Genomic DNA, 72,089 nt, shown 5'->3' with positions numbered 1-72,089 from the left:
GGCTGCTGCTTCACCACCTGAAGCCACAGGTCTGCCACGCCCTCGATCCTCTGCAGTTCGCATACCAGGAGAAGGTGGGAGCGGAGGATGCCATCATCTATATGCTACACCGATCCCTCTCCCACTTGGACAGAGGCAGTGGTGCTGTAAGAATTATGTTTCTGGACTTCTCTAGCGCCTTCAACACCATCCAACCTCTGCTCCTTAGGGACAAGCTGACAGAGAAGAGAGTAGATTCATACCTGGTGGTATGGATCGTGGACTATCTTACAGACAGACCTCAGTATGTGCATCTCGGGAACTGCAGGTCTGACATTGTGGTCAGCAACACAGGAGCGCAGCAGGGGGCTGTACTTTCTCCGGTCCTGTTCAACCTATATATCGGACTTCCAATACAACTCGGAGTCATGCCACATGCAAAAGTTCGCTGACGACACTGCTATCGTGGGCTGCATCAGGAGTGGGCAGGAGGAGGAGTATGGGAACCTAATCAAGGACTTTGTTAAATGGTGCGACTCAAACCACTTACACCTGAACACCAGCAAAACCAAGGAGCTGGTGGTGGATTTTAGGAGACCCAGGCCCCTCCTGGACCCCATGATCCTCAGAGGTGACTGTGTGCCAGAGGTACAGACCTATAAATACCTGGGAGTGCAGCTGGATGATAAATTGGACTGGACTGCCAATACTGATGCTCTATGCAAGAGAGGACAGAGGCGACTATACTTCCTTAGAAGGCTGGCGTGCTTCAGCATCTGCAATAAGATGCTGCAGATGTTCTATCAGACGGTTGTGGTGAGTGCCCTCTTCTACGTGGTGGTGTGCTGGGGAGGCAGCATAAAGAAAAGGGATGCCTCACGCCTGGACAAACTGGTGAGGAAGGCAGGCTCTATCGTAGGCACGTAGCTGGACAGTTTGACATCTGTGGCTAGATTGACGGGTGCTGAGCAGGCTCCTGTCAATCACGGAGAATCCACTGCATCCACTGAACAGTATCATCTCCAGACAGAGAAGCAGCTTCAGCAACAGACTGCTGTCTTTGTCCTGCTCCACTGCCAGACTGAGGAGATTGCTCTTCCCCCACACTATTTGACTCTTCAATTCCACCCGGGGGGTAAACGTTAACATTATACAAAGTTATTGTCTGTTTTTATCTGCATTTTCATCACTCTTTAATTTAATATTTTTTTTATCAGTATGCTGCTGCTGGAGTATGTGAATTTCCCCTTGGGATTAATAAAGTATCTATCTATCTATCTTCGGTACGCAAGTGACTCTCCATGCTAGTGTTTAGATCTGAACGGTGTATGTGCCCCACAGAAAAGTTTTATTGTATTCTTGTACCATTTAACTGCATTCTCGCACTTTTACCATTGCTGTACTTTTTATATGTGCATGGGAAGCTCTGCTGTCTACTTGTGACTTTACGCTGTAGGAAGTAAGTAAATGAATAAAGGTAAATAAGTAAATAACATTCGATCTGGCTCTTATATACAAAGTACAGCGATGGTAGCTTCCACCTTCAGCTATAGACTCCCCACTCTAGTGTTTAGATCTGGACGGTGCATTTCCCCAAAACATTAACATTTATATGTTACTTACATTTTGCCTGAAGAAGGGGCCTGAGTTGTCTCGAAAGCTTGCATATTGTAATCTTTTTAGTTAGCCAATAAAAGGGGTAATTTTGCTTGACTTTCACTATATTACCTACATAAAAGCCAGATTGAGTGTTATTTATCTTAATTTATTTACTTATTTCCAACAGCGTAAAGTCACAAGTAGACTGCAGAGCTATAGCGTGTATTTATGTGAAAACAGCAGTGTCAGATAGGGGGGAGGGGGGTGGGATCGTGAACACGACTGAGAAAAGAAAACTGAATAATAAAAAAAGAAAACAAAGTTAACCTTTGCTAGTATCATGCATTTACACCGGCTGTTGCAGACTGAAATCAAATGTATGTTTTTATTCTAAAATAGTAAGAATAAGAGCAGCTCATTCCTCAAAATGGACTCGTCCAGGGTCAAACCCGTGAAGTTTTGATTACTAATCAACAGTTGATACTGTTGTGCCACCGAAGCGGTTGTAGCAAATGCGTGTCAATGTCGCACCCTAACGTGAGTTCTTTTTCTGCAGTTATATTCTTGGATAGAAGCGCATTTTTTCTGTTATATTTGCACCTTTTGTGAAAGTGTTTTGATATTTAGACTTAAGGCTTCACACATTATACACTCCATGCCTACATTTTGTTATTAGTTATTACTAAAAGATGAAAAATGTTTCTGTTTTAACGATGTGTTTACTGTACATAGATTGTTGTAGACACGGAACACACATGAAATGCATGTGTTCCAAATAACGATATAGTATTTATAAAAGGTGTGATTTTTCTTGACTTCTCACTCTGTACAACTCCAAGCAACTGACACGCAAGTAAAAAGACTTAACCTGAGAAAACTGTGCGGCGGTGGGGGATGTGATAGCAGGCTGCTTGCTGCTTATCGACACATTTACAGGACAAAAGACGCTGATGGAGTGGTGCAAAGCGATTTAAGGTGGGACGGATCTATGAGTTTTTTTATAGGCTCTGGTAATTCTAGTGTTAACAGATCACCAACACATATGTGCAGTGTTTTTATCACCTCTGCTGCACTGCATGACTGTGCAGCATTCAACATCCCTGCTTTGCCACCTAAAAGTTAAGCACTCAAGACCCCTTTCTGATGTGTTCTTGCCAGGGGCTCGATGACCTGCAGCAGAACCGAAGACCAAACCAGTGTTTTGAAGAGCTGTGCACTATTTCAACCAGTTGGAAGTGCTCGCTGGGGACATCGACTTTGAAAGGAGGGCTATGTAATGGCACTGACAAGTTGCATCAACCAGGGACAACTCACTATTAGTATTACCTGGAATTCCATGACCAGTGGCAGGTGTACCTATGTAATAAGCGGAGACCAGAGGCGTGGAAAGGTTTGGGGCAGCCACCCATTTAATTCGGTTTCCTGGCTGCAAAAGTCTTTGAGGCATTGTAAATAGTTGGTACAACAACAGAGTCCAAAACAGAACTGCCTGCCTAAGCAAAGGCAGTGAGCTTTATAGCACAGAGGGCGGAAATGATGTCGTCCTCTGGGCCGGAACTGGAAGTGACATCATCCTTGGGGCCGGAACCGGAAGTGACCTCATCCTTGGGTGCCGGAACCGGAAGTGATGTGTCCTTCCTGGAAATGGCGGCTCCTGGTGGGATTTCCCAGGTAAGACCTGCAGAGAACTCAGAAAGAGCGTCAGTGTACCCCGCCCCCCCCTGGGCAGATGTATAAGCAGTATTGTCTAAGCCCTTCAGCTGCTTCCCATGCACACGTGTGTGACACTATAAAAACCACAAACCTGCAAAGTCGCAAACAGTATTTCATCTAGTGCATCAATGGTGAGCAGTCCTTTTAAGGATAGTGAGCCACTTAAAAGTGCAATGTAAGGAGCAATAATAATCCATTCCAGCACTATGGGCTGCAATAGTAATATTATAAATACACAACAATTCTTTAAGACACTCTTAAAATCAAGTATATTATTTAATCCCTATATACTCTCATTTTGTCTCATGCTGCCATGCCCATTGTAAATTACTTCCCTGCAGTTATTTAATTAGGCAAATGTTAGCTACCCAAAGGTTCTGAAAAATGCATCAAAACATGCACTAATTAGAGGCAAATAAAGTTTGGAAAAATACTTTCTATAAGCACCTTAGAAGATTTTCAGAATTTTGATCGCAACATACAGCCGACTTGAAATAAATAATGTTAATAATTTAAACTAAACTCTCTCTCACTCTCATAAAAGGTAAACAGTCATTTGGGTTGCTGCCTTTTCCTTGTAGTACATGAGCTCAGATAATTACTCCGATCAATGTGTGTGTGTGTGTGCAGTCAAAATGATCTCTGTGTCTGCTGAGGTTTTCTGTGAGCACATGTTTCATCCATCATCACTAAGATTTCCATGTTATGATAAAACTGAAAACACTAAATTGGCCACATATGAGTGACTGTGAATGGACATGTGTGTACTGTATGGTGTGTGTCTCCAGTATAAGCTCTGCTTCCTCACAAAAGCATAATGTATTAATTAAGTTTAGAACGTGAATGAAAGTTATATCTGTTATGTATATTTTTCCATTTAAATTTGAAATGAAAGAAGAGTAGAGCAGACAACATAATTGTTATACAGTATGTGTTCAAATTAACAACTATTTTGTCTACAGCTGTATATGCCAGAATCATTACATCTGTTAATGAAAACTATTTAAGTATTATAAATGCTTTTAAGTAGCTAAAATTGAAGAATACATTTTATCAAGCTTAATGTTTACAACAGAGCCTTCCCAACCCAAGAGAGCAATAGTGATGGCAGGTGCTTATGCCAACTTGATTTTAATTCAACTAGAAGTTGTTATTTTATAAGACAGTTTGTTTTTACATTAGAAATCCAAACAGATGCTTTTGTAATTTCTTTGAGATTGTCAAAAAAGTAAAACAGATTGCAATCATAGTTAACCATCTTCAACTATTAATTTTCCTTGTAGCCGCAGGAGTGTAAGGCGAGATCAAGCACGGGAAAAACACGTGCCGAAAGAAATCTCTCAGTCCAGAATTTTGATTTAAAATATTTAGTGAAAATTCAAAGCAAGCAATCCACACAAGAATAAAGAAAAAAGTTGTTACACACGTAGAATAAAATGCAAAAAAAGGAAAAATGTATCTTCTCTAAACTTAGCTTTTCTTGTAAAACTTTAGTTGTTTCTATAATTAGATTTTTTACTTCTTCTGTACGGTTTAAACGTACGGCGCAGCACTTTCAATTAAGTGCTTTGTCTTACATGTTTAGCACAAAAAACACGAACACAAGGTATGAAAGGCACGGTTTAAAACCATGAGCCCTCTACACCTTACACATGGCAAGGCTGATCAGTAGCTGAGAATAATGTTTCGTCAGAGAAGTTAGAAATAGCTAGAATATACCAATTCAATTCAACTTATGGGGGTTTAGTAAAACATTTATGATTCTTATGTAACTAGGGAATGGCTCTTACACTCCTAATTGTTTTAATATATATTGTTTAAATAAATGTATGAACATACTAGAGCTCAGATATTTTACACTTAGTTTGTGAGCTTTTGACTTCCTTGTTGTTCAAATCTTATTTGGATCTAATTGCTTGTTCCTTGGGTAGCACAGTCATATAGTGTTTGGTAGAACTGCCTCACAGCTACAGTGTCCTGGTTAAAAATCCTGTCTGTCTGGAATTGTTTTATACATTGTCTCATAACCCAAAAATGTGAGGTTGATTTATGACTATAAATTAGCCCATTGTAAGGGTTGAGATACATGTGAGCATACCCCGGTGATAAACTAGTGCCCGGCCAAGGAATGGTTCCTCCCTAGAACAATAGCGGAACCATCATAGGATTCTGTTCGCTGTCAATAAACAGAAAAAAATGTTTTGATTGTGAATAGTTCAATTTATGTGCATTCATGAACACAATGCACCTTAATAAAAGAACTGTCTGTGTATCTGTGTGTCTGTCTCTGCTACATGGCATTTAGTGTAGGATCAATAAAAGCAGTGGTAATGTTTTTAATGCTCCATCTGTTGCACATTGTCATTCATTTTATTACTGCATGCATTACAAAATACATTCCAAATGATGGTGCACAGCAAATGTTAACACTGAATATAATGAGGTCTACATTGATTTTTTTGATATCAACCTGTCTTACATGGATAGTATAGCTAGTAAAAAAGACAATTAGAATGTTTCCATCACATCACATTTTAGTACAAAACTGGAAAGAAATGTAATTGCAATTTAACAAATTACACATTTATTTATGTAAACAATATTTTTTAAATCAATTTTACATGAAATATTTATGCAATGTAATATTTTTCAACATATGTTTAAAGGAAACAACAATACATATTCTTTGACATAACGTTTTTAGACTTGTCACTTCTTAGTTTGTTTCATCTACAACTTAATCTGGTGGTGTATCATTTGTGCACTTTTTCTGGTGCGTCAATAATAAATCATACAACAGTAGTCTGCCTTCACACCGACATCCCAAAATCCCTGGTACCTTCTTTCTATGTCTTTGAGATCCTGATTGAATCTTTCCTCCTGCTCTTTACTCACCACTCCAAGATTTGTAAAGAAAAATTCCAAATATGAATCCAAAAAGTGAACTTTGAGACTCATGTTGCAACCTAATTCCTTAACTTTAATACATTTTCATAATTTCTTTATAATTTTGATCTTTATTGTTACCTAAAAACTCAAATTCTGTATCAGTATTTAGTTTTCTAATGTCATGTCTAGCAAATATGACCTTTTTCAATTTAGCCTCAGACAAACCTAGAAATGTTAAGCAGAAATACATAAAACTGACTCCATCTTTTGATAGGGATTTTATAAACTGCTATGTTAACCAAGCTTAACACTAGAATTACCAGAGTCTACGAAAAAACTTGTAGATCCGGCCCACCTTAAAACCGTTCTTACCTCTCCGCCAGCGTCCTTTGTCTTCTAAATGTGCCGATTAAGACGAGCAGCAAGCAGCTGGCTATTCCATCCCCCACCGTCACAGAATGTTCACTAAGTTTTCCCAGCTCATGCCTTGTTTGATTATGTGGGAGTGACTCAACTGCAGGAGTTTTAGAGTGGAAATAATAGATCGTTATTTGAAGCACACACATTTCATGTTGGTTCCGTTTCTACAGTAATCTGTATAAACACATTGTTAAAACAGAAACTTTTCATATTTAAATAATACATGTTACAAAATGTAGGCATAAACTATAGAATGTGTAAGCATTTAGTCCAAACATCAAATAAACACTTTCACAAAAGGCTCATGGACAATAGAATAGCTTCTGTGGCTTAGTGGTAAAAGTAGCTGACCTTGAGCACAGCAAGCTTACCGTACCTCAGAGACCCGAGTCTCCGGTTCGATCCCCACTCACTCCTATATTTGCCGTTTTCATCAATACTATCCACTTGCAGAGCCACAGTACCATATATCACCGCAGTTACAGACCCAGAAGTAGTGTCACCTTCGTTTCAGGATTGACTTCGTAAAATTACTTTTGGCAGGTCTCGGCAAAGCCCGGAAAGTAATGTCGGGTCAAGGACCCGTTCAGAAATTAAGCGATAAAAATGAGAAGGGATAAACAGTACATCAAACCAAATAATACGCATCATTGTGAAGTTCAGAGGGTTTCTGCCATCACGTCGTGTTATACATCAAACTAAACAATACGGATCTTTTCTATAAAATATTAATATTAACATTTATGTTGTGTTCAGGTCTGTGGGAACCATTTAACATGTTGGCAAAACTAAAATCATCGAGATTTGTGTTAATTGAAAATATTTTTTTAGTTTACATTCATGAAATGATGTATACAATATAATTATAATGTTTACACCACGTTGGAGTTTAGTAAAACATTAATAATAAAAGTGATTACATTTTTTAAAATGTACTATGCATGTGTGCAATATTGTTCTAAACCAATTTAGAATTAACATTTAAGCCAATCTAATATTTTTAAATATGCATGTGAAGAAAACGGCAATAAATATTCTACACTGAATTACATATGTTATATATTAACTGCATTAAATAGAACTGCTCTAGTTTTTGTCACTTATTATTATAAACGATAGGCCATCAAAAGAAAAAAAAAAAAAATACTAATAAGAACACAATTTATTTATATAGCACCCTGCCCAGAATTCAGAAAGAACAACAGAACTAATATAACATTGGCTACAAATAATATCTCACTAAATAAAGATAAATACAGGATATACAAAACATTCAAATAGAATAAAAGACAATAATCCAGACTAAAATACAACATATAATACGACAAGCAAATCTTGAACAAATAGCATAAATTGTGATAAAAATTCACACCCAGAGTACCTGGACAGATAAATGTGGTAAACTGAAAGAAGGGGCCGAATGTCAGGTCTGTTTAATGTCTTCCTAAACAAATAATTAAAAAAAAAGTGAATGGAATCAGCTGATGTCATTAATTTGGCGAGGTCATTCCACAGTCAGGGCACTATATAGAACTGAAGGCCCTGCTGTCACCCACAGAGTGCAGGTTAGTGTGGGGCACAGAATAAGATGACCTTAGTGGGCAGGTCAGTAATAGAATTTGATATTCAGTCCTGTAAGACACAGGGAGCAGGATGGCTGTGATGTGCTCGCTGTTGGTGGTTTGTGTCAAGACTGTTGCATTTGAGTTTTGAATCAGCTGGAGCTGTGATATAAGATTAGAAGTGGCACCTGCCAGTAGTGACTTACAATAATCAATGCAGGATGTGATAAAAGCAGGGACAAGTTTCTCAGCATTCGAAAAGGAAAGGAATGAGCAAACATAAGGAATGTGACACAGGTGGAAGTTTCTTAATATGGTTTACATGGGTGAAATAAGAAAAGGAGGAATAAAAGCGACAGCGAGATTCTTTGCAGTAAAAGAAGGTCTGATGAGATCATCACCCAGAATGGTTGAAGAGGAGTTTGTTTTCTTAAATTACACTTTAGTGCCACTTTGCAGGAGTTCAGTTATGTTGCAATTTAATTTTAAAGAGTTTTGCTCTGTTCAAGTATTAATTTTAATTTAATTTCACTGAGGTAAGTTGTGACCAGAGAAAGCTGTGATGAAGTGTCACTTTTAACAGTGAAATAGATCTAAGCGTCATCTGCATAAAAATGATAAACCAGTCCAAAGCTGTGAATAACTTGCTCAAGGGGAAGCATAGAGATACAGAAGAGCAGAGGATGTCATTTCATTAACAAAGGGAAGTCAGATGGAGGAACTCCTGTGAAAAATTAAGGTATGAGGTTTGTCTTGGACATGACATATGCTGCATGGCCACAATGTCATATGCAATAGCTTACTTTTACACAAACTGGGACAGCAGCTCCTCAAGATGAAGGTAACAATGCTTAGCACAATAAGGAAAAACAAGCCAGAGCTCCCATCTCAACCGCTGGCCACACAGAATAGGCCAGTGAAGACATTAAAGTTTGTCTAAATAAATGACACATCCTTAGTGCACAATGTGAGCTGCACAGCGATAGGAGACCCCATGGCCAGAAATGATAATGGACTATAATGCTACAAAAAGAGGAGTGGAGAATTTAGACAAAACATTATGCTGGATGCTGGCCACAGGCAATTTTTTCAACAAACTGAACATCTCAGGAAAAAATACTTTTGTCATCTCGACAACCTTGAACTGTGAGTGGAACAGGGAAAAGGAGACAGAGCCTTCTTGAGGAGCAGGTTAAACCATTGATGACACCTCACATTTTACTGGGACGACATGTGCCAAAGACCCCAGCATGTACAGCCATTGTGTAGATTCAACAGTCCAATCCACAAGGGAACCAATGACGGCACCTGTAGAGTGTATGCATAGTGAGTGTGTTTGTGTGTCTCACTGTGTGAACTGTACAGTTTTTAAAGTATTGTGTAGAAAATGAAAATATTCAGTTCTGCTTGATAAACAAATAGAATGTGATCTGAGAAGCTGTTGTGCCGTTCTTGAACCTTTTGTGAAAGTGTTTATTTGATCTTTGGAAATCAGGCTTCACACATTCTATAGTTTATGCCTACATTTTGTAACATTTATTACTAAAATATGACAATATTTCTGTTTTAACAATGTGTTTACACAGATTACTATAGAAACGGAACCAACATGAAATGCGTGTGTTCCAAATAACAATCTATTATTTCCACTCTAAAACTCCAGCAGTTGAGTCACTCCAAGATAATCAAACAAGGCATGAGCTGGGAAAACTTAGTGAACGTTCTGTGACGGAGGGGGATGGAATAGCCAGCTGCTTGCTGCTCGTCTTAATCGGCACATTTAGAAGACAAAGGACGCTGGTGGAGAGGTGAGAATGGTTTTAAGATGGGCTGGATCTACGAGTTTTTTCGTAGACTCTGGTAATTCTAGTGTTAATAAGGTGTGGCAGCAGCACTTTGTCTGGATCCACCAAGCTAGGTCAGATGTTTTTGGTGCTTAGTTGCAGCTTTTTTTCTAGCAGGCCATTCCTTTTGAATCCAATGTAAATTCTTGGCTCTGCTGTCCCACTCACACAGAAAATATGCAAACCTGTTCTGCTGAGTATTTATTTTAATGATAGTGATAGCTGATATTTGGTTAATACTTTAATGGAAAAGGAAGCTTAAAGTCCACATGATTCAATTCATCTTGTAGTCTTTGCTGCCATCTAGCAGATAAAATCAATTACAATACACTCTAGGTATCTTTTCTTGATGCTTAATGGTTTCCGCCTTCTACTCCTTGATGTCAGCTTTTGTCAACAACAGCCTTTAACATCTTAAGTAAACCCTACAGTTAAACAAGACATGTTGCCATGAACATTTTTGGCAGATATAACTTCACAGCATATTTATAATTTTGTTATGTAGAACATTGTGCAAAGCATAAGTTTGTCATTTTATCAAAACTCCTGATTTACTAGTTAATTGAAGTAGCAATCAACCACTTAATTGATTAGTTAAATAATTGTTAGTTAAAGCACTAATGCATATTAATTGTAATGATTTTAAAATGGTTTCTTTTTAAAATGTGAGTAAATGCAGTAGCAGAAATGCTATTTTGATTGCTGCATATTATACATTATCGTACAACACATAAATATGAAGAAAGCTGATAAACAATACCAAACACAACTAGGATGGAGAACAAATCAGTTCTGTCATTTTATTGATATAAAATTAAAATTAAACATAGCCCTGTATTAAAACAAAAGGAATTATGATATATCTTGCATTCTTGTGGGATAGTTGTAGAAATTACATGTGCCGCTGTTGCTCACACACCTCCAGAATATCAACTCCATGGTTCACAGTAGGCGTGGTGTATTTTTCATCATGGGACTTGTTGCATCCTCTCCAAACATAGTGTTTATGGGTGTGACCGTAAAGTTCAATTTTAGTATCATCACTCCAAAGGACTCTGTTCTAGGAGTTTTGAGGCTTGTCGAGATGTTGTTTGGCATGTTGTAGGGGGCTGTTTTGTGGCGTTGGCACAGTAAGGACTTTTTTTCTTGAAACTCAATCATGCAGCCCATTTTGTACCTCCTTATTATGCATCCTGAAACAGCAATACCACTTGTTTGTTGAGAAACCTGTATCTCAGCTGAAGTGGTTTATGGGTTTTTCTTGGCAGCTTGATAAATGATCCAGGCAGTTGTGGCTGAAATCACAGTTGGTCTCCCTGACTGTGGCTTGGTAACAACAGAATCCCTAACTTTCCACTCTTTCATCAGGGTCTGAACACTACTGACAGGCATTTTTAGATCTCTTTTTATATTATTTTACTAATTAATACAAATCAACAACCTTTTCTCACAGGTCCTTTAACAGTTCTTTTGCTTTCATCATGGCTGGGTATCCAGCAAAATCAGTGCAGCTCTGCCTGAATTTAAATGGACTATTTATACACAGTCACTGATTGCAACCAACAGGTGTGAACACTCCCTTAATTACCCATAATTTGATCCTGTGTGTGTCAACTTGTGTATGTATTAGCAATCACAACATTCAAGGGCAGGTACACCTTTGATCAGGCCCATTTGGGTGATTTCAGTTATCATTATGATTTAAAAAGGACACACACAATTATGTGATAATAAAATTCCTTGCCTGACCACATTCCCTAATTAAAAGGAAAGCTTTCTGCATCATTTGTTATTACTTATATTTTCCAAAGAATGGCCAATATTTCACTAACTCTTCACAACTGTATGTATAAAAAAAGCCTGATGCTGACCAGCAAATACATGGTCACATCGGAGATAGTGCTGGTATCAGCCATGCAGGGTGTGCAGTTTGTGTGTTCTTTTTGTGCTATTGTGGCTTGTCCTTTTTCACCTCAAAGCCATTCACTTATAAACGTGAGGATTTTCCTGGCAGATTGTGGCTGCAAAACTCTCTTTTTATTTTTTTATTAGACAAGTTAATGTTTACAGTAAAGAAGTCTACATACCTATAGGAAAATTTAGCTTTCTTATACTGATTACTAACAATAGTACTACTACTGATGATACTATTACTCCATAAAGACCAGTAAACTTTCAGGTTTAGATCGCAAATAAAGCAATGCAAGAGTGTTTGCCATCATTATACAACAGTGAGCCCTTGTTACTTTAAACTACTTGCTCTGAGAGGAATAAGAACTTTAAAATAAAATATTTTTCATGCACAAATTGTTGTTAACGTATTTGTTAGCTACCCAACGTTATTAGTCTTTATATTCGGGTCTGAGGTTTTAAGTATGTCAATACATTTTTTAATTTAAATAACTTAGTATTTTGATTCTTAAGAAAACATTTATTTTCAAGGTAAAGGAACTGAGCTAATTAAATAAAGGTCTGAAATAGTGTATCTAGCATATATTGTGGCGAGTGGCTGGGGGTGGTACCCAGCCAGGATGCCCAGAAGGACTGGAGGAGGTCTTACGCCTCCTCCAGACCACGAAGGGGTGACCGTCCTGGTGGCTTTGGGGACCACAGGAATAGAGCTTAAAATCTCAATTCTATACGGGCCTGTGGTCACAGCCAGGGAGCGCCCAGATGTCTGAGGAGCCCTGGCCCTCAGCACTTCTGCAACACCTATAAGTGCTGGGGGAAGAAGACCAGGCACACCCGGATTGCTTCCGGGTGCACAGCCGGCACTTCTGCCACACCTGGGAGGGCCGGTGGAAGGTTATCGGGAGCCACCTGGAGCTCGTCCGGGTGAACATAAAAGGGGCCGTCTCCCTCCATTCGATGGCTGGAGTCGGGTGGAAGAGGACAGAGCTCGGAGGAGAGGAGTGGAGGTGGTCAGAAGAGAAATGCATTGTGTCGAGGGCCTGGACTGAGGGTGATTGGTGCTACGGCACTGGGTTGTGTTCTTCACTTGTGTAAATAAACGTGTGTTGGGTGATAAAACAATGTCTATGTCTACCTGTCTGTGTCCGGGCTGTTCCACACAATATATATATATCCCACATTGATCTGACGAGTAAAATCAATGAATAACATTTCTTATAGTTATTTCAGATAAAATTTGCTAACTTCAACTGAAATAAGATCTATTTTGTCTACCAAATAAGCAATGTTACTATACTTGATTCAATATATGTACCTCAATGAGTGTAATATCACCTAGACATGTTAACAATTTTACATTGACTGCCCATCTTATTCTGTTTATGATAGGGTCTCTATACTGGCAGCATGGGAACTCTTACACAGGGCCAACTACTGTAAATCTGCCGATTAACCTAGGATGCATGTTTCTGTGGTGAGATATGGAGACAAGAGAGACACCCATAATAACACAGGGAGAATGTGCAAAGTTAATACAATCATTGCAAATGATGGGATTTGAACCACGCTGAGCCATCAGTCCTCCCACCATTTACAGTAAATCATTAAAAATATTTCCAAGTCTTCCTCCACTTCTTCTAAAGTGAGATTTCTGGAAATATTTAAAAACTATCAGATGAATCCTCAACTAAAGGAACAGTAAGTACTTGTTTGTGGGTGGGTGTGTGTGTATCAAGCATCACAAAAAAGTATATATTTTAACAATCTTTTGTTTTACATTAAACAATAGGAAACTGTAACTACTTTAAACTCATAATACCAAAAAAGTCCAAAAAACATTTTTTTTTGGTTTTAGTCAATTACATATTTTTATAATTCAATCCATAAAAACATATGATTCCTTTGTTTTTGTCAATTATGCATTTTTATAATGCAGTATCATTTAAGCAAATGGTATAGTTGCAATTAAAATTAGCTATCTCAATTTAAGTAATTTACTTTATTGTTTAAGTTCACCAATGCAAAAAATAAACTCTGTAATAATTGACAGTTATCTCATCATCAATCCTGTTGAGGTTCATTGTTTTCTATGCTTGAGTTTACATTTTTATAAAAATGTACAACCCATATATAATTTACATTTAAGCAAGGTAAACATTAATTTAATAGCCATTTATAAGATCCACTTATATCTTTATTATCTCCCAAACTACTCATTTAAATTATATATTATAATTTGTATCACAGGGAACCAAGTACTTAATTAAAATTAATGGCTTTGGAATAGAAAAATAAAGTGCTGGAAACATCTATGCAGGTGAGTAAAGGTCCCAAAAAAAGAGCATAGGAAGGCAATAACACTCACGTCAATTCTTTTAATGATAAATTTATGACCTCCCAGATCCATTCTTAAAAAAAAAAAATCCCAATATTAGTTTAGAAATAAAAGAAACAGCACATTGCAAAATGTAATGCCAAAAAACCTCTTAATCAACCGCACTAAGATTTCAAATAAACATATAGTAAGGAAAAAATACATTTTGCCTCTATAAATTTAAAGGTCTGTTTTTCTCAAGGAACAATTTACCAAACAATGGTTGTTTGTAGATCTGGGCGTACTCTTCATAAAAAAAAAGTAGAATAATATCACTGTTGAAGTGGGTAAGCAATAATTATGACACCAGACCTGTCACACAAACCAAATCTTAAACCACGCATTTGGATTTCCTTAGCAGCCACTTATCAGTATGAATTTTCAATATAACATCAAATTAATCATGGTCTTGGTGCTGAATACTATGTCAATGAAATATTTACAGAAAAAAAATATTTTAACAATACAAACAGTAACAACACTGACTCATTAGAAAATCAAGAGCTAGATTGAAGAGATGGTCCATTTCACAATAAGCAGATAACCTACACTCCAGCAGCAGAACTAACATTAACATAATAGACCTCTAGTTCAAAAGCTAAAGTAGACTTAACTAAAGAACAGTTTTAAGCTGTGACTAACAAATGTATAAATAAATAAATAAATAACAACCAGCCAATAAAACATTAAAAGTGTTAAATAACACAGCAGCTCCTGCAGGCATCATATAAGACCATGCAAATCAAATATTATATTAATCAAATACTAGCCTATACTAGTTAGACACTTAACAGAACCGACTATCATCACAGCAGTCACACCACATATATACTGTACTGTACATTATAAATAGTAAACTCACCCTGGCAAGTTCAGAAAACAAACACATGCAGCAAAGCAAAGAGAGACAAAAATAAGAACTCTCTACACTCAGTAAATCTGAATACAGTCATTTTTTTGTTAAACCATCTCATTAAAACATTCATCCATAAGTTCCTGCCACTTGTTAGTTGCATTCTGTTTCCATAATAATAATTCTTTACATTTATATAGCGCTTTTCTCACTACTCAAAGCGCTCAGCAATTGTAGGTTAAGGGCCTTGTTCAAGGGCCCAACAGAGCAGAGTCCCTTTTGGCATTTACGGGATTTGATCCGGCAACCTTCCAATAGCCAGTGCAGATCCCTAGCCTCAGAGCCACCACTGCGCCTGATCCATCAGAATGGCCTTTTCCCACTAAAATATAAGGTTTGAAGGCAGAGTCATTTATAGTCTCATCTGTAACTAAACCAGTTAAGTATAATTTTCAGGAATTTTCATACTGCAATTTTTGGAAGATGCTGTGTGCTTTGTAATTGTGATCAATCTACATTAATTGTTTTGGACGTGTAAATACAAACTCCTGCCTTACGTAATGTTGAGTTACCATTGCACCGACTACTCCATCTGGGTATGAAATATAATCAGACTCCCTGGAAGCATGCCTTTGTATTAAAAAAATAACACATAAAAATAAATAAATTCTTTGCGAATTCTACACGCGAATTTTATACAAAGACATGTTTCTTTTTTTCATTAATATGTCATTAATGGAAGGGATTAGCAATCTGATTGAGGAGGTATGGTCCCGTGAGGCCTGCCCACAATGATAGGTCTGCCTCATTCTAAGGTCCATTTGAAATGTTGCACCGCTACAAGACAAACCTATAAGCCTAACTATAAAGTAATATTTCACACTCTATGAGCAATAATCAAATGTTCAGTTCTGTCTTTGATATTCTTGTAAAATTTGTACTCATGTCTAACACACTTAAGTGTCAGTAAGTCATTAAATTGCTGATAATGAACTTTATAAATCTACTAGTTGGATCAGGGAATACACACTTGCCAACTCATATCATACAGATAAGATCTGACAATGCCCATTTTATCATTAATAACAAACAATAGCTGCAGTCTTAGGTCTAGTAACTGTTCAGCAGATTATCAGTATTGTTGTGACATGTTCCCTTGTAATATTGCACACATTATTACAGATAAGCCTCCACAAGTATGCTTAACTCTTTGGAGGCTTCATTTTTTTTTATTTCATCAAACTCCTTTTTATTACCTAGATTGTGAAAAACATAAAACTAACAAAACAATGACAGTGCAGAAACTAAGTAATAGACAATATACAGCACATCTCTGGCAGAGGATTTCTATTGACAAGAGCGCCTGCTGACATTTGACGCCATGCTGTATTGAAAATGAATGGCAATTCATCTTTATCTCATGGTCCTTGCTGCCATTTACTGGATAATCTATATATATATATAGATGGACCAAGTCTCCCAACCATGGGGTACGCACGATGGAGCCCCGCCCACCAACTCTAACCCTTCTTCCGCTCCCACCCTCACTCTCGAGGCATGCGCACTGCCTGCTCATGTGCCCGCCTCCAACACCTCACCAAACACATCCTCAGTTGCTTTGGTCTCTGCTACAGTCTACATGCACCTCTAACCCACGTTGACATTTCATTGTTCTTTTCGGTTCCAGCTGCTTTGCTTTGCTAACAGATCTCTCTCATTGCTGCCATCTTTGTTTGTCCCCGCAAGCTTCTGTTCTTCCTGTTGTTTCTGTGCCCCTTCTTTTTTTCCTTTGTTAGACCGACACCGAACCCAGAGTGACGGCTGCCACCCTATTGCGATCCTTAATAGGAGACTGCTGAACTGTGTCTTTCAGGAAGTGTTCACCCATCAATGAATAATTATGAGGCGTATGCTAAGCCGCGGGTCGGCTAATACTACATAAAACACTAGGTGACTTTTCTCAGCTGTTAGCCTTCAGTTCTTTATGCGTCGATTGGTGTCAACACCCGCCTTGAAAATGTTAAACATAACTTCTGTAAACCCAATATCTGACTTTTACAGGCTTTCAAACATAATCCTGCAGATGAATGAAAATGAATGGTGATTCATCTTTGTCTCATGATCTTTGCTGCCATCTAGTTGATGAAACTATATAATACACTAGGTGATTTTTCTTGGCGGTTAGCCTTCAGTTCTTTATGTGTCAACTGTTGTCGACATCCGTCTTCAATGTGTTAAGCATAACTTCTGTAAACTAAATTTCTGACTTACAGGCTTTCAATCATAATCCTGCAGATGGTATAACTACACACCTTTTGCTCCTCAGCCAAACACATTGCTATTGTGACAAAAATTATCAGTAGGATAAAACTAACTCTTCTCACGATAATGTAAACCACACTCATTTTTGTGCATGTTGTTTTTGTCTTTGGTTATTTTGATAGTTTGTTACTCCATGGGTCACTTGAAGCATACCTGATATAGTACAATGCTAATACCACATCAAGGTCAGAGTGCATACTATAATATGGCACAAGCAGGGGATGATCATCAAGTCTGAGTTCTGTTACATTCTGAACAGCAGAAAGAATTCAAGAGTAAGTTTTAACTAATTCATAGCTAGTTCTGTTGTAGTCTGTTGTTTATGGCCTATGTAGTCAGCTAAGTATCAGATTTCACATTGACAGCAGTTACTGGTAACTAATGATTTACTGTTATGCTTTAAGCCCAATTAAAACAAAAAAATATATTTTTTTTCAGTCTCATTGAACATGCATGCAGAGAAATCTTTTATCCTCATAACACATTCTTGCAAACATTATACAAGTGTAAATCAAAGAGTACAGACAATTTGAAAAGTATGTGGTAACTGCAATGGACAAAGGCTAAAGCAATGCAACACTTTTGCATTGGCTTGTGGGTAATTTGAACACACATAGCTCAGCGCTCTGCCATTAGTCTATTTGAACCAATATGAAATGATCTTGGAAGTTCTGTTGTGAGATTGCATTATTGTGCTGTACCAAGATTTCTTTGAATAGAGGGTTAATTTGTTCATTTGACATTGGCCTTCAGTTTTTGATTTACCATCGTACTAAACATCAAATTCATTGTTATCGCTAGACAGAATTCATAATTTCTATAAATATTTACTTTAGGGCTTATGAAGAGGCCACGACATTTTCATATTTGTACCATTCACTGCAAAACATCACTAGTAACATAGTGCACCAGGAATTTACTGTAATACTGTATTAGTATGCTTAATACTACAGCTGAGTAACATTAACCTTAGGTCTGGAGTCTTTAGTTTTGCATATTATTACATCACTAATTGAGTCCCCATTATCAATAAATCACCATACCATACCATTTTCTAAAACTGCTTAATCCTATGCAGGGTGGCAAGGGGCTGCAACCAATTTCAGTAAGCATAAGGAGTGTAAAGCAGAAACAATTCCTGGACAGGGTACTAGTCCATCACAGGATGAACATGATCACACACATAACATTCACACACACTAGTGTTACCAATCCACATATTCAGTAAATATGAAATTAAAAGAAAAAAAAAAAGCAACATGGATAGAATAATGACTATAGTCTGGACAATTAGTTACGCGTCACCGAAATGCATCTTAAGCATTGGGTATTATGTGCTCAATTTCTTGTAAAAACAAACATAATACAAGTTATGCCAAAAGGTTTATAATACATCACCAAATGTTAAATAATACTCATAAAGAAAGATTTGCATCCTTTAATGCGCACTTTATAAACAGCAATGCTAATAATAAAGAATAAATAATGATTAAGTGCATATGCAATGCAATCTCTACACATTTTAAATTAATCAATATTACACTGTACATGCATTGCATATTGTTTTTGTATGGCAGTGGTTTTCATGTTCAGTCCTGGGGCCTCATGCATAACGCCGTGCGTAGAATTCGCACTATAACATGACATAAGCACAAAAGCCGAAATGTGCTTACGCACAGAAAAATCCAGATGCAGGAATCTGTACGTACTCCAACTTCCACGTTCTTCCGCTACATAAATCCAAGTCAGCGTGAAAAGTAACACTCGTGCACGCACCTTATGTAACGCCCCAACTCCTCCCAGAATTACGCCTCTTTGATTATGCAAATCAATATAAATCGCCCTTAAGCTCAGCCTTCTGTGAAAAGACAATGGGAAAAGCACGGGGAAAAATATAAGAATTTCAGCAAATACCAAGTGGAGGCAAAGGAAAAAAATACTATTTGTTTAATTAAACTGTGGTATAATCAACAAAAGGAAGTTGATCGAGTGACATAGCGTGTTGGAGAAACTTGAAAGCTCAGATATCAAAGTCGCTGTGAACAAGCGAGCCATAGCCCACCATCTGAGTGTCATATGAAAGCTTATTAGGGTACAGAGAAAAAAAAGGCACACAGTGGGGAAAAAAGCATGAAAAGTCAACTTCAATCTCGAAATTTCCACTTTAATCATGTAGTTTATTTTGTCATTAAAGTAGAACATCATAAACATTATCTTAAAATCATTTAATTAACCAGTTTCTCAAATCACATCGTAATTAAAGTACCACGTTAAATGCTTTGTTTTGTATGTGATCTTCTATGTGCTCTATGTGTGTGAATCACTACTTGCTTCTTAAACCGGCTCTCTTCCTCCGACTGGATACAGAATCCATTACATTTGTGATATAACAGCTCCCTGAATAACTAAACTACTGAGATGTATACGTGATATTATTTTCATGATGATAGGAGTTAAAGCATGTTATTAAACATGGGTTTCACTGCGCAGTGATTGTGCGCGACCTTCGATGAACTTATTTATTGCAGCAGTACTCATGGGCAGCTCTAGGGTTGTGGCAGCTCTGGGCAGAGAAAGAATCGGTGGCTCCTTCCCCCGCCAATGTCAATATGGTATGCACGGTGGATGGCCACGTCCGTTGCGGACACTGCATAGCTGCCTCGTGTTCATGACACAAGCGTTTAACTTTTGTCAAAATTTGCCGCTGCGTTTTTAGCTGTGTCGTTATTTTCTCTTTCTGTTTTATATTCAATATATATTGGCGTGGCGGCCCCTGCAGTCCTTGCTTTTCTGTCTCCAAGTAACCGATCGCCGCACAATCAGCTCTGTAATAGAAGTTAAACCATCTGTAAGCTTAGCGCCGATTCTTCAAAACGTTTAAGGAACATTGAACTATCTTCGTAGTACATGTTTAATTACTCTATCCTTCACGCCAGTCCCAGTGAAGAATACAGACTATTTAAATGAAGTTAAAGTTTTACCTGTATAATATAATAAACGTATTTTGCTGCAATTCATCTTAAATATGATAACGTCATCATATGTAAATACGCGCTTTATAAAGTGGCTCAGGTTGTGCAATATTATAACTGTACTTATAAGTACAAACAGTTCTACAAGGAGCACTTGATTGAGTGCATTTATAGTTCTTGGGATGAAACAGTTTCTGAACCGTGAGGTCGTACATTAAACGCTTTGAAACATTTTGCTGTGCATTACACTAATAAACAATATGCAGTTAGTTTCAGTGTATTTATAAACCCACGTCAGGAAAATAAGGAGTAACCCTACAGGAACAGTAACATTACTTTGACGCTGGGTGCCACCAGTCTGCAAAACCGAGCGGAGAACTTGCGTACGACAAGGTATGAGGTACCGTGGAAAAGTGCATGGCTTTACGCCAAGTGTAGGTTTTATACATCACGATTTGAATGTGAAAAAGTTCTTACGCAACATTTCTGTGCGTACGCACCGTTTATACATGAGGCCCCTGGTGACTCATCTGGTTTCTGATTTTTGTTCCACAATCACAATGAGTGAGTCATTTTACCTAAAATGGATGTCAGTATTGAATTAGCTGACATTTATTTCTTTTCTTATTCAATTTTCAGAAAAGAGCAGTAGCAGGAGATTTACATTTCTAAGAAAATTAGTAATATTGCTATTGTTATTTCTGACCATGCACCTCTGATCTTGGAGCTAAAGTCACTATGCTCCACACACTCACCTGGCAGATGGCGTCTCAACCCGCTTCTATTAGCAGACGAGAATTGTACAGAATTTATATCCAAACAAATCAGTTTCTTCCTAGAGACAAATACATCCTCAGAGATTTCTGCAGGAATACTCTGGGAAACTCTTAAGGCCTTCTTAAGAGGACAGATTATCTCATATCTTTCCCACAGAAATAAATTAAAAACCAAGAAAGTAGCAGAGCTAAAAAGCGAAATTACTAGAATAGATGAAGAACATGCCAGGCTTCCAAGCGAAGCTCTACATAGGAAATGGCAGGCTCTGCATTTAGAACTAAACCTCTTGACAACTAAAGAAACTGAACAACTAATTTATAAATCCAGACATCATTCTTATGAACACGGAAAGAAAACTAATAAGCTTTTAGCTCAAGAAATTCACAAGCAAGAAGTCCACAACGCAATCCCAGTAATCACCAACACGAACGGAGACAAAATCATCGACCACAAAAATATAATGCACACATTTAGAGACTACTATAAATCCTTATATTCTACTGAGTTTAAAGAAGACAACACACAATCTAATGCATTTCTGGATACATTACAGATACCATAAATAGATACTCTTAGTGAGGAGGAACTGGATAAACTTCTGGCATTATCAGAATTACTAGATGCTATAAAGTCACTTCAAAGTGGGAAAGCAGCAGGCCCTGATGGCTACCCTGCAGAATTTTATAAGAAATTCTCCGCTCAGCTAGCTCCCCTCCTATTAGCAACATTTACAGAAGCCAGAGACAATCAAACTCTTCCTCAAACTTTTTGCCAAGCATTAATCACCGTTTTCCTAAACAAAATAAGGACTTATTACAATGTGCATCATACAGACCAATTTCACTTTTGAATAATGACGTTAAGATACTCTCAAAAATCATAGCTAGAAGGATGGAGAAAGTGCTCCCTTCGGTAATATCACAAGATCAATTTATCAAGGGTTGACACTTATCTTCAAATCTTCGATGCCTGTTTAATGTAATATACTCACCAACTAAGTCAAACACCCCAGAAATATTATTATCATTGGATGCAGAAAAAGCATTTGACATGATTGAATGGAAATACCTTTTTACTACATTGGAGAAATTTGGGTTTGGCCTGAACATTTGTGCATGGATCAAACTACTGTATACCAATCCAGAAGCTTCAATTTGTATCAACAACATTTGTTCAGACTACTTTAAACTAGAACGTGGTACCAGACAAGGATGCCCCTTGTCACCGCTGCTGTTTGCAATCGCCATTGAACCACTGGCAGTTCACTGTCTAAATGCTGATCAGATAAAGGGGATTATTAGAGAAGGACTGGAACAGAAAATTTCTCTATATGCAGATGATATTGTACTGTATATCTCAGCCACAAAATTCTGTGCCTGCAGTCTTAACAGCACTCACAGAATTTCAAAAGATCTCTGGTCTCAGAATTAATCTGAATAAAAATGTACTCTTTCCAGTGAATTCTCAAGCATATAATATTAGATTAGACGCCCTACCTTTTATCATTGCAGAACAGTTTAAATACCTCAGGGTAAACATCACAAGTAAACATAAAGCTCTTTATCAACAAAATTTCGCCGTCTGCATGGAAAAAATTAAGCAAGACTTGCATAGATGGTCAACCCTTCATCTCACTCTAGCTGGAAGCATTAACACTGTTAAGATGAATATTCTTCCTAAGCTCCTTTTTATTTCAAAACATTCAAATATACATCAATAAATCATTTTTTAAAGCAATTAGATTCAACAATAACCTCATTTATTTGGAACTCAAAACATCCACATATCCAAAGAGCGACCCTACAAAGACAAAAGGCAGAAGGTGGCATGGCTCTACCTAATTTTCAGTTTTATTATTGGGCAGCAAACATACAAGCTATAAAAACCTGGACACAAGTAGATGAACATACACAGGCCTGGGGCCTCATGTATAAACGGTGCATATGCACAGAAATGTTGTGTAAGAACTTTTCCACGTTCAAATCGCGATGTATAAAACCTACACTTTTCCACGGTACCTCATGCCTTGTCGTACGCAAGTTCTCTGCTCGGTTTTGCAGACTGGCGGCACCCAGCGTCAAAGCAATGGTACTGTTCCTGTGTGGTTACTCATTATTTTCCTGACGCGGCTTTATAAATACACTGAAACTAACCGCATATTGTTTATTAGTGTAACGCATCTGATTGTAATTAACTTGTAACAATATAATGGTCCAGGGAATAGCCATAGTATTCCAAATACCATAACTGCTTTAGTGTTGTTACTCTCACTTCTCCTTCTTCTTCTTCTTCTTTCAGCTCCTCCCGTTAGGAGTTGCCACAGCGGATCATCTTTTTCCATATTACTCTCACTGTACCACTCGGAGCATTTATATCACTGTATCTGAGTGTGAATCACAGCAGCAGCTGATCGGAAAGAGAATTATCGGTATACAGTTTCATGGACACGCTGTCTCAGCCACTGCAAAACGTTTTAAAGCCTTTCCTGTACAGACCTTGCGGTTCAGAAACAGTTTCATCCCAAGAACTTTAAATGCACTCAATCAATTGCACCTTGTAGAACTGTTTGTACTTATAAGTACAATCACCCCACTGTAAACTTGCACTATAGTTATAATATCGCACAACCTGAGCCACTTTATAAAGTGCGTATTTACATATGATGACGATATCATTTTTAAGGTGAAATGCAGCAAAATATGTTTATTAAATTATACAGATAAAACTTCATTTAAATATCTATATTCTTCACTAGGAGTGTCGTTAAGGATAGAATAATTAACCATGTACTTCGAAGATATTTCAATGTTCCTTAAACGTTTTGAAGAATCGGCGCTAAGCTTACAGATGGTTTAACTTCTATTACAGAGCTGATTGTGTGGCGATCGGTTACTTGGGGAAAGAAAAGCACTGACTGCAGTGACGGCTATGCCAATATATATTGAATATAAAACAGAAAGAGAAAATAACAACACGGCTAAAAACGCAGTGACAAATTTCTGCAAAAGTTAAATGCTTGTGTCATGAGCACGAGGCGGCTATGCAGTGTCTGCAACGGACGTGACCATCCACCGTGCATAAGCTACCTTACTGACATTGGTGGGCAAAGGAGCCACCGATTCTTCCTCTGCCCAGTGCCACCACAAGCCTAGAGCCGCCCCTGAGTACTGCTGCAATAAATTATTTCATCAAAGTGAAACACATGTTTAATAACGTGCTTTAACTCCTATCATCATGAAAATGATATTACGTATACATCTCAGTATTTTAGTTATTCAGAGAGCTGTAATATCACAAATGTAATGGATTCTGTGTCCAGTTGGAGGAAGAGAACGGGTTTAAGAAGCAAGTAGTGATTCACACACATAGGCACATAGAAGATCAAATACAAAACAAAGAATTTAACGTGCTACTTTAATTATGATGTGATTTGAGAAACTGGTTAATTAAACGATTTTAAGATGAAGTTTATGATGTTCTACTTTAATGACAAAATAAACTACGTGATTAAAGTGGAAATGTCGAGATTGAAGTTGACATTTCGTGCTTTTCCCCACTGTGTGCCTTTTTTCTCTGTACCCTAATAAGCTTTCATATGACACTCAGACAGTGGGCTACAACTCGGCCTTTCACGGCGACTTTGATATGTGACTTCTTTTTTTTTTCCGGCACTGTGCGATTTTGTCAACATGAGCTTTCAAGTTTCTCCAATACGCTATGTCACTCGATCAACTTCCTTTTGTTGATTATACCACGGTTTATTTGAACAAATAGTATGTTTTTCCTTTGCCTCCACTTGGTATTCGCTGAAATTCTTATATTTTCCCCCGTGCTTTTCCCATTGTCTTTTCACAGAAGGCTGAGCTTAAGGGCGATTTATATTGATTTGCATATTCAAAGAGGCGTAATTCTGGGAGGAGTTGGGGCGTTACATAAAGCGCGTGCATGAGCGTTACTTTTCACGCTGATCGGAATTTATGTAGTAGAAGAACGTGGAAGTTAGAGTACGCACAGATTCCTGCATCTGGATTTTTCTGTGCGTAAGCACATTTTGGCTTTTGTGCTAACGCCATATTATAGTGCGAATTCTACACACGGCGTTATACATGAGGCCCCAGTTCCGCAATAGAACTGAAATCCTGCAGTACTTCTTTATATTCCCTGCTCTGTGCCCCAATAAATGCAAGTTATCGGCAATATACTAATAACCAAATTGTGCTTCACTCACTCAGAATATGGAACCAATGTAGAAAGCATTTTAAGATAGAGAAGCTTTCAACCTTCGCAAATATATGCAGTTTTTAATATCTGGAAAAAATTTGGGATTAACTTGCTTAGAGATCTTTATATAGACAATATCTTTGCATCCTATGAACAATTACATTCCAAAGTTAACATTCCAGCTACACATTTCTTTCATTATCTTCAAATTAGGAACTTTGTTAAATAGAACTTGCCCGATTTTCCTCATCTTGCACCCTTGTCCATGCTGGAAAAAATATTGCTCAATTTCAAGGACTCAGACACCATCTCTGCAATATATAAAATTATTTTACAGTCCCTCCCTTTCAAAGATCCAAGAGGACACTGGGAAAAAGATCTCTCAATCAATATATCAGAAAAGGAGTGCAAAATAGCAATGCAGAGAATTCACTCGAGCTCCATATGCGCAAAGCATACAATTATTCAACTCAAAATTATATATCGAGCACATCTGTTTCGCCTAAAACTTTCCAAAATGTTTCCAGGGCAAGATTCAACCTGCGAACGCTGCAATCAAGTCCCAGCCTCACTGGGTCACATGATTTGGTCCTGCACCAAATTAACATCATTCTGGACCAAAATTTTTAATTACCTTTCAGACAGCCTTTGTCTCACAATCCCTCCTAACCCATTAACAGCTGTGTTTGGGCTTCTTCCAGATGGGTTTAAACAACAACATTTATTTATTTATATAGCACATTTTCATACAAAAAAATGTAGCTCAAAGTGCTTTACAAAATGAAGAATAGAAAAATAGTAGACACAATAAAAATAAACATAAGTCAACATTAATTAACATAGAATAAGTAAGGTCCGATGGCCAGGGTGGACAGAAAAAACAAAAAAAAACTCCAAAGGTTGGAGAAAAAAAATAAAATCTGTAGGGATTCCAGATCAAGAGACCGCCCAGTCCCCTCTGGGCAATCTACCTAACATAAATCAAACAGTCCTCTTTGTATTTAGGGTTTTCATGGAAGGACTTGATGATGATGGTCACGTAGACTTCTGGCTTTCAGTCCATCAATGTTGGTGCATCATGATGCTTTGAGTAGGTGATGGTGGCGCAGGCCGCCACCACAAATAAACCAGAAAAAGAAACAGAAGAGAGAGTAGGGGTCAGTACGGATTTTGGAGCCACTATGAATAGTTATTATGATGAATTGAACATACAGAGAGTATCAGTATTAAGTTAAAGTGAAGTTATAAAAAGGCCATGTTAAAGTAATGTGTTTTCAGCAGTGTTTTAAAGTGCTCTACTGTATTTGCCTGGCGAATTCCTATTGGCAGGCTATTCCAGATTTTAGGTGCATAACAGCAGAAGGCCGCCTCACCACTTCTTTTAAGTTTAGCTTTTGGAATTATAAGGAGACACTCATTTGAAGATCTAAGGTTACGATTTGGAATATAACGTGTCAGGCATTCCGATATATAAGATGGAGCGCGATTATTTAAGGCTTTATAAACCATAAGCAGTATTTTAAAGTCAATCCTGAATGACACAGGCAACCAGTGTAGTGACATCAAAACTGGAGAAATGTGTTCGGATTTTCTTTTCCTAGTTAGGATTCTAGCAGCTGCATTCTGCACTCGTTGCAAGTGATTTATGTCTTTTTTGGGTAGTCCTGAGAGAAGTGCGTTACAGTAATCTAGTCTACTGAAAACAAAAGCGTGAATTAATTTCTCAGCATCTTTCAATGATATAAGAGGTCTAACTTTTGCTATGTTTCTTAAGTGAAAAAATGCTGTCCTAGTGGTCTGATGAATATGCGATTTAAAATTCAGATTACAGTCAACAGTTACCCCTGTTTTTTACTTCTATCTTAACTTTTAATCCTAATGCATCAAGTTTATTTCTGATAACCTCATTGAATCCATTATTGCCAATTACTAAAATTTCAGTTTTCTCTTTATTTAGTTTAAGAAAATTACTATTCATCCATTCAGAAATACCAGTAAGACATTGTGTTAGTGAATCGAGAGAGTCGGAGTCATCAGGTGCTATTGATAAGTACAGCTGTCATCAGCATAGCTGTGGTAACTCACGTTGTAACCTGAGATAATCTGACCTAACAGAAGCACGTAGATTGAGAATAACAGCGGACCCAGGATAGAGCCTTGTGGAACACCATATAGAATATCATGTCATCATTATCATATCATCATTAAAGTGGAGAAGGACAAATAAATTGTGATTGCATTCACTACACTTTTGGCACGCAGACTTATTTTGCTAAACTGGAAGAATCCTAACTCTCCTCTTTTAAGTCAGTGGGAAACCGATGTTTTATACTATTTGAAATTGGAAAAAATCAAATACTCATTTAGAGGATCTGTACAGATTTTTTTCAAAACATGGCAGGATCTAATCAGTAATATTTTAGAATAATCTCTTAAAGCACAGAGGAAGCAATTATTTCTGCATTTCTGTTTCTTCTCCATTCATCTCTATTGGCTTATCAAACTCATCAATTTAGGTATGTTTACAAGTTTTACTCCGTTGGCCATGCTCTCTCTCTCGGGGTGGGGGTCAACTTTTTCTCAATCCTACTTTTTGTAAAAATTGATTGATTTGTATGGAATGATTACAATAAAATTAGTATAATAAAAAAAAAAGAAAATTAGTAATATTTTTATTTTTGCCATAGTTCCTTAATTCTATTTAGCTTTGCTATTAACTGGCTAATCCCAACCCATTATCCTAATAAGGACAATGATGAATAGACGCTGTAACAAATTACACTGAATACTGAAATGTTGCATCTTCTTCAGTCACAGACCCAACAATGTGCTCATTAGTAAATAACAAGTTAAATTAGCATAACACTTGGAAAGTGTCATTTAAACCATGGTGATGGTGATAAGAATATCTCTAATTATCTCAAAGACATTGCTAACTTTTATTACAACATAGTAAGAATTTGTCAATCTCAATTAATTGACACCAAAACATAGAAGCTGGGTAATAACAGTTTGCCTAATTAAGGTAGGAGTCCATGTAAATGCAATAGGTGGTCAGAATGAGTGTCAGCAACCACAGAGCACAGGACTGAAGCTGAAAACCACTGTTCTGTGACACTGAGTTAAGTGTGATTGATTCAGTACCTTGTTATACTTCAGTCCAATTCAGGACAGATGCTATATTATACATATGTTTTATGATTAACATCTTTTGTAATGGTTCCAACTTGTATGTATGATCTTTTTCCTGTCTATAATAGTCCATTTTGTCCATGCAGGTTTTATAGCATTCAACACCTAACTAAGTCACTTAGACCTGCTCTCATAGTGGTTTAAGTCCATTCCTCTTTGTCATCTCCAAAGTACACAATGCAATGGCAGTTAGTCTTAGTCTGCCGCTAGTTTTGATCCACTGCTAGTACAAACCTCACATGTACACTGCGACAGTGCTAAACCTGAAAGGCAGTCTTGATTCATACTTAAAAAAGAACATGTTAGGTTACTCACATGCTGAATACACAATGAAACTGATCTCTGGTGTTGATTAAATAAACATGTACCCTTAATTTTAAATGTTCTTATTATTTATTACCAGTAACGGTTGACTTGAGCATTCACAGTTTTCATACTCTTTCTCTGTACGTTTAGCATTCAGTTGCTCAGAGGTTGATGCGCTTGCTGCTTCCTGAGCAGCTCTTTTTCTCTTCACCCTAGTGGCCCGCTTCTTCTCTCCTTTCATGTGCATCTTTTTGCATTAAAACTGATTAATCCAGTGTTTGTGCTGCAGTTACTTAGTATGTTTTTCTTAATTTTTCACTTAAGCTGGCACTTAAGTCTTCAATCTGCCTCAAGAACGATTTAAGATATGAAGAGGTAGGGAAAGTGATGACGAAGGTGGTAGTGATGAGAACGGTGCCCGTACACATGTGCCACATGGTCACCCTGCTGGCAGCTGCCAGAGTTGATTCTATAATAAAACAAAATTAAAAAAAGGAATAACCTTGGAAGTCAATCATCACTCCAAATGTGGATAGTAGACGTCACGTAGTATATGTGTACCGAATTTTAGGTCGATAGGTCAAACGGTTTGCGAGCTACAGGTGATTTAAAATCCTGGACTGACAAATCGACAGCCACTGTGGCGTATTATATAAGAAGATAGCCATCTTGGCATTAATTATGGGTTTAGGAACATATCAATAGCATCCCATATCTTCAACAACAACTTCTATCTATCTGTCTACTGCAAGTGAGCTAGAAAAGCAGCATAATTATAAAGGTATTTTGCATAGAGTAAAAAAGGTTTAAATTCACTGTATTGCAGTGTTTATAAATAAGCAACCTTAAATGTACCTAATGTATTTTAATTTAGTTGTAGGAGACCTTTTTTTGTGTTAATAGTTTTACTTATAAATAAGACTTTTACCTTTAAATACCATTCTGCAAATGTAAGGTTAATTCTATGAACTATGTAAATTAATGAATGCAAATAACAAAATATTTTCTTATATTTGCATTTCAATTCTCCTGAGAAAGTAGCACTCAGTTAATGCTGATGTTATGTTTCGATTGTCTATGTAGTGAAAATGAATGTTTTAAATTAATAATTTACCATAAAGGTTTACAAAAATTCTCATTATAAAAGAATAATGTTCTTTACCAGTTAAGAAAAAGTAAAGAACAAAGTTGTATTTCTTCTTTTAAAATGACTTAGGGCACAGTCTACAGTGCACAGTTAATCATATCCTTAGTCTCCTTGCAAAGCTGCATCAAATGCTTGTGTGTGAACTTTGCGAATGTCCTTCACTTTGTAATTTTAAACTACAGATATAAAGTAAAAGCAGTTATCAGTGCCAAAAAGCTTCTTTAGTTTTGCAGTACCTTTCATGATTACCATTTTAATATTATGCAAACGGCATTAGCCTGAAGCCACAAGTTAATACAATGAAACTGAATAGTTACCGAAGAAGAAAGAAGCTTCAAATAGTCATTGAGAATGTATAAAAATAATGTTATATTCTACACAGTATCTTTTTTTAAACAGAATTACATTTCTCCCATCACAAAAAAGCTATAAAGCTCTCATACAAGAGCCATATGACCTTAAAGTGACAAGTCTACAGGGTTGTTTTCAGGCAGTAAATGTAGCACAAATTCAATCAAAATTTATCCTGACTGGTAAAAAATTGTAGAGAAATTAAGAATGATTAGTGAACATTTTGTTTTATTCTTTGTCATCTTTTCTCACGTTGATGTGTTTGACCAACCTTCTTCAAACAGCTTGGTCCTGCATCCATGTCAGATCCTTTTCCTTCAAATCTTCTTTTACATCCACCTCTGCTTTGGCCTCTCTCTCTTTCTCTTCCCCTGTACTTCCATTCCCATTACACTTTAGCCCACACATTTATTGTCTGTCCTCATCAACCTACTTTCATATACTTTCTTAGATATCTGTCCCATTTTTGTTGTACAGCTGATTCTCATTTCTTATTCTGTCCTTTTTTGTAACTTTACACAACCTTCTTAACATTCTCATTTCTGCCATATCTAACCTCTTCTCCTGTGCTCCATTTGCTGCCCATGTCTCAGCTTCAGACATCATTTCTTGACTTACAACAGTCTTAAAAACCTTACTTTTCACATTATATTCCTAATACCTTCTTCCAATTATTACATCCACACTGTGCTCTATGGGTTATCTGTGCATTTAGTTTTCCATCTTGGGCTACCACTGATCTTAGACATTTAAATGCATTTACTCTTTTCAATAGCTGACCCTGCAGGCTAACTTCTGAGTCCTCATCATCATTAACCCTCATACAGTGTATTCTGCCTTCTTCCTATTTATCTTCAATCCTCTGTCTTCCAAAGCCCTTCTCCATTTTTCCAACTTCCTCTCAATTTAATCTTTTCTGGTGCTACACAACAAAATGTCATCAGCAAAAAGCATACACCAGGGGGATTGGTATTTTATCCCATGACTCAACACATCCATGACCAGAGCAAAGAGGTAAGGGCTTAAAGAAGATCCTTGGTGCAGACCAATTCTAACTGGGATCTTGTTTGTTACCCCAACACTGCTATTAACCTGAGTCCTCACTCCCTCATACATATCCCGGACAATCCTCATATACTTCTCTGGTAGCCCCTTCTATTTCATGCACCTCCAGACCTCTTTCTGTAGCACTATGTCATAAGTTTTCTCCAAATCAATAAACACCACATAAAGTCCTTTCTCTTTTTCTTAATACTTCTTTATCAGCTGTCTCAATGCAAAGACGGCATTGGTTGTTCCTCTCCATGACATAAAACCAAACTGCACTTCTCCAATGGTGGTCCCTTCCTTAAGCCTTCTCTCTATAACCCTTTCCAAAATTTTCATTGTTTGTGATAGCTTTATCCCTATATAGTTTCCATAGTCCTGAATATCGTGCTTCTTCTTATAAATCAGTACAATCACACTGTCTCACCAATCCTCTGGTATTTTCTCTTGTTTCATAGATCTTCTGGATTAGAGCCCACAACACTCCCTCTTCTCCTAAACTATTCCAAACTTCTATTGGAATTTTATCCAGCCCTATTGACTTTCCATTTTTTATTCTTTTCAGTGCCTCCTTTGCTTCCTCCGTCCTTATTCCTGGTACTAGCCCTCCATGTGGGAGTCCATCCCCAAAACTACACTTGGATTTTCTTCATTCAAAAGCTTTTCAACTTACCTCTTCTTTATCCTGTTCTGCTCTTTAAAAACCACACCTTGCTCATTTTTCATCTGGACTAAAATCTTTTCCAGCCTTGTTCCTAGTCTTTCCCATTCTAAAAACCATCTCTCCTTCTTTTGCTTTTAATTTGTCAAACATCTCCTCCAAAGCTTGTGCCTTGACTCCTGTTCCTATCTACTTTGCCTCCTTGTCTGTCTGCCTATTCATTTCTCATTCTTTCACTTCCCTCATTGATACCATTTCTTCTTTGCCTCCTTCTTAACCTTTATAACATCCTACACCTCTCTGTTTAACCACCATGTCTCTTTCTCCCCAGATGGGTTCCTTCTTTCCATTCTAACACCTCTTAACCTGCTCTTAATACAACTTTGCTGTTCTTCTCTGACCATTCCTCCACACTCTCAAATGACTGCAATTCATTTAAAATTAGTGGACATTGTGAATCATGAAAAAGCAAAACATTTGCTATTATTAGTGCTCAAATTGAGCAGTGATTGGACAGCCACCAGAATGGAGAGTCTAACTAAGTCAGTGAATTATTCAGTATGTGTATCCTTATCTACATTATTGAAAGCAGCTAGCCATCAATTTTCTAAAGGCTTTTTATATTAGGGGGCAAACATTTGTGCACACCCAAGCCAATTTAGTATTGCTAGTCAACATAATTAAAAACATATTTGAGATTGAGGTGGAAACTAGACCACTTGCGGGGCTTTTTCAGACAAATATCCCATCCACCTTTTCATTTTCTGAAATTCCGATTTCATTAAAGGTAGACAAAGTTTATCTAGCTTTAGGTGGAAGGAAAAATTGACAATAGATAAGGCAATGTTCTTTAAAAAAAAAAAAAAGACAACAAAAGTTACTAATACCATTAAAAACGACCAGTCCTAAAATGCATGTCTTCAGGAGGAACCAAGGAAAATGTCTTTTTTTTTTGTAAACATTCCATGACACAAACAGGTTAGCAATCCAACCAAGTTACCTAAGGCAGTGCACTGTGGCACTAATCTTGTAACCATTGTGATCTGCATCTAAATTAATTAAAAAGAACATTTAGAATTTAGCCAGCATGGTGGCACAGTGGTGCCTCACAGCAAGGAGACTAGGGTTTGTGTCCTGGTCCTACTGTATGTGTGATATGGAATTGGTTTTTTTCATGCTGTGCATTGCCCAGTGGGTAACCACAAATTAAAAATATAAATAACTTTGAGAAAAGAGTTAATGTGCATCAAACAGAAGTTGCCATTGAGTTTTGCTTGTGCAGAAAATGTTAAAATGGGTAATGATTTCTTATTTCCTTTTCTATTTGGTCTTTGAGTACTATTGGTAACTACTAAAAACAGGCAACCTCCTTGAAGGTTTTGTATGAAGCAAGATTTTAGAGGCTGCCGACCTTCAAAAAAATCAACTACTTTGCTGCTTTTAATTGAATAATGCTGTCAGATTTTGGATCTAGAAAAACAAAATTCAAATATGATAGTTTATTTGTGCCTTTGACAGTGTTGTCTGATTTGTCAAATCTTATCTTGTCCCCTTGCTATCAGTATGACCACAGCTGGAAGTATAGGCTGTATTACTGTGAATGCTTTAAGGCACACTAGTTTTTGGTATTTGTTTTGTTCTTAGAATATACTAAGTTGGTCTGGTAAGTAAATGGAAGAAACATTCGTTTATTTTCCTAGATTTGATTAAAAAAATCTTCCATGGTGACAGTGATTTAGGGTGGCACATTGCAAAGTCCAGCACTGTAACCACACAGAGTTTTTCATTTGTCTCCATGTCTTCATAGCTTTTTCTCCAGGTACTCATACTTCCCTCCCACACTGCAAAGACCATTAGATTAAGTTAATTAACCAATGTAAACAGTGCATGTATGTGTGCCTTGAGACAGAATGGTGTTGTGTCCAGGGAGGGTCCTACCTTGTCTATATCACTGTTGGGGTAAGATTTGAGAAGAAAAGTAATGGATATATGAATGGATTCATAGGGAATCATAGGAACAATATATTACATTGTCCCTGAGGATTAGGGAAAGTCAAACAAGAATAAAATTTTCATATGATAAAAAAAAAACTTTGCAAGGTGATAAGAGTGGACTGCTCCATATACAAAGGTCTTTCCTTTATATATATATATATATATATATATATATATATATATATATATATATATATATATCATTTCAGTTTAAAAGATTGAAACATACAGTTATGATCAACATAAACATAATTAGTATTATTTTTTTTAATTTATAACAATAATTCAGTTTACTGTTACACAGATGTGAACATTAGCTGTCCTGCACTTGGATTTTAAATGGTGACTTTCACTTTTTAATTAGATGGGTGTTTTTTTCTTTAAGGTAACATTCATATTCTAATGACTCACTAGGATGGATGCCTGAAGCAGCCTCGGTTCAGTTATTGTCACCTTCATCAGCTGCCCCATTATGCTGCACTGCTACCAATGTGCTGCCACTATTTCAACTGCTGTCTCTCTGTAATTTCTGTTCCTTTCACCCTAACCCACAAGTGACCAGCATAACACAATAAATTAATCTGTACAATGTTCTAATTTTTTTTTACTTTATATACCAATTGAAACAACTTGGGAAAGCTTTCCCTCTTTTCAGTATAATAGTATTATGCATCCATTTAATATAAGAGATCTCTTTGTTTTATAACATGCTGAAGTGTTTCATTTTTAAACAATAATGCTATCTGTGGTAAAAAAAAAGTTTGACATTACATACGCTCTTAAATGCTGTATACAATCCTTTTCAATTTTAATAAAAAAATATTTTTGATACTGTGCATCTTTTTCAAGTTTAATTCTGTATTTTTTTTCTTTCTTTTGTCAGATGATTTGTATTTTCAGATATGCACAGTATAAGGAAATAATCTCTTGATTTATGAAATTATTTTTAATTTTCCCTTAACATTTGGAGCAGTTTTGTAATTATTTTGGTAAAATTATTTTTCTACATAATTGGTACTTTAACATTTAGGTAGCAAATTAATTAGATCAAACATTACACAATGTTAATCTTGTTCAGCATGTTCATAGGTTAACATTATCACACAGACGCACTTATCTTGGTGCGCTAGCTCACAGATGTGTCTTTTTTAACCTCATTATCATACAGGTCAATTAAACTCTAGTGGATAGGAGGGAAAAAAATCTGTAAAGAAACTTGTACTGCTGATATTTCCAAGGAAATTCATTTATATTTACTGTTCAGTGTAAATATAGTAAGTGTAGTAGTTCAAGTTTTTTTTAGTTCATCATGTGGTGCCATGCAGCACTGCAAATAATTGTCAGGTAGAGAATTCTTTCTTCTTAAAAACCAGCATTTTTGGACAAATATGGAAATAATATTGCCACATATGCCAACCTTAATTTATGAAATGCACTATCAATCTTCAAACTATACTTTTAAAGATCCTTATTTCAGTTGAAGAATTTATCACAGATTTTCAGTTAGAAAATGTATGAGGCTACACTATTTCATGTTCACAGTCTAAGTCCTTAAAGTGGAACTGTAATTTGCTGTTTCTTGCTTTGATCTTATAGCAATTTTAAATCATATTCACCCTAATAAATAGACACAAATGATCAGCAATCATATCAGAACACTTGCTTCATCTCAGAATATGACTTGTATGGCTTGATAAAAAAGTAAAAAAAAGAGATGCAAGTTTGATTCTATGAAGAAGAAACATAGGAACACAATGTTTTGGGTAGTTAAATCTGATTAGTGTCATCATTACCTCTGTTTCACTTTTTATTTACTAAAACAATTTAACTATTTAAAATTTTATTTTCTAAAAATACAACTTCATTACACTTACTCTTAAGTTGTTATGCCAGATACAAGATAAGTTCGGGGCTAATTTCAAAATGATCCATACATAAAAGCCTTAAATGGCCAAAGTTCTGCTTACATAGAAAGACTTAAATGACCACCTTCCTGCTCACCTGTCATAACTCTTCATTACTTAAAAACTGGAGCATTAAGATTATAAGGATTAACAACATAACAATTGGGTGTTCAGGTTTTAGCCGCAAAGCCCAGTAATGATCTGTCTGCTTAAACAAGTCACCTTGTTTTTAGCTTTTAAATCCAGGCCCAATATTCACCATTTTAGGCTACCATAGCCTGACTAGAAGTGCTGATTAGCAGTGCATACTGCATTTCTGTTTATTTGCCATTTGTTTAAAAATATAAGCAGTGTAATATTTTGAACTTTTACTAACCTGCCTTTGTTCTGAACAACTGGCTACAGGGTTTCTGCAAGTATAAGACGTCGGTTTCAAATCTCTTTTTGGAAAGACTGCGTTTCTTCAAGCGTGATGGCCTGCATCCGAACAGTTTCGGCGCCCGGGTCCTCATCCGAAAACATATCTAAGGTAATTCGTTTATCTTGACTATCTATCTCTGCTCTTAACCCCTTCCAAAATGATACCGTTGTGCTAGGACATGATAAGTGTTTAATAGAATCTTCCGTAAAGTGCACAACATTAATACTGTAATAAGCAATCTCAATGCACGTAGAAAATCTAGGCAGTACAGCATAAACTCCAATAATCTAATTAAAACACAGAGCGGCACTAATAAAAATAATTTAGTTCCTATTTCAAATATCAATAACGTATATAATACTCATCTCTGCCCATCCGAAACATTAAATATGGCACTATTAAATGTTAGAGCTTTAACTAACAAAACGTTTTTTATCAACGATCTTATTAGTGATAGATAGATTTTATTGCACTAAGTGAAACATGGCTTAGCTCAGACGGCATGGCCGTTTTAATCGAATCTGCGCCTCCGGATTACAGTTTTACTTGTGCAGACCGCCAGGGAAAAAGGGGCGGCTGGGCAAACATTTACTCGAGCCGGTTAAAATGTAAAGATGTCAGTTTTGGTAAGTTCAAGTCCTTTGAGTACCTTGTTATCCATAGAGATTCTCAAGTTCTAGTATTATCCGTGTATAGACCTCCAAAATTCAACGCGTCTTTTTTTGAGGAATTCTCTGACTTAGTGTCAATTTTAATTACTAACTATGACACACTCCTAATAGTTGGCGACTTTAATTTTCATATAGATAATCAGTGTGATCTAAAAGTAAAAGAATTTATGAACCTCCTGGATTCTTTTGATTTGAGGCAGCTTGTTAATCAGCCTACACATAAAGCAGGTCATACGTTAGACTTAGTGATTACTAAAGGACTGAAAGTTGATATAAAGCAGATCATTGATATTGGTCTATCAGACCATTTTCTTCTACTTTTTAATATAGAAATAATGATAAAAAACACCCATTAGAAGCATATTGTTAAAAAACGCTTCTTTGACTCAGCAGCAGCTTTAAAACTTACAAACATTCTAAGCAATCAGTCCGTTTATAGTGCCAACTATAATAGCGAGGATAATGTAAATAGTAAGGTGGAAAGATTTAATACTAAAGTGAGAGCTGCTGTTGACATAGTTGCACCTGAAAAGACAGTGAAAAAATCTTCTAGCATTGTTATACCATGGAAGACCCAAAGAGTGTCTGATTTAGAGAGAACATGCCGCAGAGCTGAGCGTAAATGAAGGAAGACTAAACTTACTATCCACTATGAAATATTAAAAGTTAAAATAACAGAATACAATAACACTGTCCGTCTTGAGGGGCGCTGCTATTTCTCTAAGATTATAAATAACAATGCTAGTAATCCCAGAGTCTTATTTTCTACAATTGATCGCCTACTAAACCCAGGTAACTCAAAGGAATGCCTCCTAAGTATTTCCAGTAAAACCTGTGAGGCTATCGCTGTATTTTTCAATCAAAAAATTAATGATATTAGAAATAACATAGTATATCCCTCCAACACTAAGGATCCTCCTAATCGCTCGTTTTCAAATAATATTGCATTAGTGCGATAATTTTTTCACATGTATTGTCTCTTTCTTTCAGGTGTGTAATAGAAACCACAGCATAGAGAGAAGTGTGTACGTTGCTTCTTACAGGAAAAGGCAATGGAAAAAAAGCAATTGAATAAAAGTGCACTTTTGTTATACTTTTACACCAATATATGTTCCTGTGTTTGAGCGACACGGGCAGATGGGGAGTGTCTGATGATTGCATATAGCGCCGAAGTTACTGCTCTTTACCATTCTCTCCTTTGCATGTCCTGGAGTACAAAAGAAACAGCATACAGCAACATGCAGGGACTGGCAGGAACACTCAATAAAACTGAATAAAAAGAAAATCAAGTGACGGTGAGATATGAAGAAGGCAGCTTCGCCAGCATTTGTGTGTCAGAACCCTTTGGGGGGGGGGGGATGCGTTAGTATGCATCGTGGTACACTGCAGAGCTATATAGCGCGTCTTTATGTGAAAACAGCCATGTCAGATGGGGTTGTATGGATAGATTCTGAATGTGTGACTGAGATAATGAAAAGTGAATTAAAAAAAACAAAAAAAAAGCTAACCTTTATAAGGATCATAAATTACACCGGCTGTTACAGACTGAAATCAAATGTATGCTTTTATTCTAAAATAGCAAGACTAAGAGCAGTTTACTTCTCAAAACGGAGGGGCGCAGGATCGAACTCGTGACCTTTTGATTTTCAGTCACTAGCCGAATGTATTGCGCCACGGAGGCGATCATAATTTGTGGGTCTCAATGTCACATGTTTTTTTTCTGCAGCTATATTTTTGAATAAAAGCGCAATTGTTATCTTATATTTGTACCTTTTGTGAAAATATTTCTTTGATATTTGGACTTCAGGCTTCATACATTATATAGTTTATGCCTACATTTTGTCATCTACTACTAGAATATAAAAAACGTTTCTGTTTTAACAATGTGTTTACACAGATTACTGTAGAAACGGAACAGTCATGAAATGCGTGTGTTCCAAATAACGATCTATTATTTCCACTGTAAAACTCTACTTCACTCCCAGATACTCAATCAAGGCATGGGCTTGGAGAAGTTCATGCATGTTCTAAATTGGTGGGGGGATGGAATAGCCGGCTGCTTCTAGCTTCTCTTTATCAGCACATTTAGAAGACAAAGGACGGTGGCGGAGAGGTGTGAAGGGATTTAAGAAGCGAGTTAAGGTGGGACGGATTTACGTGTTTTTTTGTAGGCTGTGGTAATTCTAGTGTTAAGAAACACAGCTAAAGTTAGACCTCTTATATCACTGAAAGATGCTGAGAAATTAGTTTACGCATTTGTTTTCAGTCGACTAGATTACTGTAACGCACTCCTCTCAGGACTACCCAAAAAAGACATAAATCGTTTGCAACTAGTGCAGAATGCAGCTGCTAGAATCCTAACTAGGAAAAGAAAATCCGAACACGTATCTCCAGTTTTAATGTCACTACACTGATTACCTGTGTCATTCAGGATTGACTTTAAAATTCTGCTTATGGTTTATAAAGCCTTAAATAATCTCGACCCATCTTATATATCGGAATGTCTGACACCTTATATTCCAAATTGTAACCTTAGATCCTCAAATGAATATCTCCTTTGAATTCCAAGAACAAAACTTAAAAGAAGTGGTGAGGCGGCCTTTTGCTGCTATGCACCTAAAATCTGGAATAGCATACCAATAGGAATTCACCAGACAAATACAGTAGAGCACTTTAAAACACTGCTGAAAACATATTACTTTAACATGGCCTTTTTATAACTTCAATTTAACTTAATCCTGATACTCTGTATGTTCAGTTCTTCATAATAAATATTCATGGTGGCTCTAAAATCGGTACTGACCCCTACTCTCTCTTCTGTTTCTTTTTCCGGTTTCTTTGTGGTGGTGGCCTGCGCCACCTCCACCTACTCAAAGCATCATGATGCTCCAACAATGATGGATGGATTAAAAGGCAGAAGTCTACGTGACCATCATCATCAAGTCCTTCCGTGAGAACCCTAAATACAAAAAGGACTGTTTCATTTATGCTAGGTAGAATGCCTAGAGGGGACTGGGCGGTCTCATGGTCTGGAATCCCTACAGATTTTATTTTTTTCTCCAGCCGTCTGGAGTTTTTTTTTTGTTTTTTCTGCCCCCCCTGGCCATTGGACCTTACTCTTATTCTATGTTAATTAATGTTGACTTATTTTGTTTTCTTATTGTGTCTTTTATTTTTATATTCTTTATTATGTAAAGCACTTTGAGCTACTTTTTGTATGAAAATGTGCTATATAAATAAATGCTGTTGTTGTTCTGTTTCTCTTTTTGGTGTCCTACTGTGGCACATGGTGCCACTGCTGTACTTCCAAGCTGTTTTGCTGACCATGGACAGACACCTAAGATATAGGGAGCCTTGGAATCAATGGATGGAAATACTCTGTGACCAGACAACAACCTCTCTGTAGAATGTCCAGGAGCGGTTAGATGGTCAGTTGCCTGATGTCTCCAGGACTGTGACTCTGTCTAACTTTGTGTTTTGACTTTTTCTGTTATAACTGACCTTGAACTCCCCAGGGGTTTATTTTCTCCATGGCTGCTGCTGACTGCGTTTTTGTTTTCCTCTACTTTCTGGTTAATTAGCCATTTACTGAACAATTAGTTAATGGACAGATATTGGTAGTTTCTATGTATGTTAATCAGGTTAAAACTATTTTGTTTTTCTGTCTGTTCTGTGTACTCATTATGTAATGAGTAATTTTTAAAGTGTTTATCTGAATTTAATGAAGAGCACTATATAAAAAGAAATTGAACAGAACTGAACTTATCTTTTGTAGATGTACACCTACACAGCCCTTACCTTACCCTACATGTGTGCTTATTATTTTTGATTTGTATTCTGACTTACTTGCAGCCATACTTCCTTCTCAGTAGACACTGTACAATAGGCCTTTCTATATGGGTCCAGCACCCAATAAACTATGTTATTTACCCCCTTTCCCACTGCTCCACAATCCAATCATCATTTTTCATCACTTTCTATCTTTCTCTTTATCTGCATATGTATATAAATGAGTTATATACTTCAAAGCTAGAATTTTATACTAAGGAACAGCAGCTAAATAACCATATGCACAAAAAGTACAGATTAGCTCAGGTTATAGCTTGTACAGGCTTCAGTTACATACCATTGTTGATGTGGAGATTATTTGTCTAACACACAATGATTTCACTGCATAGGCACAAAGGAGGAATAGCTAGCTTAGCACCCTCCTGAAACTCTATCTACTCAGTTGCTGATGGTAATCACACAGATACAGAAAGGTTTCTGTCTGCTACTCATTAGATGTAGCAATTAAGAAAAAGAGAGGTGAATTTCAAAGAAGTACCTTCCTTTGGCTGGCTACAGTTTTAACAGCTGTCTTGCCAGCCTAATTGTATGTGTAAGCTTTAGATGAAGAATTACACACACACACACACACACACACTTTAGTAGCACTCATATTTACTGCCTTTATGGCATTTTGTTCTTTATTACTTTACTGGGTATATCGGTATGTTAAATAATACCTGTTTCTACATCTTTTTGATTGCATAGATGTTAAAAAAGCATCTAATATGATTTGGCTATTTGCAGAAAAAGAGAATTCTAAACATTAGCAAATCTGCCCAGGATATGCAGTATAGCATATTAACAAATGTCATTTTTGACGCTGTATCAGCTAATGTTAGTTTAAATTTCACTTTTTCACTTCTTTCATTTTTCTTTCTATCTATAACTCATGCAAAAGTGTAGATTGATAACCCAACACTTTTTTAAACAGTCTATTGTTTAGATTTTAATTGTTATTCTTTCTGAAAATGTGCTATCAATGGCATCAATTTGCAGTGTTGTTAATGTATAGAAAAAACATTAAATTACAAAAAATATAGTATGATATTGTTAACATAAAAAAAGTTTCTAACCAACACAAATCTTTCATATCTTTTTTTTCCCCCAAGTGTCTTTCCAACTTATTCAATTTTCACTATTTGTTCTTTATGTCAGGAAATAAACAGATTGCTTGAGTGCAACATACAGGTTTGTTACTTCAAATGATAACATACTGTATTTCTAGATCACACATTGATATTTGTTATTTTGTAAGAATCAAATTTTAAATAATAGTGGTAATGAGAAAATGTGGCTTACTTTTCAATTACTGAAATAATCTCTAGGAAAACAACAACATGCTACACAAAAGATATGTAACATTGGTTTTGACATTGATTGGGCTTCTCTTGAAAGTAGAATGTTAACTTATGTTTTTTAAAGTACTAGGGGGCTCTGCCCCCTGCTCACTTCGCTCGCCAACCCCCGTGTGGGCAGTACGCATTAGTCATTTACCGGATCTGCCGCTTGCGACGAATCATACTATGCTTTTGGATAAACACGAATATCAACTCTGTCATTGATATCTCCGTCTTTCGAAACTATTACTGCTGACAATTTGTCACATGTTGGTTTATTATATATGCGAGTGTGATCTTTCAGATTCATATAGAAATCCAAGAAAACTTTTTTGTCCATGTTTTTCAGTTAAATTTCATGTAAAGTGCAATACTTTTGGATGTATGGATTTGTATCCATTATTGAAATTAAACTTGTAGTAGCTCTGTTATATCACCTACAGTATGTTCATATATTTGATCTCTTCTTGCTGTTCCGTTATTTCACTGAGTAATAATTTCCATTTGTAAGAGCTAATGCAATCTTTGCTATCAGTTTTTTGAGCCTTTTGAATTTTAGTACTTTCATAATCTCTAACCTGCTCTGCATGTGTATTACGCCAACATTTTTTAACCTCTTTATGACGTTTTACTTTGTTTTCTACTCTTTGTCTTTTCTTCTTCTATTGTTTGTCTTTTATTTCCGCCCCTTCTTGGAACTGTTATTTTTTCAATTCATATCTTAGCACAAAGTATCGTCTCACGGGACGTGAAATTATCTCTCTAAAAATGTCTCAGCTCGTTTCTCTGAAAAAGTCTTGTCTCATCCCAAGATTTTTTTATATATAATAGAGAGATATGTTTTGGTAAAAGTAACAAATACAAGAACAGTTACGGGCATAAACACTGGCTTTAGTAAAAGATTAGATGAGCTCACCTGTCAAAAAGGGGAAAACGTCTCCTTTAAGTAGGGTAGCAGGTTGTGTGGCCTGGTGAGCCTCAAGACCACAGGGTTTAGTCTTCAGTATTCATTGTGTGATCCCGAATATGTCACACTAGTTATCCAATGTTAGCCATATTTTAGGAAACATTTTACTATTCTAGGTACATAACAGTGGTGTACCAGCTATTTTTATGAATTGGTAGAAAAATTAATTGTTTGATTTTAATAGTTACAAAATGACATGAACATATTCAAATGTATATATTCATGCAATTTTCTGATACTTTCTACTAATATTAATAGTTAAGAAGGGAGGAAACTCTATTCACCAATCGAGTCTGGAATGAAGATTATAAATATCATACATTTTATGAATTCTTGTTGAGGGAAGACTGTTTATATCTGGATGCCTCTTCTGGCCATTTTTGGTTTTTTACCTCTCTGGTTTTCACTGTTTTATTCTGTAAAAGTTCTCATTTTAATTGTTTTACAATCTATATTGCAAATTTCTTCCACACTGAGCTGGACTGGCTAGATGTACTTTTTAATATTTAATTGACTTTATATAGTACATTGTAGCAAGCACAAAACAAATCATATATGGATACAATCAGCACAACATCAACACAGATTCCACATCAGTCTCCCCACCCATCACATGCTTAACCAAAAGAGTTCAACTATTGTTACAAATTAAAAAAAAAAGAGAACTTACCTAGTTCAATGTTACACTCACATTTATAGTTCACCTGAGGATGCAGAGAAGAACTGGGGAACTCCTTCCAAATAGTTTTAAAATGTTATTGTGGTCAGATGAAGACTGAAAAAAAAGATATTATGATTGAATATATAGAAGTAAGCAATGGACAAATCTACTTGCATTAAAGACTGAAAGATAACAACCTTTTAAAACCATTGTTAAACTGCCTGGAGGATATCAAAGCCTGGGTGGCCTTACATTTTCTAAACTTTACTAAGAGTAAAACTGAGGTCCTCATTTTTTGACCCAGTGGAAATAGTGTTTCCTACCATTTTAACCTAGGTTCCTTAGAATATTTTAAGTCCTCCGCAGAGAATTTGGGTGTGATTGACTATTTTAAAGTGGACAATCAAATTAGCTCTGTATTAAAGTTAAGCTTTTTCCAATTATTACTTTTATCTAAAATCAAGCCTTTTTTATCATTTGATAATTCTGAAAAAGCTGTACATGCTTTTATCTCATCGCAGCTCAATTACTGTAATGCTGTGTATCCATGGGTCAGCCAGGCTTCCCTCTCCCGCTTTTAGCTGGTACAAAATGCTGCAGTACATTTACTAACAGGCACTCAAAATCGTGACCATATCACCCCAATAGTCACATCCCATCATTGGCTTCCCATACAGTTTAAGATGAAATTCAAGGTTCTCATGTTTACCTTTAAAGCTATAAAGGGATTGGCCCCCACCTACGTTAGTTGACTGGATTATGCTTTACACTCCAGAAAGGTCCTTCTGGTCTGCTGATTTGTGTTTGTTGACTGCTCGAAAGTGTAGGCTAAAACAGAGAGGAGACCAGGGTGGTATTTTCCGCACGTCACTTAAATCATCCTAGATCAGATGCATCATCTTGGATGAGTTAATGCCGGTGAAACTCATCCGGGATAAGTCGGTTTTTCAAACGCAGCCATGTAGTAGATTAGTCTAGCTGGATCTAATCATCCGAGATGAATGCACGTGCCCGAGCTGATTGAAAAGCCCATATATATTAATTCTAGAAAACATGATCTGCAAGTCTTTAATAGGCTGTAACAAGATGATGAAAGAACGGGTGCATTTTTTTTTCCACACAAGCGGAGCAGGACATTTTTATTAGAAGTATATGAAGAATTTTAAGAATTAATATGCACAAGGGGTAACACTGCAAAAGCAGCCCAAACCAGAAAAGACGGCTGGCAAAAAGTGGCCGACAAATTAAACACTAAGTAGTGTGCATTGTACTTACTGAATGCAGCGTTTCATTTCCTATGTGTCAGATTAGTTATTATAATTAAAGAGTTGTTGACATAAAGAATCATATATAATATTAAAAAAAACATTAATTTTAAAGCTAATAAGAAGGCAGACAAGCAAAAAACAGGTGGAGGTCCACGAGGTCCAGACCTAACCCCTGCAAAAGAGTTGGCTCTCCAGCAAAATGCCCATCGCCCTGTTTCTGAGGGCATTCCAGAACCAGTGGCAGGATGCAGTGGTCACTTCATTTCAGGTAAATAATGGTCATTGTATATATTTGTCCTCAATGTGTGCCATAGTTATGTTCCATATAGCCCTCTTTTTTTTTTTTTTTGTTGGGTCAGTTGCAGGGAATGTCATATCCCTAGAACTTGTGTCTAACCAACAAGATATTGACGAAGGTCAAATATTTGATGAAGACACTGTGTCTGATTATTCATCAGGAGGAGAGGTACATTTTCCAAATAATGTTTGATCAAACTCTGATCAGTCCCATGTGCCCCAATCAGATTTGGAAATCCTGGGTAATGAGAATGTTAGGCTGATTGTGAGATTCTTTATGGAACTGTGGGTGTTTTTGCCACAGGTGTCCAAAAAACACTATGAAAACCCGAAGAAAATATTTCGGAGCCAAACAGACTTTACGAATTGCCTGGCAAACTGCACTTTTAGATAGATTTTCCACATCGCCTACAGTATATAAAAAAGTGCCGCTTGCAGAAAAGCTCAAAGCAATGCATACTGTCTGTGTGGTTGTGAGAGCCCGACTTCGCCTAGTTTGACTTCGAATATAAGGTGCTTATAAATCTTTGAGGTACAATATTCCCCCTCGGCTAAAGCGGTATCTTTCGTAAAGAATTTCCTCCGGTAACAATAAAGGATCTTGCCGATCGCGCAAAACCCTCTCTGTATGAAATTCTCTTCTTATAATTTGCGCACCAAAATCAATTGGTTGCTTATTCATGAACGGTGAAGCCATGACTGAATGAATTCCATGCACGGAAACTGATTAAGTGTGTGAGCTAATCCTTGTTTACAGAGATTTGGATGTTCTGCTATGACAACACATCCAGCAAGAGGTTTGAAAAACCGACAGATCCAGGATTATTCCAAATCGTCAACAATTACATCTGGCTAAACGAGTAATCCACATACGAAAAATACCCCCCGGGGCCTTCTCTGTTCTGGAACTTTGGAATGGTTTACTCCTGCATGTTAGGATGGCTCCTTCATTGCCTGTTTTTAAACCCTGTCTTGAAACATACTTTTATTCCCTGGCTTTTAACTCAGTTTAAAGCTGTTTTGCCTTTGCCCTAATTTTAAAATGTTATCTTCCATTATTTATTCAATTGTTTTATTTATTGTTATTTAAATTACATGGTATATGCTCTTTGGGTTCAAAACTGATTGTTTTAAACGTGCTCTATAAATAAACATGAAATGAAATGAAAGCTATTATAATTTTACTGCCATATTAATATTATTTCTCTTGTTAGGAATTAAGTGTTAATTATTCAGATGTCTGATGTATTGGAGGTATTTATGCTTGCCTCCCTCTGGAAGGCATCTGAATCTGTTACTGTGGTAGTCTTCCTTCCATAATGTAATCCATCTTAAAATATCTGCATCATAGATTAATTGTCCCTCCAGCAATTCATCTGACTTGTGGAGTACTGCTGAACAGTTGTTTAAATCCTGGTTTGCTGCAGTCTCCTGGCTCTTTTTTCTCTTAAATGATTTTTTGTTTTTATCTTTTCTACTGTGGTTTGATTGTGTACCTCTTTTCCCCCACTTCTGTTGATTATCCCAAAATAGGTATCTCTTGTGATGGGTCACATAAGAGTAGGCTGGTTATCTTTTTCTATTATGGTTGTTTATTGTTGTACAATATATTTTATTATTTTGTTTTTGATTAAAACAATGCCTTAAAAATATATGTTTAATTAGAAACTATTAAAATCTTAGCAATGTATAGGTTTACAGCTGTTAGAGAAAATTTTTATGTTTAGGCTGCCATATTTTGTAGTGTAGAGGGGCAGGAAAGTAGGGTTAGCATACATCTGGGTCTCCCTGGAAAAGTCCTCTTTCTTAGGTGCCTATCTAGGTGTCTGGGTGGATTTTACAACACTGTCAGTTTGTCTGGGTTTTTCATACTGCCACCATTGTTCTCAAACGGGTTTAATTTATTTCAATTCTCATCCTTTTTTTGTAAGTTTTACCTACTGTATTATTCCTAACAAACATCAGATGAACTCGTAACATCGGTACTATAGACGAGTGGTTCGCAAACAGTGCACTGCATATGTTATGTAAGTAATTACAAAGACCCCCCATCGCCCCCAGTCTTATTTGGGAAAAAAAAACCTCAATGGGGGGCATCACTCCCCAGTCTGACATGGAGAAAAACTCCAAGAGGGAATTTATTTTAAGTGTACTCTTTTTTAGACTTTTTACCTTATTCTATGCCAGTCCTGTTATTTTAAGACATTACTGGTTATAAATCTCTGCTGGTGAAACTTTCTATATTTCAGGCTTCCTTATGTAGGGATAAAAAAGTGTAATTTCAATTTGAGATTCTTGAGACCCTGGCATCTGCCCCAACTGCGCTGCGCTCATTAACCCTCCATCTGCGCAGTGCAGTGAAATGGCCAGGATCTGGTTATCCACTGCCGGTTCATCTACAAGTTCGCAGGCTCACCATGTAACGTGTCTGTCACCCATTGGTTGATGCAGGGAACATTTAAAACCAGCTGCTGACCTGGGTGTGTGCTCACTTTCTGTCTCCTCTCTTGTGCAGGAAAGTTATCTGTTCTTTTGATTTGAGAGGGGAGTGAATGCAGGGCGATTATTATTACTGCTTGTATGCTGCGTGTGTTTAAGTGACAGCTCCCATTTGAATTTAAATGCTTTAAAAATGTTCCTGTCTTTGCAACAATAAAGCTGATTTTTTTCGACAAGCTGAACTCACCTCCTTCTCCCTAGTGCAATTCTGTGACCCACACATGACAACATTAAAAAGCTATTTTTCTTATTTTATCTAGTAAAATTAAATCACATACAAAAAAATACCAAGAGGGAGGTCTTGCATAGATGGATCCCCAACAGCTGCAAAACATTCCTGTTCCACTGGAGCTGGATGAGGCCCCTCAGGTACTCTTGCCCTTATCTGTCCCAGAGATGTGCATGTGAAGATGGCTCCTTCAGACGACCTGGAGGTTTTTTTATTCTATTTTGAATGCACTGTCATGATGATGCACTCGGACAGGGGAGGTTGGGCAGCTATTTTGGCCCCTTTTTTGACTGGGGAGGCCCTACAAGTCATGCAAAACCTTCCTTCTGAGAGACTTGATGATTATGATTTCCTGAAGCAGCAAATCCTTCTTTTTACGGCTATGAGCACCTTGTTCAGGGGGCGCAAGTTCTGACTGTGGCAAATTGATCCTAATCACCCTATTCGGGGACAGGTTCAGGACTTAGTAGACCTCATCCAAAGCTGGTTCTGTGGAGACACCTTTGAAGTGAACATATTGAGGAAAAGCTTGCTTTTGACGCTGTGTTGTCTGGGAGAAGCGACGACCTCTGTAATGAGATGCTCCGGAGCAATATCAAAACTCTGTTGGAACTGACCCACAGATTGGAAGAGGCCCAAGCCACATGGAGTCAGAAGGGCCACCCTAGTCTGGCTTCTACTCCTGTACCACCGTTACGTGCCCACGTATTGACTGCCGGTTCAGCTACAAGTTCACAGGCTCACCACGGAACATTTCTGTTGCTGTTGGTTGATACTGGGGACATTTTAAACTGGTTGCTGACCTGGCGGTGTGCTCATTTTCAGTCTCCTCTCTTGTGCAGGAAGGCTGTCTATTCTTTTGATCTGAGAAGGGAGTGAATGCAAGGCGATGTTATTGTCACTGCTTTTATGCTGTGTGTGTTTAAGTGACAGCTCGCGTTTGAATAAATGCTTTGAGAATGTTCCTGTCTTCACAATGAAGCTGTTTTTTTCAGAAACTTGGACTCACCTCCTTCTCACTTGTGCAAGTCTGTGATCCACACATCACAACATTAAAAAGCTATTTTTCTTATTTTATTTTAAAAATAATTATCAAATACAAAAAGTATATGCTTTTAAGCTTGAATGTTTAAGGTTTAAATTTATGAACTCTGTATCTTTGAAGTCAGACCTAATATTCTTGCAAGAGACTTTAATAGTAAATATCAGCTAGAAAGATTAGGCTTACTATAACACAGTGCCATTTTAGAATCATACAATTTCCTAACTTCTTCAAAGTTGTGGAACCATGCAAATTCCTACTGACAATAACTAAGTTCAGGATTCAAATCTGGGATCGTAGATCCCTGAGGCAGCAAAACCACCCACATTCTCTTACTTTTGTGTTTCAAATAAAGTATGAAAATATGAACAAAAGTCTAACATATTGTGAAAGTTTATCAACTAACTGTATGCTCTTGGTTTAATCTAATTTTTGAGTAGTTGTAGACAGACAATATCTGAGTGCACTCAACCCACTCTAAACTGATTTAAGTTCTCAAATTCATTAACAAATGTTGAACAAAATTAATTTAGACATGTGAATACGTAATGATGGAACTTGACCCTTGCAGTTATTCTTATTTTGAATTAATTTGAGGAGTAACCAATAAAAATGACACATTCTTACATAATCTACTTATTGGAAGACTTAATTTGTGTTACAAATTTCTAATTATATTTATAATTAAATTAACTGTACTTTCTGTGTGAAAAATTATACTTTTAGAAGTTAATGAGTATTTTTAAGTGCATCACATAATTTAGATAATTTGTTTAATTGAACAGAAAAATTATGCACGGAGTAAATGTTTAATATATTTATAAAGAAAGCACTTTGCATGAAACATATTTTTTGACGAAATGTTCTTTGGTCCTAAAATTCCATCATTACTAGGACTACAAAAAGTCCCTCAGTTTTACCAATAGAACACATTAACCTTATTATCAGGGAAGAAACCATCATGTTTATTTATGTCATAAACATAATTAATATTAAAGTTTCGTTTTCTGGTAGAATTGTAAATGCTGCTAAAAATTTAAAATATCAATATGTAAAATAATTTCACTCTTTATTTTTACAAAAACTCACCATCACTATACACTATATAATAATGCACATACAAATCTCCTCTATTGAGTTCCTATTAATTTTGTGTAATAGAGGTGGTAGAGGATCACAGGACACGCTCATGCACACCACCTGCACTCATTCATACAGTGCCATATTTTTAGTTTAGAGCAAGAGCCTGTGCAAGTTGGAGCAAAGATCTAAGAGCTTATCTAGAATCTTTGGAGAAGGACAGCAAGATACTGACTAACATAACAAGAGAGTAACAGAGAAAGAGAGAGAGTATCCTAATTGGGTTCACTTTTTCTGCTAAGCATATAGATCAGTTTTCTCTATAGGAGGGCTTTACAGTTGACCCCTCTCTCTGATCTGTCAGTTTAGTGTATTGTCCAACATGCACTGTACTGTCTGCAACAATGATTTCAGCATTGCCCGTAGAGGGTTAAATGATTGTAAAAGACACACTGAGATGAGTTTAACAGGACTCATGTGTTCATTGTCATAGCCAACATCATTTAAACTAGCTGGCTAGCTGTCAGTGAGCTACGTCATGATGCCAATCTCCCTGTAGACTCACTTAAAATTGTAGTAGAATAAAAATGACTCTATGAGTTGAATATCCATCCATCCATTATCCAACCCACTATATCCTAACTACAGGGTCATGGGGTCTGTTGGAGCCAATCCCAGCCAACACTGTGTTCAAGGCAAGAAACAAACCCCGGGCAGGGTGCCAGCCCACCACAGGGCACACACACCCACACACCAAGCACACACTGGGGACAATTTAGGATCGCCAGTGCACCTAACCTGTATGTCTTTGGACTGTGGGAGGAAACCAGAGTACCCAGAGGAAACCCACGCAGACATGGGGAGAACATGCAAACTCCACACAGGGACGACATGAGTTGAATAATATAAGTTAATATTTTAATGTCACCTTTTCTGAATATAGGCCTACCCAACTTGGTTTACAGAATTACTAAACAAATTATTGCAAAGTATATTAAGGATATACAGTACCTTGTGCTTTTATTTCTATTAAACCACAACATAATAGAGAGCTAATTGCAGAGAGGGCTGCTCAAGTATTTCACAGTTATTTTCAGCAGAAAACCAAAGATTGGCAGAGAAGGTGACTACAGCTGAGGTGTACTTTACATCTTCCATTGTTGAGTATAACCTGCTATTTGAAGTGTGTAAACACCTTGGTAAAAATTAAGAGACTCGCCAAACTTGCAAATAGTTGGGGGATTACCCTGTATAATGTCCAGTGGACTAGCAAAAAAATTGCAAAAAATTTGGAACAAATAAAAAACATTTGAAAACACATACCAGTAAGTTGGAGGTTTTTATACAAAATGGCTGGAAGGAAGTATGGCTGGAAATGGCATCACAACAGAAAGGCGGAAATGAGGTCATCAGCCTGAGACTGGAAGTTGACGTTATTAAGATGAGCCAGAAGTGACATCAACATACTGGGACTGGAAAAGTGACATCATCAATATGAGCTGGAAGTGACATCATCTTTGGGAGTCGGAAGCAGAAGAAAAGCCTTGGCTGGAACGCCATTTTGTGGATCCAGAAATGAAGGTGGTAAGTGCGGAATTTCATAATTTTTCTTCCGTAGGTCTGGTGAAAGAAGGAGAGAGGCATTAATGCTTGATAATAACCCTTAATCTCTTAATTCACTCAATTGCAATGTAATGATGGCAAAAACAACTGTCTTATCAAGAGTGAAAGTACAGCCCCCTCATATTTACAATATTGACTGTCCGAGTCACTGGTCAACTTTTGTGCCACAACTGCTGCCAGGGAGCTCTCAATGTTACCTGAAGAACTGCTCATTGATATTTACTACTACTTTGAGAAAAGTTCCAAACAAACAGAATACCTAAAACATTTTCAAGAATTCTGCAATGTGGCTCAGTAGAGAGTACAAAAGCTTTGCCCTACATGCTCGCTTTTTTTAGAAAAAAGTTTGGACCATCTACTCCACCAATGGTCAGCCTTTAGTGCATATTTTGAGCAATGAGTGAAAATCAGAAGTCATATTCTGAAGAGGCTGAAAGACCCACAAATGAAAATATACGTATGCTTTCTCCGTAACGTGACACAATGTTTTGAGAAATTCAATTTGATTTTCCAAAATAAAACACCACTATCAAGTTGGATCAAAATGTAGAACAGCTCCTCCGTGACATAGCAAGCAGATTTATTGAGCCATAGATATTGGGAGAATAGAACATTCAGGAGATAGATGAGAACAACCCTGAAATTCACTGCCCAGATGAGAAGGTTTTTATTGGGTATTGAGCTAACTGAGGAAGCACAAGAGATATTCTTTTATAAGTTGTCACACATGTGCACATAGAAGGCAGTCAAGGGTCTTAACACTAGAATTACCAAAGCGTATGAAAAAACTTGTATATCCAGCCCACCTTAAATCCACTTGCACTTCCCCGTCAGCATGTCTTGTAAATGTGTTGATAATCTCAAGCAGCAAGCAGCCTGCTGTCCCATCCTCCCACCGCCACAGAAATGGCAAAAACCTCTCCCAGCTCAAGCCTTGTTTATCAGGGAGTCAGGTACTTCGAGCTGTATAGGCTAAACAAATATGTTGTTATTTGGAACACATGCATTTCATGTGTGTTCCGTGTCTACAAAGATCTACAGTATTTAAGTGTAGGATGATAGGAAATGCAAGAAATGTTGAACACATACCTAAAAGAAAAACTTTTTTTATGTTTTAGTACTAACGACAAAATTTTGACGTGAATTGTATAATGCGTGAAGACTGAAGTCCAAATATTCAAATAAGCATAATGTACAAATGTAACAGAACAAGTGTGCTTTTATTCAAGACTATAACCGAAGAAAAAGAAAATGGGTTAGTGTGGCTTGTTGTCGTGATTTCTTGGTAAGAACTGCTGACTCCTATTCATTAGGTCATGGGTTCGAGCCTTCCTGCGCCTCAAAATAAACATTTTGAGTAGTGAGCTGCTCTTATTGTTACTATTATACAATAAAAACATACATTTGATTTGATTCTGTAACAAGCGGTGTCAATGTATGGTACTTTTTTATTCACTTTTACTCTCTCAGTCACGTTCACGCTCACCCCGATCTGACACTGTTTGTTTTCAAATAAAGATGTGCTATAACAGAGGTAAACCCAGATGAGGATGAGGGATCGGAGAAAGAGAACAGAAGTCTTCCCCACAAGAAATGTCCACTAACATATAAAATCAACGCAGCTGCATGAGGCATAAAGGCGAAAGATAGCACTGTTTGGATGCACCAAGAGGTCGGGCGTCACCCTGCCAGTCAGTCTGCCCCACACCTGTCCTTCAATGAAACAGCACGGCTTACAGAGCTCACCAACATATCGTGCAAAGTTCAGTTTGTGATTATGTTTTGTGATGGTCTTTACATAAGAAACATTTATATCTTACTTATATAAAAGCCAGGTTGAATGGTTTTTACCTCGATTTATTTACTTTTCTTCCTACAGCATAAAGTCACAAGTAGACTACAGAGCTTCCTCTGTTTGATTGACATTTTCTGTTAGCGCAAGTCTGAATTGCACCCTTCTTTTACTCACTCAAATCTTTTCTTTTTAACTCATTTGACATGATGAATAGATGTTTTTGAATTCCTATTAAATTTAAGGTACTTCTAGCAGTGTTTTTTTCATCCAAACTGGTCTTATTGCAGGAGGACAGTGATGGCCCCAGCACTGGTTTTTATACTTTTCTTTGTTAAATAAGATTTTGTTCAGGTGATCACCTAATTAGTACCTCATTAAGTAAAATGAGGTGTGCTTATCTTGGAATTCCATACATATACATAGAGATGCTGATTTAAGAAATATTTAAAGTTGTCTCTTAATTTTTACTGGAGCTGTATATATAGAATATACACTTTGTATGGAAGATCCACACACAATGGCAGAGCATACAGGTTTCACACAACAACATACAGGAATCAAATATTAGCCCCTGACAGCAGATTCATGAGGCAGCAGTATTATTTCCTGTCCATTTGAAATCTCCATAATGTTTACTTTGTAACTAATTTGCAAGTCTTCAACAATATTTTTTGTCATATCTTAGTGCAAATCTAATGAATAAACCTCCGTCATTAACTCCAATTCAAATTAAATATTGTAAAACAGAAAAACAAAAACATAAAACTTACTCTCATTCATTCAGAGTCAGTTTGATATTTGGGAAATATAGGGAAAAAAAGAGGGACAAAGAATGTGCTAACCCCAAAAACACAATGGCATTGGCTGAGAATTCACCCCATGCAATAATGTTTCATTTATAATACAGCAGATTTCCAACAGAAAAGGAAAAAGATCCCTCACAAATACTGACATAACAAACTGTCAGTTTTTGGCTGAGACAAACAGTGAGCAGCCCAGGCAGACAAGATGGGTTCTAAGTGTTCATGAAGAGGCTGTGGTTGTGTAAATGTTACTGTAGGTATCACTTCTGCCTGCATCTGAAGGTGTTAATCATATCCTTAATATAGTTTTGAGGGAGTTAACTTTATATTCAGTAACAGTCACTCACAATTGCTTAGCCTGAAAGCTCAGGCACTCACTTTTAGGGTATTTTGTAAGCATGTACGCTTCAAGTTTGCTGAAGTATGATGGAGCCCTAAGTCTAATCCTTCATATTATGTCCCAAATGTAATGAAATTAAATAAAACCTGGACTGTCATATGAAAAAAAATCATCAGTATGTTGCTTAATTTGATCAAATAGAACATGTGTTAATGAAAGTTGTGCAGCGTTTCAATGGGAAGCACAACCCAGTAGAAAGGCAGCACGAGATGGATACACATTACTTCATAAATCTGGAGATACTGGCCAAGGAGGTGGCCTTGGAATAATTCATTGTGACAAAATGCAGATCGCTTCTAAAAATGTAGGCTACTTCACATCCTTTGAGGTAAATATTAAAACAGATTCCAGCACAATTATAGTGCTAGCCTACAGAGCACCAGGGCCATATTCATTGTTCATGACTGAATTTGGCAATCATTTATCTGATTTGGCTATAAATTATGATTGTGTTTTGCTGATGGGGGATTTATTGTACACAATGACGAGGAAACTGACACGTAGCAAATGTCTTACTTATTTGTCAAATTCAGTAAGATTTTGTCAGATTGTCAAAGGTCCAACTCATAGTCATAACCACCAATTAAAAATTATAGAACCATGATAAATTTACCCAAACTAAAAAACTTGAAAAAGTAGTCACCAGTTAGCTTCAGTCACACCTTTCACATCAAAATTTATTTGAGAAATTCCAGTCTGGCCTCCGCACCGGTCATAGTACAGAAATGGCACTAATATAAACAACACTCTGATATCCTCTGATGAAAGAAATTCCACTGTAATTGTGTTGTTAGACTTACTGTAAATGCAGCATTTGACACCATTGACCATTCTGTTTTACTGCACAGGCTGAAAAATGACATTGGGCTCACAGGAAATGTCCTTGTCTGGTTTAGTTCTTATTTATCAAATCAGTTCCAGTACGTACAGAAATGTGCAGACAGTACTCCATCATTATACACAGAAGTGAGATATGGTGTCCCGCAGGGCTCGGTACTGGGACCTTTACTGATTTCACTTTACATGCTTCCACTGGGATATATCATTAGAAAACGTGGCATTAATTTTCACTCATACACAGATGAAACCCAGTAATACCTTTCTTTGAGACCAAATGACATTTGATGTTGTCCTTAATTAGATGTGTTAGTGAATTAAAGGAGTGGATCAATGAGAACTACTCATTTTTAAACAGATAAAACAGAGATGATAATTATTGGAGGGAAAGATGCTGATATTTTGTCATTATTTAACTTGGTTGGAATCACAGTTAGTTTTACTAAATTAGCCTGCAATTTATGCATTACATTTAACTCTAGCATGCCATTTAAAGAGCACATTAGAAAATTGTCCAAAATTTGTTTCTTCCATCTTACAAATGTTGGGAAATTAAGGTGTTTTTGAAATATGCAGGTTACTAAGACATTAATTCATGCATTTATTTCTGTTAGGATTGACTACTGTAATGCGGCGTTCAAAGGCTGTTCAAATTGTTCTTTATACAGAATTTAGTTAATTCAGAATGCTGCTACAAGAATTATTACAAGAACAAGAAAATACAAACACATAAATCCAGTTCTTACATCCTTATACTAACTCCCAGTTAAGTTTAGGGCGGATTTAAAAAGCTTCCTTTAACATAAAACCTTAAGGCCTTGTTCACATGGACGTTAAGTTTTTGGATAAACGAACTTGCTCTGAACGTCCTAGACGTTTATGTTGCATTTTGTGGTGGCAATCGATTGACTTCTACACCGGCGTTCGTTTGTCTCTGTCTAACGCCAGCCTACAGCCCAAATTGTAGTTTGTGTGTTAACCTGTGGAGGCAGTGTCGGGAACTGGATATGAAAGCCCTTGTCGTTTTATTTGAGGTGCCTCCTTTCAATATGGACCATTTTGCTATGTTAGATATTAATCTTCTTGTTTTAAAAATACTCGTATACGGCGACGTAGGGAGAGAAAAATCACCGCCGTTACTGGGTTCATCCTCTGACTGCACAACGTTGGGTTAAAGCAGTGCTTCTCAATTATTTTCTGTCATGCCCCCCCTAGGAAGAAGAAAACATCTCGCGCCCCCTGCGCGACTATAAATAGTATCATTTGTATATAAAATTGTTATAAGTACACCTCTGCATAACACTGTATCCTTATTAACGTATAAGAGAATAAAAAAAGAAAGAAATATGGACCAATTTACAACAAAGAATAGCTTTATTAAATGTAACAGAAAAGATTTAAAGTGCATTCTAAATTTAAAAAATTAAAAGAAAAATAAAAAAGCATGTTCCCCGAGGTCAAACGCGACCCCCTTGACGGAGCCACGGGGGCCGCCCCACTATTTGAGAAACACTGGGTTAAAGGAAGTTTTTTTGTGCTTTATAAAGAAATGCGAACATTTCCGCGCAAGTTTTTTAATTACTGTCGGATGTTGGTTTCCACTTTTGATTGTCTGCTGCAGCTGGTGCAATGCCACATTGCACGCCGATCAACCAATATGCGACTTGGTGTTAGCCCCGAAGAGAGACTACTTGTCACTTTGAGGTAAGGAAACAGTAGTCGAGTGTGCGGTTACACCGGTGTTATGCACTGAAATGCCCCCCCGCCATGGATTGCCACCCCTACATAATCGTTATCAAATATTATATTAGAACATAAATTAATAGGTTCATGGTTTACAAATTACATGAGACAATAAAATAAAATAAGCAATATGAAAATATATATGTTGTATATGAAAACATAAAAATATTAATATTTTTTCATATACAACATGTAAACATATATATACGGTCCTCCGAAGCGTAAAATAAACGCGCAGAAAACGAACTAGAAGCGGTTTCCTTGCGTTCGTTGGGTTTTGAACGCCAAGAAAAAGCTGCATGCAACGTTTTTTTGATGCCGTATAAACGCGCTGCCGGACAAACGCACGTCACCAAAGCCCGTGTGAACACTCTCATTGACTCCTACGTGTAGAAAACACTCTGCGCTTGATCCGCGCTCACCGGATGCTACGAACGCAAAAAAAACGCTTGATTTTAACGCCCGTGTGAACAAGGCCTTAATGACCAAGGCTCTACTTACTCATCTGAACTTATCATTACTTACAAACCAGAGTGCACATTACGATCTCAAGATGCTAGTCTGCTTATGATTCCAAGGATTAAAAAATAACAGTGGAAGGTCAAGGTTTTAGTTACAGGGCCCCGAAGCTGTGGATTGGTCTGTTTGCTACTATAAGAGATGCCCCTTCGGTCTCAGCTTTCAAGTCCCGGCTGAAGACTCACTACTTCAGTTTAGGATATCCTGAATAGAGCTGCTGATTGGCTTTGCATACTGCATCTCTGTTGTTAATTATTAGTACTAAAACATAAGTAATATGATATTTATAATTTGTTACTAACACTCACCTATTCTGTTTTTTTTCTCGGTAATCACATGTGACACTTGGTGCCCCTTCCCAACTACCAAGTTGTTTGCCTTCCTATGTAAAAGTCATCTCTAATAAAGGAGTACTGGAATCATCAGGTAAAAGGGTCCTTTCATCAAACTGGCCGGCCCAACACTGACTCAGCTGTAGAATGGCCAATAGTAAGAAGGCAGCTTGTTGGTCAAGGTCGTTAGGATTCTGAACAAAATCTAAATCAGGAGTGGCCAACCCGAGGCTCTTGAGTGGCATGCGGCTCTTTGCCTGGTTTCATGCGGCTCTTACGTTCATATCGAAGTTTGTGTTTTTTTTTAATGTTTGTGTTCGCTTCACTTGAGTTCAGTACAGTATTTTCGTCAAATGCGCATGTGCGTGAGATGAAAATACCGCAAAGTTTCCTAGTAGGGGCAAGATCATTTAAGCAAACAATTTGTGTCAAGTTTGCTCTCAAAATGGCAGGGAAAAATTGCACAGCAAAACGAAAATATGAAGATGAACACAGGTCGTTTTTAACAGAATGGGGGAGTTTATATTTTTTTGTTGAACGTAATGGCAAGCCATTCTGCCTTATATGTTAGGCGTCATTAGCGCATTTCGAAGCTTCAAATCTTCTGCGCCACTTTAGCTCACTCCATGCTAACATCGACCAGGAATTTCAAAAAGGGACTGAACTCCGCAAGCACGAGTTGGTCACTTTGAAAACTCAGGAAATAAAGCAGATACAGTTTTTCCGAAAATTTACAAAGCGCTCAGAGACTGTAATGCTTGCATCGTATCAACTAGCTTGGAACATTGCGCGGGCTAAAAAGCCATACAATGGAGGGGAGTTCATTAAAAAAAAATGCGTCAGTGACGTTGTTGAAATCTTGTCTCGTGAAAACGACAAACTAAAACGCATGGTATCAGACGTCCAACTGTCCCGCCACACTGTTGAACACAGAATATCGGACATTAACACGGCTATTGAATTACAGTTGCACTCTGACCTTCAAGCATGTGAGTATTTTAGTGTCGCATTGGATAAGAGTTGTGACATACAAGACAAGCCTCAGTTGCCAATATTTGCACGGTCTGTGTCAAACGATTTTTTGTGATCAAATAAGAACTCCTTGATATTGTGCCATTAAAAGACAGAACCCGTGGCATAGATGTGAAAGAAACAATGATGGCTGTATTTGCGAAAGCAAAACTTACCCATTCAGAAATTAACTGCAATAGCCACAGATGGAGCGCCAGCCATGATCGGATCTGTGAATGGGCTTGTGGGGCTGTGCAAAGCTGACCAAACATTTCCAGAGTTTTGGAATTTCCACTGCATCATCCACAGGGAGCATCTCGTGTCTAAATCATTCAATTTAGACAACGTCATGAAGCCTGTGATGGAAATCGTCAACTACATCCACATACATGCACTTAACCACAGGCATTTCAAGAATCTCATCGCTGAGCTGGACCAAGGGCTTCCAGGTGACCTGCCACTGCACTGCACTGTGAGGTGGCTGTCAAAAGGCCAAGTACTCTCTCGCTTCTTTGAGCTTTTGAATGCCATGAAACTGTTAATGGAAGAGAAGGACAAGGACTATCCCAAGCTCTCTGACCTCAAGTGAATTATGGATCTGGCCTTTTTGGTCCACATGCTGTGTCACTTTGAAAGACTGAACTTGACCCTGCAGGGTAAGTTAAAAATACTGCCTGACCTGGTGCAAAGTGTGTTTGCGTTTGTCAACAAACTGAAGCTGTTTAAGGTGCATATTCAAAAGGGAGATTTAAAGCATTTTCCCACTCTTCTAAAAGCCAGCGGGCAAGTCACCAGCGCCGCCCTGAATAAGCAAAGAGCCAGATATGCAAAACTGGTTGAAAACCTGCATGAAAGCTTTGTGACCAGGTTCCGTGATCTACAACTGAAAAGGTCACAGATTACATTCCTCGTCGACCCATTTAATGTGGAGACTGACTGTTTGAAAGCCCCGCTAGTCACAGATGAGTTGGAGATGATCAATCTTTGTGAGAAGGACCAACTGAAACCTGCTTTAAGGGAAGGGACCATTGAGTTCTGGAAAAGTGTGCCAATGGAAAAATACCCCAATGTGAAACGGGCTGCGCTTAAGATACTGTCAATGTTTGGGTCAACATACGTCTGCAAATCTGTGTTTTCTACCCTGAAACACGTGAAATCAAAGCATCGATCTGTTCTGACTGACACCCATGTGAAAGAATTGCTTCGAGTGGCAACAACAGAATACATGCCAGATTTGAAGAGGATTGTTCAAGGCAAGGAATGCCAGAAGTCCCACTAAGCAACATGCATAGTAAAAGCAAAACACTATTGTAAATTATTAGATTTTTGTTTGTGGACTTGGTTGAACTGAGAGTTTGTGTGTGTGTGACAGTGCACACAATGTTCATTGTTGAAAATGACTGTCCTGTGGTTTTAGTACTGTAGGAGTCAATTTCTGTCATTATCATGTTGGTGTGTGACGTTTACAATAAATCTGGTTGAGCAGAGGTGTGTGTGTGTGTGTGTGAGAGGAAGGGATGGGTGATGTTCATGTGTGCCCATGTGTATGATGTGGCTCTTTGCGGTAACACAGTAAAAAATGTGGCTCTTGGTCTCTGACTGGTTGGCCACCCCTGATCTAAATCATCATATGTGACATAATCTAGTCTTGCATTTTGCTGTGTAGCTTGTACTATTACTATGGTACTATTGTACCATATTCCTGAGGTGGCAATGATAGATTGGTCACCTAGATCAGTGAAGAGGACTACTTCTGTTCTGTTTTGTGTATTGTGTCGTGTTTACCTTATTTTTTGACACCCATTGTACATATTACCTACCTGGAAAGGGGTCTCTCTCTGAATTGTCTTTCCAAGATTTCTTTCATTGTTTCCCTACAACAGTTTTTAATTTTTTGGGGAGTTTTTTCTTGTCTTGTAAGGGAGTCAAGGGTTGCTGTCAAAGCACAGGGCCTTTTAATTCCAATTGCAGTACTCCTTGTGTGATTTTGGTTTATACAAAAAATAAATTGTTATTGTTGTGGTAGTAATTTTTGCTTATTTTCTCAAAACAGTATAATCCCATCTATTAAAATTTAGCCGAGCATGAGCAAAGTGAGTGCATTATTTAAAGGGGGCTATGCACTTGTACCCTCAACAAATCTAAATCAAGCACTGCAACCAGTTTTTAACAATAAAATGACATTGTGTAAGTGTAAATGTTATGGTTTGCATGCAATTACTTTAACTAGAAGGGTAAAAGTGAAAAATAATGCATCAGTTGCTGAATGCAGAGGATTCCCTCACTCCCCTGCCCATCACTGGCTTAATTTTGTCTTTCACAACAGTCAACTGTTTATTGTGCTTTTTGCCAAACATATATTAAGTTGTTCAGATCTCACCCCAAGGTTTACAGGCCTGTTTAAAAGAAACAATGCCATTTGTGTTTTTACAACTACAGCCATGCTTCCCAAACACTGCCATAAAAACAATTTATAGAATACTTCTATCTCTTCCATATAATTAGTCTAAATGCCATCTCCAAATGAAATGTATGCTAGTACCCTCTCATGGACTATTGTCACCCTCTGGTTAAAATTCTAAATGGTACCAAATTCTTCTAGTTTATTTGAAACTGATTAATCTTGTTCAGTAATCAGATATCTAAACAGTCTGTTATTGAAGAGGAATCATGTTACTTTAGGTTACTTATATCATTGTTATGTTATATTTTGAAGCCTGTGCTCTTTTTTCTTGTCATTTTGTATTTTATGTAACACAGTACAAACTTAAATTTTTTTTTTATTTTTTACAAAATAATAAAAAATAGAAAGTGAACCCAGAATGGAATGTAGTCATTTCAATGCTGTCTTGCTGCCACCATCTACTGGCAGACAAACATTTGCAATTACTAAGCTTTTTTTTTAATTACCCTTAACTCCAGATGTGGGGGTTTAAAAGATCACCCACTGCTGGTGAACTTCAGGAGGTGATTGCCAAATTGAAAGAAAATTCCAAAGACAAGAAAAATTGGGATGTTCATTCAGCATACTTAGAAATAAGCAAATATGTTGTGCCATTGTTTTAGGAAATAATTTCAAACATTTATATTGAGGTCTGCATCTGTTTCATTGATATTTAGTGTTTTTGGAAGTATTTGGAACTTTTCATGTTGTTTTCCACCTACACGGGCAATTTTACTTATATCTTCTAATTTACTTTTGTAAATAAGTGCTTTCAAACTTAAAAGAACTCAAGTGTCTCTGAGTATGTGAAAGTTGTTTATTGTCACGCATGGTATCTTAATGAAAACTTGTATTTTCATTCAAACAACTCATCTATGGGTTGGTGACCATGCAGCAAATTTTCAACTGTTCCACCAAAGCAAAATTAACCTAGGAGAGTACAGAATATGGCACAAAGTTCCCATCCATACACATTATTCATTTTATCAACTAATAGCTGTGAAAAGTCTTGAGTGATATAGTTTGGTCACGTTTTTCATAGACTGTTAGAATACAGACTTTAACAGGGTTCTCTCCATTCAAACTTCAGCACAACAGGGTATTAGAGATCTGCTTGTTATTCGAAGCATGCTCACTATTCTTATTCATGTGCCCACAATAAGATAAAAAATGAAAGAGCTGTCACCTTTGGTGCAGTATAACAGATGCAGCCTTTCAAAGGTTGGTGGACCAAGTCATGAAAGCTACAGAAGCAGTGGCATACTTATCCTCTTGGAAAAATCTTCGGTTCATCTGGCTGCCATTGAATGGAAGTGAATGTCAATGAGTATATAATGTGGTTTGTTTTTAATACAAATATATTTTGCTAAGAAAAATCTCAAAATTAAAAAAAGATAAAAAGAATTATACTATAACAATAACTTAACACATGGTGCTACAGTCCCCCAGAAATAACCTGTAATTTTATATACCCTTCCCACATTATATCATTGAAAACATTGTGGTCTTTAAGATAAAATCAGTCCTAGACTGTAAAAGGCATGTAGAGGAAAACTTCTATATTTTACACAAAACAGAAAATCATTACTGCATTTGTGTTCAATTTATCCTGAAAACAATTTTCAGAGTTAACCATCTTTCTGTGTCCTAGTAGCTTTCATGCTTATGGTGAGTCATGGCGTATTTCAGATGTGATAAGGCAAAGAACAGGACAGGATAGATGTCAGAGGGGGACATTTTTTGTGGTGGTTTCATTTCTCTCTTAGGCAAAGGAACATATAAATATTACATTTAAAACACAGAAGATGAAAAGGCAATAGGCACCCATTGTTGGGACTGGGATGAGAAGTTAAAAGGCAAAATTCCTGGGTAATCCTGTTACTAATTATTGTGATGGCTGTCTACAAGATATAGGTATTTGCTGTCTTGCATATGAATCACCGCTTTGAACTTTTAACTGCTTAAGTATACAAACAATACAAAATTGTGATGAAAGAACTGCTCCTTCCTTAGAAAATGTTTGTATTTACTTGGTTTGGAAATGAACATGTCTGGGGATATTGGTTTGTAATCAGCATATGTGTACTCATTGATAGTTGGCAACAATACTTTTTGTTAACCTGTTTTTACATTATTTGTTAAACCCAGGAAGTTTGGATGTGCCATTGATTTATCCATTGTCCTGTTGATCTAGGCAGGGAATGAAGAAGATTTAAACTTCTGGGCAGAAGAAGGCAGGGTGAGAGATGGTCCACTGAAAGGCAGGGTGAGGGATGGTCCACTAAGAACGCTGCCAAGACACTCACACAGAGCACAGGAGTACGCAGGCAGACAAGCGTACGTGGCTGGTACGACATGAGGCACAAGGACGGCAACACTTACCTCCAGGGAGGAAGAGACAGCTCCACAAGAAGACGGTTGTGGGTCCAGTGAGAGAGGGAAGCCGCATGAAAGGACCAAGCAAAGCTGGCGGACGAGAAGTGAGGCGTGCCTAGGTCATAGCAACACAAGGAGCCCAGAGTGGAAAAAAAGAATGACGAAGAAACGCTGACAGGGATTCCACGATTTGACAAAACTTCTGTTGGGAAACGAGTGTCCAGTGAACAGTGTGCATCCGTTGACAGTCAAACAATTAATTGTTGGGGTAACACAGTGCGCAAACTAAAGGTTGTATCCTCCACTTCATGTTTTTAACAGACTTTTAGAGTGTGGATTATGTACTTTCCTTTTGAAAAAGGGGAATTTTGTTCCTGATATTGTTATATTTTTCTTTTAGGTTTATTTATCTTTTTAATGTACTTTATATTGTCTTGGGTAATAGAAGTTACTGTTGCTTTTCCTGAAATTACTCTTGTGTCTTTCATTGTGTGTTTATTCACCGTCTAATTTAAAGAAACCTGTGTGCTATTATCAGTAAATTTAAAGAGTTCCCAGTCTCTTAATAAGAATTTTAACGGTGTCTAGGTTAGATTACCTGTAAGTGTGACCAGACACCTGTCACATATACACTGTGTGCACAATTACTAGGCAAGTTGTATTTTTGAGGATTAATTTTAATATGGAACAAACACAGTGCTATCAGTCAATCCAAAATGTTAATAAACCTGAAACCTGAATGTTTCACAACGGAAATGTGAGTGTGAACATCATCAGGGGAATACATATGTGCGCACAATTATTAGGCAACTATTAGTGTGCAGATTTATTATGCAACTAAAGGAAAAATGAAAATTTTCCCATCTCACTTGTTTATTTTCATCTGTTATAGTGAGAATAATAAACAAACACCTCAAAATTTACAAATAAACATCTCTGACATTTCAAAAAAAATAAATAAATCAATCAATGACCAATATAGCCACCCTTCTTTCCAATAACAGTCATAAGCCTTTCCATTCATGGAGTCTGTCAGTTTCTTGATCTGTTGACGATCAGCTTTTTGTGGAGCAGTGACTACAGCCTCCCAGACACTCTTCAGAGAGGTGTATTGTTTTTCTCCCCCGTAAATCTAGCGTTTAAGAAGTGCCCACAAGTTCTCGATAGGGTTTAGGTCAGATGAGGAAGGGGGGCCATGTCATTATTCCTTCATCTTTAAGGCCTTTACTGGCTGGCCACGCAGTGGAGAACTTCGATGCAAGTGATGGAGCATTGGCCTGCATAAAATCATGGTCTTTTCCTGTATCACTGTTTGAAGAAAGTGTCTTGAAAAACTGGCAGTAGGTTTGGGAGTTGATTTTGAGTTCATCTTCAATGCAAAAGGTCCAACTAGCTCATCTTTAAAAATACCAGCTCATACCAGTACCCCACCTCCACGTTGGAGTGGAGCTCTGTGCCCATTACTGATCCACAGGTCCATCCATCTGGTCCATCAAGAGTCACTCTCATCTCATCGGTCCATAAAACCTTTGAAAAAAATCTGTCTTCAGATATTTCTTGGCCCAGTTTTGACGTTTCAACTTATGTTTCTTGTTCAGTGGTGGTTGGGTTTCAGCCCTCCTTACCTTGGCCATGTCTTTGAGCACTGAACACCTTGTACTTCTGGGCACTCCAGGTAGGTTGCAGCTCTGGAATATGAAAGTACTGGAGGATAATGGGTTCCTGGTAGCTTCACGTTTGATTCTTCTCAAATCTTTGGCAGCTAATTTGCATCTTTTGTTCTCAACACGTTTCTTGCGACCCTGTTGACTATTTGCAACAAAATGTTTGATGGTTCTGTGATCACACACCAATATCTTAGCACTTCCAAAAGTGCTGCATCCCTCTGAAAGACTTTTTACAATTTTTGACTTTTCAGAGTCAGTTAAATCTCTTTTTTGGCCCGTTTTGCCCAAGGAAAACTAGCTGCCTAATAATTCTGCACACCTTGATATAGGGTGTAGGCCACACCCTCCCTCATTACACAAATACACATCACCTGACGTGCTTAAATCCAATAAGCATTCAAGTTAATACAGCTTGGAGTTGGAATATACGCATAAAAATGATGATATGGTCAAAATACTCACTTGCCTAATAATTGTGCACACAGTGTATTCAGGGAAACACCTTCACTTGGACAGTTTTGAGAATGACATTAATTTAACATTCAGAGTCTTGTATAAACAGAGAGAATATTCAAGTACTACACAAAAAATGTTTGGCCCAGGAATCAAATCCATGGGGAAATGAAGCTGCAGTTATTTATTACTGTATCACAGTGATGACCTCAAACTAATGATTAATTTATATATTGTTCTGAACATAAAGGCCTTAGATACTGACAATTAGTAACTTGTGACCAATAAAAACAAGTAAATAACATGACCATCATACTAATTTGGTTCTATTAACAAGGTTAAGTCATTGTACTGAGTTCATAGTAAACATGCTTTTTTAAGTGGCATAGCTCCTTTTGCATGTAATAACAGCATGCACTTGCAATAGCATATATTATACATATATATATATTAATTTATATATATATATTAATTTATATATATATTAATTTATGAAACTTAATTGGGTACCACGAAAACAGTACAGCAATGCTATGAATCACCCATTGGGATGATAGAACAACAAAGGAAAAATGATAAACATTCCAAACTTCTAATCATGGCTGCAGTTCTATACGAACATGCAACCTTGATAGTTACTACAACATCTTTAACAATTTGTTAGGCTTGAGTGGTATGAAAGTTAATTTTTACTGATGAATGTTATTTTCACAAATTGATTATATATTGATCATACTGAATGACGACTGTTCCTGTTAACTGTTCGCTTTTGCCTTTAGTACTCTTAGAAAATGTTTTAAGTAACGCCTGTTGATCTGTGACCCAGTCCCAGAGCTACTTCTCTGCAAGGACAAGTATGTATAAGAAAACCAGTATAATCTAGTGTAGCAGAATCCTGACTCCAAGGGTCCTTTTTTATCAGTAACTAGTAAAGCCATGAGAAATTAAATCCATGTTACAAACCTTGTCAATATATACTCTGAGAAGTAGAATTAAGAAAGGAAACATTAAAGTTGTGGCACTGACACACACCAGGAGGTTGTTGCACCTACTGTACTGTACGTCCACCCAAATATTTAAGCAAAAGTGTTAAAAGAGGTAACCCAAATCAAATAAAACTCCAGTATTCAACTATAACAAGTGGTATATTTCAGTAATGGTTGGCAAATTAATAGTATAGGCTAAATAGATTAATTATGGGCAGAGTTTTAAAGCCGGCAGACCAAGTTAGAATAAAATATGCAATATTGCAATAGCACCATCATTGAGAAAAAACAGAAAGATCATGTGAATCTTAAGTCTCAGTATGTACTCTGAGGTGGATTAAATGTCACAAATAGACCAGGGAAGTCGCAGCTGAATGAGAATTTTATGAAAGTTATATAACAGGAATTTGGAACAATAAGAAGTTCATCATTTTAAGAACTTTCTAAATTCATGGTCTAATATGTTAACATTATGCATCTCCTGGTTCAAGAGTTTTAAACACCTTGCTGTTTTCTTCGCGTATCCAATAATGGTTTTATTAATATCAAACTGTCTTTTAAATGAAAAAGTAAAATTGTTCCTCAACCACTTTTTACTACTAATACAAAAAACTTAAAACCTGAGAATATTTCAGCAATGTTGTTTAGCATATATTTATTTAGCATTTGACATTTTATGTAGATTAAATTATTAAGTTTTTACTTTTGTACAAATTATTTAACTTTATGAAATTAGACAAGAAAGCAGGAGAAAAAGTTTCCATTTATTTTTTTTTTGTTTTATCTATTAAATTTTATTGCATTAGATGTTATTTTCTACATAAAAGAATACATTAATTCAGGATCATTTAAAATTTACATTTCTCATAAGATGAGAGTTGATGAATCTAATTTTTTTGCATAAAAATATTATTATTCACAATTTGTACTGAAATTGATTATTTATATTGTACTACAAATAATGGACAAAAATACTTTTACAAAAAAGTATCTGACACCTGCCGTGTACCCTGTGCTGGCTGGGATAGGCTCAAACAGACCCAAGTAACCCTTTGTTAGGATATAGCGGGTTGGAAAATGACTGACTGACTGACTTCTTTCACCTTTCCTCATACTATTCAATAACGCTAGTTGCAAAGTTCTAAAGGTTAATTCACTGTAAATACCTCCATTTTTGCTTTGTCTTGTAGTTAAAAGGCATAATGAATCCGAGTTGCTTGGCCCAACAATCCCATAATTTTTTCAGATTTATGCACCACCATTTAAATTCCATCAATGTTTGCAAAAGTTTAGTAAGTCAGTCTACCAATGTGTGACTGAAATGCACACAAATTATAAGCTAAAAAAAAATAAATTAGATACTTGTAGAGGGAAAAAATATCAAGCTCTCAGATGTGAAAAATTCTGCTATTAGAACCAGGCAGCTTCACTTCAACCTATTGAAATTACCTCATACGTCATGTCTTAGGCTGCTACCATATCCTATGCCCATTCCATATCTTTCCCCTTTCCACAGAACAACATGAACTGGGAATTAGTAAAACGATGTTTACTGTATATATGTTTGCAAATATATTAACCTGTTACAGAAAGAATAAACATTAGTTCATAAAAGACTGAAACTGATTTCAGTATTGCCTGGCACTTAACATTTTTGGTTAAATACAAATGCATAAGCAAACCCGTGCCTTTTTAATCAGCAGTTAGGTTGTTGGTGTCTGGAAGATGAACATCTGCTAATGTGAAAACCCATTTTCTTTACCAACAGGAATCATTTTTGGATATTTGATTAAGCTCCACTCTTCAACTTTGTCCTGAAACTATTGTCATGTACTGTGTGTGTCTTGTTCACCTTCATGCTGTAGATGTGGTTGACAAACAAAAATACAGGGTCAGTTTTGCAATTGAACAGGTAAAAAGCAAAAGTATAAAAAAACAAATAAAAAACATAAGTATATGTAAGAGAAAAGAAGAAAAAAAATCTGAAGCTGCCTGTTGAACTAGGAGATCCTGACTTAATTTGTACCAGCACATATAAATTAGAAAATTAGATTAAATATAACATTTAACTTTTAACCAGGTAGTCACCCATAGACTTTTAATAATTTAAATTTTGTGACTTTACATAATACTGAATGGTATACTAGAGCATACCATTTATCAATATGCTGATTGGTGAGATTGAAATGCTTCATAGTCATTAAGTGTAAATGACCCTAGCTGATTAAAAGAAGCTTTCTGTTAGATTTCTTCAGTGTGCCATGTCACATTTAATAAAACATGTGTGGGCCTCCATCAACTGGTAAAAATAAAGATGGACCATGTTTGGATTTCTTATATAACAATAGGTCAATATTTACTGAGTATTTTCTGTAACATATACAGTATAAAAAGCAGAACTAGAAACAAATCACAATAAAAATCATCTCAACTGTACCCATGGAAACCTTGGGTTAAACACAGTTTGCATCATTCGACCCATTTCTTTTTTATAGAAGTAGTGATATCAGTCAAGCAATGGGGCTCTCCCTAGAATTAAATGAGTTAGACAAATCAAAAAATATATACAACTAAAATGAGGATAGTATAAATACTTTACCATAACTTTTAGATGTTAGATAGAGTGTCCAGTTCTATCCAGGATATCCTGTTATGATCAGTTCACGATGAAGTCATTTTCAGATAGACAGAGTGATCAACCATTCATAGACTAAGTGAAGTGGCACAAACTGAGAGTGATTTCTCTGGAAAGTGACACCTGTCTAAATTGCAGGTACCTCCTCTCCATCTTAAAACCCAACTCTGAAATTAGGCTTTCTTCATAAACAACTCACTGACCGAATGATCAATTGAAGATTTCATGCTCTATATCAGTGTTCTTCAACCTTTTTGCACCTGCAGACCGGTGAAAATAGGATAAATACTTTGCGAAAAGCTAAGACACAAATAAAAACCAATATACTGTAGATAGTATTTTATTATTATATAGGTATATGTTATACAGTTATACAATTACAATTTTTTAGTGTGACATCTGCTGCTGCTTCATTGTTAGAAAATTTGATATACGTGGCTGCAGAGTTGTTTCTGAGAGATGAAGCACTGCATTAACATCCATTCGATTTCTCTTTTTAGTTTTAAGTATTGACATGGCTGAAAAAGTCTTTTCGTACAAATAGGAAGTCGAAAAAATGACCAATAATTTGATAGCTTTATAACTCAAAGATGGATATTCTTTTTCTAGCGATTTCCAAAATTGAGACAATGATTGCATTTCATGTCTGGACACCAGAGTGACATCAGAAGACAACTCGATCAGCTTTTCTTTTTCACGAGGATCAAGTGCACATGACTGGAGAATGGATTATTAATCCAGAGGTTACCTTTACCAGGATCCTCATTTTCAGGGAAATAATTATTAAAATTTTCAGCGGATGCTCTTAAATGTTGACTTGTTATGTTGAATATGACTTTCTGGTTGACATCAGCAGCAATCAAAAATTCTTCCAAAAGTGGAAACATTTCTTCCTCTTGTAAACGACTATTTCAAAGAGCTACCTTTTTTTTGAACGCATCCATTTTATTTCTTAAAGTAAAAATATTTGTATATGACCCCTGCAGAGAAATATTAACTTCATTGAGCAGACTGAATATGTCCGCCATGTAAGCAGTCTTTACCAGCCATTCTTCATTCAACAAAGGCTCCAGTTCAGATTTTCACTCTCGCAAAAACTGCTTTACTTCTTCCATCAGTTCGAAAAGGCACGAAAGAACCCTTCCTCTTGATAACCACCTCACTTCTGCATGGAGAAGTAAATGTTGGTGGTGTGAGTCCATGCTCTCACATAGTGTCATGAAGAGCCTTGAGTTCATAGCTCAACTACGAATTTCATTAATAATCTTCACCGCGTCATTCATCACAGTGTTTAGTTCAGTAGAAAGCTACTTTGTAACTAGGTGCTCTCTGTGGATCATACAGTGAGTGGACAAAACTTCAGGTTGCATGACTTCTTTTATTTTCGCAACTACTCCTGAGCGACGTCTAGTCATGCTCTCAGCACCGTCAGTACACACTCCGACGCATTTGCTCCAGTCCAAGCCCTGCGCTTGAAAATACTCATCAAGAGCATTAAATATTTCTGAACCAGTGGTTTGTCCAGGTAAGTCGTGACAGCAAAGTTCTTCCCTTATGTCTTCATCTTCACTATACCTCACGAAGCAAAGTAGGATAGCATGATTACTCACGTCAGTTGATTCATCAAGTTGAATCGCAAAACATCTCGATTTCTTTATCCCCTCTACAACTTGATTTTCAATATCGGTGGCCATCTCAACAATTCTTCTCATAATGGTGGTGTTTGAAAGCGGTATGGCCTCTAGTTTTACAGCAGCTTGAGGACCTAAAATTTCTTGTAAAGCGTCTAAGATGCAAGGCTTTACTAACTCCTCACCAATAGTAAATGTTTATTTCGATTTAGCTATTCGAAGCACAACTAAATAAGACGCTTGAAGCAGCGACTTGTCACTACTCGTCATCATTTTCATTTGACTTTTCTGCATTTTTATCTATTCATGTAATCTTTCAAAAAATTTCAGTGGCTTATCAGTAAAATCTCTATGTTTCGAATGCAAATGACGAGCAAGTTTGGAAGGTTTCATAGCTTCATTTGACAGAATTTCGGAACATACACACATAGGCCGTGGCGATAGTTCATTGCCGGGGGCTACAATGAAACGAAGCTTTAAATACTCTTTACCA

The sequence above is a fragment of the Polypterus senegalus genome, chromosome 4, assembly GCF_016835505.1.
Source record: "Polypterus senegalus isolate Bchr_013 chromosome 4, ASM1683550v1, whole genome shotgun sequence".
NCBI classification, from domain to species: Eukaryota; Metazoa; Chordata; class Cladistia; order Polypteriformes; family Polypteridae; genus Polypterus; species Polypterus senegalus.
The sequence above is the reverse complement of the archived record's forward strand: the minus strand, read 5'-3'. Positions refer to the sequence as shown.